Source organism: Camellia sinensis, chromosome 15 (assembly GCF_055761805.1).
Source record: "Camellia sinensis isolate YWXY chromosome 15, ASM5576180v1, whole genome shotgun sequence".
NCBI lineage: Eukaryota > Viridiplantae > Streptophyta > Magnoliopsida > Ericales > Theaceae > Camellia > Camellia sinensis.
In genome coordinates this window covers 62,557,856-62,629,944 of record NC_138975.1, presented here as the reverse complement: position 1 = coordinate 62,629,944, position 72,089 = coordinate 62,557,856, and the positions used below count along the sequence as shown (strand labels likewise).

General features: G+C 39.1%; 4 protein-coding genes across 5 annotated transcripts; 3 read left to right on the top strand and 1 right to left on the bottom strand.

The window, feature by feature from the left end:
- The first annotated feature begins 44,761 nt into the window (after positions 1 to 44,761).
- On the top strand, positions 44,762 to 46,356 carry LOC145813676 (uncharacterized). The gene is made up of 3 exons (XM_082909470.1): positions 44,762 to 45,679; positions 45,777 to 45,905; positions 46,177 to 46,356. Exons 1-3 carry the CDS (start codon positions 45,203 to 45,205, stop codon positions 46,339 to 46,341), a joined length of 771 nt encoding a protein of 256 aa, XP_082765596.1. The 5' UTR covers positions 44,762 to 45,202; the 3' UTR covers positions 46,342 to 46,356.
- Positions 46,341 to 47,666, top strand: LOC145813015 (uncharacterized). The gene is made up of 4 exons (XM_082908271.1): positions 46,341 to 46,402; positions 46,455 to 46,738; positions 46,816 to 47,528; positions 47,622 to 47,666. The coding sequence occupies exons 1-4, from the start codon at positions 46,341 to 46,343 to the stop codon at positions 47,664 to 47,666; spliced, it is 1,104 nt and encodes a 367-aa protein (XP_082764397.1).
- Positions 47,667 to 47,670: 4 nt separating this feature from the next.
- LOC145813368 (uncharacterized) lies at positions 47,671 to 48,941 on the top strand. The gene is made up of 4 exons (XM_082908656.1): positions 47,671 to 47,745; positions 47,851 to 48,069; positions 48,167 to 48,288; positions 48,377 to 48,941. The coding sequence occupies exons 2-4, from the start codon at positions 47,893 to 47,895 to the stop codon at positions 48,564 to 48,566; spliced, it is 489 nt and encodes a 162-aa protein (XP_082764782.1). The 5' UTR covers positions 47,671 to 47,745; positions 47,851 to 47,892; the 3' UTR covers positions 48,567 to 48,941.
- Positions 48,942 to 49,115: 174 nt separating this feature from the next.
- On the bottom strand, positions 49,116 to 51,472 carry LOC145813616 (uncharacterized). 2 transcript variants are annotated; one of them, XM_082909293.1, is made up of 2 exons: positions 50,373 to 51,472; positions 49,116 to 50,273 (listed from the first exon to the last, which is right to left on the bottom strand). In XM_082909293.1, the coding sequence occupies exons 1-2, from the start codon at positions 51,466 to 51,468 to the stop codon at positions 49,228 to 49,230; spliced, it is 2,142 nt and encodes a 713-aa protein (XP_082765419.1). In that variant the 5' UTR covers positions 51,469 to 51,472; the 3' UTR covers positions 49,116 to 49,227. The 2 variants fall into 2 exon arrangements, with proteins under 2 accessions (XP_082765419.1, XP_082765420.1); XM_082909294.1 differs by having other exon boundaries at positions 50,382 to 51,472.
- Between the last annotated feature and the right edge of the window lie 20,617 nt (positions 51,473 to 72,089).

Below are 72,089 nucleotides of genomic sequence, written 5' to 3'. Positions count from 1 at the left end.
TTCCAACCCCACGTCTTTCTCCCTTTTATTTACTAGCTTTTGATGGTTAGTTTAGGACATATTTCAATTAGCATACATATGCACGCATGTTTGCATCATTCATCTGTATTGCATGCACCAGGCTCGGCGCATCATGCTAACTGCATTGTATTTCAATTCCAAGTTGAATACATGTTATCTGTTGCATTTCATATGCCATTTTAGAATAACCGAGCCTATCTTAGTTGCATTTTTGCATGTGTTACATTAGCCATCTTAACATGAACTAGGATCATGCATTGATTACTAACTAGTTTCTATTTTGGCTTGGAGTACTTGGTAAGTATTTATGCTTTAGCATCCTCGCATGTATGTGAGTGACTGCCATGATAGCATGCTTACCATGAGGCTATGTACTTATGTGATATAATTGCCTGAATGCCTGTGGGTGAAAGTTGGGTTGCTTGAGTTGGAATAATTAGTCGAAACCCATGTTTTAGCCTACTTGCGAGTAGCAAACTTCAATCCATTTTCAAAACAAACGGATATGCGATGCTTTGTTCCAACTTAGGCAATCTAGTCTATACTTATATGTTGCGCACATCACATAGTAATTCTAGGCTAATAACCGGAATTAGAGCACATAATGTTTTCAAAACTCGATATCATGGTTAGTAGAGGCCGATCTTTGATCGGGCAAGCGGGGGTGCTCACGAAGTGACCTTCCCCAATCGTACCCAAGTTCCCGAGCCGAGGCAACTTTGGTGATGACGGACACGTGGCCTTAGGCATGAGTCAGGGTTTCCTAAATTCTCCCAAAATAAAATATCTAGGTGGCGACTCTGTATATGGAAAATCAGTCCATGTTTGGCACTTCTTTCTATAAATCAGTTTTTCAAAACGATTTGCCGGATTTGAAATCTTTGATGATTCATCTGTCTTGCATTGCACTCTGCAAGATTAGATACAGGACCGTGAGATTGAGTCCGAACTGTAGTAAGCTCAAATGAACAAAACGGGATTCCCTCCCGGGACGTTCGGGGACGTCTACTGCGTAATGAAACCCTAGCTCCTGACAAAATAGGACAGGGAAACCCTACCCCACCATAGGGGTGTTTTGGCTCTCACTTGCTTGATATGTGTTGTCAGAGTGTGTCTCTACAAGTTGTATGTATCAGTTGCAAGTCTGAGTATCGGCCTGAGGGTATCAGTTTACAGGCAAAATTTTGGGCAGAATTCAACAGAGAGAACGGTCATTCAGCTATGCTCATAACTGTTTTGGTGAAATCAGGCTGAGGTGCTATCTGTTTTCTCTTTTGCTAGGTAGCCCTGGAACCATAGCTTCAGAAGGCTCCGATATCCCCCGAGTACACCAGACTTGTGTTGATAGACTTTGTCAGGTCAGAGATTCAGTTCAAAGGCAACCAGTTTTCCTTCGCCAGTGGTAAGGAAAAGAAAGGTCAATTAGGGCTCACCGATTCATCTAATTCGACAATCACCAGTCACATCACCTTTGTTCAAACTCAGCAGACCGTGATGGCACAGAGTCTGGAAGAAGTTGTGGCCATGACAGGGGCATTAAACTAGGGAATCTTCATGGAGGGTGAGACCAATGCTGAAATGCAATGCCCAGCTGGGGCACCTACCATACATCCAGTCTCGGGACCCCAGTCGAACTCGAACCCACTCCCGCCAACTGAAGATTTGCATGGTCTGAATCCCCAAGAAGGGTTGGCTCAATCCCAAGTTTTCAGACCCTTAACACAGCCTACTGAGAGGCTTTATTCCCTTGATACTACTGATCTTGATCCGAGCTCGGAGAAAATTGCGAACCTTGAGACGCAGGTAAAAATGACACAGGGCTTTAACTCCATTCACGACATTGAGGATGGGTACACCGAGGTTGCCGTAAGGTTCCCAGTCGAGAGTACCAATGCTGGCAGTAGCACTGTTCCCAAACCCACTAAAATCAACACAGTCGCCATATCCGACCCTTTTGCCAAGGCCAGCCTACAAAGAGCCAGCCCGGCCCGAGCTCAGGGCAGAACTGTTTCCCCCCTTTATATGAGCCTAACCAGCGCACTAAAAGTCCTGATGGACAGAGGGTATCTCAAACCCCTTAATCCTCAACCTCTGCCTGACCCACTCTGTGATGCCCCAAAAATCAGGAACATCAGATAATATATTAACCATTAAATACAGGGTTTATCTAAGGTTACAAGAGTAGGAAATGTCACTAATGAGTCCTTTGGCTAATAACCAAGCAAGATCCTAAGAAGGTCAGAGGAGTCAAAATAGCCTCCCTTCTAAGTCCAACCACCTTAGATAGCAAAGCTACCTTTTTGACAGATCTTGACAGGGTATTAACGCAAGGCCTATATGAGTTAACGAAGTACAAGGATAGGTTACAAATGTTATATATATACAAATTACAAAAATCATGTCTTAAATACAACATGGGATCTATCACTTACAATCTCAAAACACATTTAACATAACTAGTTCCTAACTCTCATAGGATAGCCATACGTCCTCAAATACTTCAGCTTTGCCTTCGACCAGCCTAATAGTCTTCAATACCTGGCATGAAACACCGTGAGCTTTGAATGCCCAGTAAACGCATACACACCCCGTCCCTTTTTCCCAATCCAATACACCATCACATTTATGGCAAACAAGTAGTGAAGCATGATATTCAAGTCAATAACAACAATTTCAATAATAGAGAAAAGGAGCATGTCATTCAAATAGATAACAAGGTTATAATGTTAGTGGTTAGTATTCTAGAAATCCCCCAAAAAGATTTCATCCTCCCAACCACAAGAATTGGACATCGAACTATTCAGAACTCCCCCTTTTGCTGCTTTGTTGCAGAACTAACCTCGGTTGCCTACCAACGGTTATATACCGCGTAGCGCCAACCGTAGGGCCTCAAAAGGAATAGGGAAAAGAAAAATGTTTTATCTCCTGAATCCAACCTTATCCTTCCAAAAAAAGTTTTATCATCCTGAATGTCCCATCCAGACCCAACCTTATCTCACCAATCAAACCACTGCAAAGAGTCCGAATACGTCTATTCCATTCTAGGGTTTACGCGACAACCGCTTGCACAAGACCTAAACTTCAATTCGGGAGCACATCACATCAATCCATACATAACACATTATTATCTCTTCATTATTCAAGTGATCGAAAACCCAATACCATCCCAATTAAGTTTTCTGTTTGGTTCAATGTTTTAAGTCAAGTTAGAACAAACTCAGCAAGATAGTAATATCCACATAAGCATGAGCATCATTAAAATGAAGAAGATAAGGAACATAACCATAACACATGAAATACCATACCAAGACATGATCATAAACTAATAAGTATATTCATGTACACGAGCATAAAACACTCATGCAAAACTAAATTTCTAGATTCTGTACCATTGAAAGATTAAAATCAAAAGGGCTATTTCAGAATTTTACCGAACTCGGCCTCCCTATGGTTCATAGAGAATTTAATCTAGTTTTCAAAACAAGTTTCTGAAATGTGATAGCTTTTCTAGATTTTTAGTTATTTAAGAAATCTTCCAGCGCTGTCCAAATTCGTCGACCGTTACGAAAATCAGATTTTCTCACAAACCGCTCACTCGTTTTCAATGAAACCAATTTTAGTTGAAAGATAACTCCTTGAGGAAGATTTTGAATAAAATAGAGGTCCAGAATAATTTTATACATGTTTCTAGAAATATTGAAAGTTGACTATGAAAACAGATTCTTAAGGCACAATACCCAAAACAAGAAGATTTCTGAGAAAGGGATCCACTATGGGAAATTCTTCATTTCTATTGTGATGAAAACATGCTAAATAATATATATTAAACTTAGAAAATTAGCTTGAAGGTGTGCCTTTGGAAAGTTTGAGAGATTGGTATGAAAAGATAGTTTTGTACCGAAATGAGGGGAACTACAAGAGAGGTAGAATCATGGCTTAACTCTTATCATTTTTAATACAAGGAAATCATTAATAACACATCTGAAAACAATGGGTAGAAACCTTAAGAACATGTATTTGAAAAAGGAAAATAAAAGAGAGAGTTGTGTTGTGGCTTACTTGCTAGGCTTGAACAGATTGCTCTCCTCTTCCTCCCTCTCCCTCTCAAGACTTCTCTCTTGCTCTCCTTTCTCTCCTCTAAGCCAAATGTATGTGAGTGTGTGTTGTTTGTGTATGCCATGCTAGGGGGGTGGTTGTATTTATAGGCAATTTCGGTGTAAATAGACATAAAGGCCCACTAGTTGGAATTGGATTGAAAAGTTTGGATTTACTTGGAGTCTAATGGAATAGGGAGTGATTAGGGAACTTAATCATGTGATTAGACAATATTTAGTTGGCCTCTAGTTGGAATGGAACTAGTGTTGGGAACACAACCCTAGATTTAAGGGTACTAGGTACTAGTGCTTCTAGAATATCATAATTACAAGGCTTGAAAATTGGTCCCTCACATTCTCCTAGGTTGGCCAGCCATGGGGAAAGGAAGTGGGGAATTTTTTATTCAATATATAGGTGCTATGGACACATTTTCGCAATGTATATATATAGAATTGGTACCAAGGTCATCATTGCTCCAAGATTTCAAAGGATTTGTTTGTACTAAAGTACAATGATTATGGCCTAGGAGGTATGATGGCTAGCCATGTGCTCAAGAATTTGGGGATTTTCCTATTTATTTTGTGTACAAATTCCATAGATATTGTGTACAAAAAGATTTGATGAATAAGAGGTACAAATACATATATATATATATATATACAATGGTACTAACTTGGGGTCAATTTGTGATTTAAGTAAAATATGAGGGCTAAGGCCTTAATTTATGAATTGGAACATTTATTTTAGAATAGAATTTAACTAAGTTAGGGTTAGAGAATCTAATTCGGTTTGAATTTCTTGTTTTCGAACAAAAACGTGATCAACTGGCGAACGTGATAAAGATAGAAAAAAAACCTAGGGTTTTCAAGTGGTAATTTCATATTTAGGGAGTCAATTAGAGTATTTGAAATTATTTCCAAGTTTCCGAAATTGATTAGGGTTTGCGGGTTTTCAGTTGGTGCATGTATTTTGATCCTAGGGTTAAAATTACAATTAATTAAGAAGTTAAGCGATTTCAAAGAAATAATTTAAAAGTAAAGGACTTAATAGGGTTTACAAAAGCTAGGGGTCTCACACACTCCCTGCCGAACATAACCCCTCCAAATACTGCGTTTATCATCAACAGCGCGGTCATGGCACCGATCGTTGCTACTGCCTTCGTCATGAGGTCCAAAATCTCATTGACAACCAGACGATAGCTCCACCTCAAGACCCTAATGACCAAGTACCTCATCCACTTCTCAACCTCGTCCATACACTGCCACCCACCTATAATCCTGGTGTATACACCCCGACTCATCTACCTGAGTCTGAGGTGTTTATCCCAGACAGCATGGACTTAAGCATGATGAATGTGCTCGAACCCCAATCATCTCAAACCGATGAACCCACTACTTCTAAGCTAGTGAGCATAATTGAAGATCTTCAGAGAACAGTGGCAGATCTGGCCTTTGGGATACTGGCTCCGTCATCGACCACATTGCATGCTAGAAATTTCATGCCAAAAGGCTCCCCAATCTTGGGACGGGCTGCATTGGGAGAAGGCCAATCTCTTAGCAAAGTGGAGGCCAGTGACAAGAACAAGGTAGGGGCAGGCATTAGTCCCCATGAACACCTTCTGTAGGTTGTTGAGGCTTTGAAAGCCGAAGGACTGAACAAACAGCAAGTGCTCGCAGTTGTTGCAAAGACTGTGCTTTTGCTACTCAGGATGAGAGCAGTTTGAATCAAGGGACGAGCCAAGAGAAGGGCTGTCGTACCAGAAATGTTCCTTTCAGCTCTAATCCTGTACTCGAAAGAGATCAGCAAACCCAGTCAATGCTTACCAATCCCTTTGCTGGTGCATCCAGCAAAACTCCACAAACCTCGAAGTACCCACCCCAAGGCCAAAGGGTCTTCAATCCCCTCTACATGACTTTGTCCAAAGCTTTCCAAATCCTTATAGGACAAGGCCATCTCGAACCCCTTGAGCCGTGGTCATTACCGAATAAACTTCCTCTCTCCCACAACTCGGCTAAGTACTGTGCCTTTCATCAACAAGACGGCCATGACAATGACATGTGTTTTCGTCTTCGCCACGAAATACAAGATCTGATTGATAAAGAGGTCATCGTAGTGCCAGGTCCTGCAAAGTCTATCGGCACTAGGTCAGTGAACTTGGGGGATAATGTGATCATGTGATCGGGGGATGAACCACCAACGGATGGTGCTTAGTTTACTCCAAATTTGGAGATGACACGCATTATTTTGAGCATGTGCAAATGTTGTTTATTATACTTTCTGACTTAGGTGTTGGGTTTGTCTTGTCGTATCGAGTCAATCCTGTTGTGTTAGAGTCGGGTGATTTCGAGGGTGTTACCTCAGGCATCACTTGTTTGCTTTTTGTTTGTCTTTTACACTCTTTCTTTTGAGTTTGTTTATGTCTTGGAGCCAGTTGCGCTAGAAGATCTGAATGAAACAGCAGTAATTTTCACCCATTTGCATTTGTATCTACCCTGAAGCCAGTTGTGCCAGAAGATTTGAATGAAATGGCAGTGCTTTTCGCCCACTTTTCTGTGCCTTGAAATCATTGCATTGACCTAAGCTTTTCAAAACTTTTTGAACAATGTGTTAAAAACAAAGAGGAAAGAATTCCTTGGGATTTGCAAAAATTTGATCAATTGAGAGAAAGAGAGGCATGCTAAGCCCTTAATGAATGAGATCATGTTTGTTAGTGTGAGTACTGAGAAGGATCCTGGCTTGATCTAGATTTGTTCTACACTATCTTCAACACGAGCAATTTTTCGCTTTCTTAAAAGATTTCAAAAAAGTTTTGCGTGGTCCTGCGAAGACCTGTGTGGAATCGCTCTTGAGATTGTGCAGCATAGGATCGCTCTCAGCCTCAAGACTCAACCCCTTTTGCTTTCAAACCTTGAACTTGGATTCAGAATGTTCAAAGGTCAACCATAATGTGAGGCTTCTATGGCCAGATTTGAAGCAGCCCATGAACTAAGGGCAAGAGGGTTAGATATGATCAAAAGAAAGCTTGCAAAGCTGGTTGAGAAATAGCCCTTGACCTAGGGGCAAAAACATGTCAGATGTGCTCGAAGATTCAAAAATTAGGACATTTCTCAAGCTAATGAAGATCGGCAAGAATGCCAAATCCCAGGAGGGAGGAAAGAAGAAAGTTTTACTGAAGGACAATTGAGTTCCTATCTACAACATTGGGGGCAATTCAGACCTGGCTAGATAGACTCTCACATCATCATCGAACAACAGTCATTCTCCTGGATTCAGATGGCTTTGAGATCTTAAACCGATCAACATGGACTAGCTCAACCTCTTTTACCCTTGAGAGGCTCGCTGGGCCGAAAACCCAGAAGGGTGACCTAGGCAAAAGTTAGAGCAAGAAAATAAAGAAAAGAAATAGAACAAAAAAAGGAAAATGAAGAAAATGAAAAAAAAATGAAAAAAAATGGAAAGAAGAAAAGATGAAAAGAAAAGAAAAACAGAGCTCGCAAGGTTAAAAACTCGGAAGGGCGGCCTTGGCAAAAGTTAGAGCGTAAAATGAGAGGTTAATACCCGAGTGTACCTTAACCCCAAACTACGTAAGACTTGATTCCCATGTTTGGGATACGTAGGCAACTTCATTCTGAAGTCCAACCATAAACACTTCCAAATTGACTGTGTCCATGTAATGGTTCTGATCATCTTTGTCTTCCCTATATCTGAGAGTTCGGTTGTGATTGTCACTATAAGGACTGGTTACAGTATGCTACAGCGCTATTCAGACAAGGGATAACTTTCTATTGCCGTGAGTTGCCATTCAAACAAGGGGCAACTTTTCGTTGCTAGATTTGGTGTCGTGTAGTGCCATCCAGACAAGGGGCCATTTTCCATTATTTTGGATCTGAGGTTATGCATTTCAAGAGTAGATTTTGCGTTGGTCGAGCAGTGGCCATTTGCAAAAATAGTTTTGAGGATTTTTAATAAAGTTGACTAATTTTCTCGAAAATTATTCCATTTTTCCAAAACTGGACCATTTCTTGGACCCAAAAAGGAAAGGTTTTAGTGCTCATAGCTTGACTTGCATGATTTCAAATCATAAAATCGAACAAGTATGTCAATCTAACTCTCATGTTGGTCAAAATTGTTTTAGTAGAAAACCAAAACAAAAATGGTCAAAATGATGAACTAGGGGCACAATTGGGTCAAGCTTCTTGTCTTTTCCCCGTTGTCAACAAACTTGCTAGAAAGGGCACCATATTCGCCAGAAAGGGCACAACTGAAGCTAACAGCAAAGGGCCGAAAGCTCTCTCATCCTCTAAGTAGCGAGGTATCAAGCTAAGTGCAAAGCACGAACTGGAATGGAGCAGGATATTCCACTCCCTCATCTGGACAGATTTGATCACATCCAAACTGGCCAAGGGCATCGTCAACCGATGTCAATTATAGATCTAATGCCCATCTGGTCACACCACAACCCCTCTGTGGGAAAGCTCATTGTTGTGAGCAGAAGAATGAGAATCTGGTAGAATACCAAGGGCAAGAGCCCACGACTTCTTGTTTATCCATCAACCACCCAGGGGAGAGATAAAAAAATAAGAGAGATTGAAGAATAGAAAGATGTGCGTTGAGAGAAAAAGTGAGGAAAGGGTTTTTTTCAGAAAAATAAAGATTGAGTGCCAGAGTGATGTGAGAATCACAAATGAAAAAGAGTGGGAAACAATACCTGGAGAAACATGCTCCCTGTGAACATTTGAGTCTTGTGTTTTGTTATGTTTTTGTTTGTCTCGATTCTTGTTTTGAGTCGTGTCGAGTGTCAATAGATGTGTTTAGGTTGTTTTACCTTTGTTTTCCGTTGTTGAGTCGCTTTTGCTGTGGTCCGTCATAGGCTCAATACCCGGTTAAGAACTCGTTTCTCAATTTCAAATGTTAAAAATGAATCGTTTTGTGCTCAGAGTGCTGTGCTGTTCTCCACATTTGTGCAAAATAGGATTTTTTCTTTCATAAAACTGCAAGGTTCAACCCAGGTCATGTGAGAACAGTAAAACCAGGACCTATCTAAAGCTATGTAGGTTCCAGACTGCAAAGCAAAAGAAAAGAGGAAAATTCAGAGCATCTAAGTTTGTTTCAATTTCAGCAAATTCCGAGCTTGCATTCCGGATGTACCTCTTCAAACCTTGTCAATGCTCCGAAGTATGAGTGTGCCTCTACCTCAAGCTCAAGCTCAAGCTGAAGCCTACTTCAAGCCAGAATGGTGATCAGAAGTGCTCCCCCTGAGCACCGTCCCTGTCATGACCCGAACCCGCCCCTATGGGTTAAGGACATAACCTGCCAGTAATCAAGGGATTACCTACGGCCTCAAACCAAACCAGACATAACTCATCAGAGTAAAGGGGCCAAATGGAAGCAAACTTACAAATTGTCCATAGAGCAAACTTACATGTTAATAACTCACGTCAAAATAAGTAATAACATAAAGTTCTATACATACAGGATCATTACGTCTAAGTCGGTCAAACCCAAAGTTTATATACAAAAGTAATCCGATGTTTTCGCCAATAAAACAAAACCATATCAAAAGAACAAAAGAGGCAAAGACAAGTCTCGTGCGTGAGACGTTTGGGCTGACTCTCCAAAACCTTGACTATTTCTCACATATTTCATCGAGGCTGGGTTTGGGCGTCCCTTGGCTCACCTACATAAACATGAATGAGCGTGAATGAAAGCCCAGTGAATAATATCGAATAAAGAAGATACTCTGAAACAATGTACAACAGACGGCCTTAGGCCTAATCGTCCCTGTCCGACGGCCTTTGGCCCAATCATTTGTGTCAAACGGCCTTCAGCCCATTCGTTCATGTCATACGGCCTCTGGCCCATTCATTCATGTCATACAACCTCTGGCCTATTCATTGATATGTCAGACTATCATTCGAGTCAGACCATCATTCATGTCAGACTATTAGTCGAGTTAGACCATCATTCATGTCAGACTATCATTCATGTCAGACTATCATTTGAGTCAGACCATCATTCATGTCAGACTATCATTCGAGTCAGACCATCATTCATGTTAGACTATCATTCATGTCAGACGGCCTTAGACCCAACCATATGGCATAGCAAACATTTGTCCATTATTCGAATTAACAAACTTATAGTACTTATAGGGAAATAAGTAATTGGACAATTAACATACTTCAAAATATCTTTATTAAGATATTACTCACAGTGTTCTGCCAGTGGATTCACCGTTGAGCTCGACCCTACACATTACATAACACAGATGGGTCACAAACGATTCAATCCGTTCTTAATTCATACATCCCTCTTAGGCTTCCTTCTTATCCTTTTAATTCATTCATAATGCTCAATGCATGCCTAAGAGTACTTAGAAGTGAAAGAGAACGGAATATGAAACACAAAACACTTTTATAAAATTTCTAAAACAGGGGTCCCCGCTCGAGCGTGGACTTTCCCGCTTGAGCGGGCCCATTAGGTCTACAAAAGTACTAGTTACCTCATTTTTACGCTCGGGAGTGAAGTCGGGCGCTCGAGCTGAAATTCTCACTACATGGCTCCCCGCTCAAGCGTGAATCTCTTCGCTCGAGTGAACATCCATGCCTGAAAAACTTTTGGGAGCTCGCATTTCCCGCTCGAGTGGCATTTTCCCCGCTCGAGCAGACATGCCAAATTTTGGAAAATCCAGAATTGTTCTTCAAGTTCAAACTCGACCTCCAAAGGTCCAAAACTCATAATTTTGGTTTCAAAACATGCAAATACATCATATATCATGAGTATACAAGCAAGATGAGGTCAATTGCTCAAAATCATGGTTACATTCTCAAATTATTCAACACTTCTTTTGTATAGTCAAACTCATGCCTCCAAACCTCATGTAAGCTCCATATTTCCAACAACCAAACATGCATGTCAATTTTTTACTTCAATTCCCTTACAATTAGCACCAATGATGCTCATAAACATGAAAATCAACAAAACTATACTTGCATGTATGCTTCAATGCTCATATTTCCATATTCAACTTAATGCATGCTTGATTATGCCAAATCATGGTAATTCTATACATGCATGTACATATTAGCTTCAAATTCATCATTTATAACACAATTCTTGTTCTTGATCATCATTCAACTTTGAATTCACAAAGTTACAAACTAAAATCTATGAATTTACTCATATAGGAGCTTCAAACACCCAAATTCTAGCCAATTCTTGAGTTAATCTTCAAGATTTCCAAGCCTCTTGCTCAAATCCCCAATTGTTTCCCTCTCTCTCTCTCTAGCCGACCCTCACACTCTTCCCTTAGAGCAATCTCAGCCAAGTTGAATAAAAAGAGAGAAATTGAGTGTATAATGGCCCTTTTATAGCCTCACTTAATCAAATTTGATTATAACCAATTAATGGCACTTAATTAATCATTCTGAATCTAATTATTTTGATCCGATTCAATTTTCAATTAATTTCACCGTAGGCTCTAACAATTACGCTAATCACAAAGGCGTAGTCAATTTCGATTTCTATGGCCGATAAGGCCTTCAATTTTCAGTTTATAATAGTAAGTTGAACAGATATTCCTACGGTGAACAGATAGAAATTCAAAACCACATATATTCATGTAAATGGCACTCAAAATCATAACAAACACATAATCATGATCACAATTAAGATTAATTAGCATAATACGAAACAGGGTTATCATAGTCTTTCCCCCTTTAGGACGTTTGGTCCTCCAATCTTATGTTACCTTCGTCGGGAAACAAATGTGGATAGCGTAGTCGCATTTCCTCCTCTCTTTCCCATGTGGCATCCATCCCATAGTGTTCTTTCCATTCCACTTTTACCATTGGGATGGACTTGCTTCTCAATTGTTTCACTTGCCAGTCAATGATTCGTTCCGGCCATTTATCGTACTCCATATTTTCATCAACAGCTACCCGGTGATAATCAATCACATGAAACGGATCTCGAAGATAACCCCTCAACATTGATACATGAAACACATTATGGGTTTGTTCGAATCCCAATGGCAAAGCGACTCGATAAGCAACTGGACCAAATCTATCCAGAATTTGAAACGGTACAATGTAACGGGCAACAATTTACCCTGCTTTTCAAACCTGACTTGGCCTTTCATTAGGGTCACACGGATAAATACATGGTCACCAACCTCATACTCGAGAGGTCTCCTTTGAACATTTGCATAATTCTTTTATCGGTCCTGAGCTGTTTTGAGCCTTTACTGAATGGTTTTGATCTTCTCAGAAGTGTTTTGCACAATTTCAGGCCCAAGTAAAGCTCTATCCCCGACTTCTGTCCAACAAATTGGTGATCTACACCTTCTACCATACAAAGCCTCGTATGGTGCCATACCGATGCTGGAGTGGAAGCTATTATTGTATGCAAACTCGGCTAGTGGCAAATAGTCTTCCCAACTCCCCTGAAAATCTAAGGTACACATTCTCAGCATATCCTCTAACGTCTGTATAGTCTATTCTAATTGCCCATCTGTCTGGGGGTGGAATGTGGTACTGAACCTCAGTTCTATCCTCATAGCTTTTTGCAAACTCTTCCACAATCTAGATACAAATTTTGGATCTCTATCCGACACAATAGATACCGTGACTCCGTGTAAACAGACAATTTCATCAATATATATAGTAGCCAGTCTATAAGCATCAAATGTAGTTCTAACAGGTAAAAAATGTGCAGATTTAGTCAGTCTATCAACTACAACCCAAATAAAATCCATACCTCGAGGAGTCCGAGGTAGACCAACAATAAAATCCATAGTCACATGCTTCCACTTCCATTCAGGAATAGAGAGAGGTTGAAGTAGACCGCCTGGTTTCTGATGTTCAGCTTTAACTTCCTGACATTAAAGGCACTTGGACACATATTCTGCAATTTCTTTCTTCATTTTAGGCCACCAATAGCTTTGTTTCAAATCCTAATACATTTTATTGTTACCCAGATGCATAGCAAACACTGATTTACGGGCTTCATCTAAAACCCTTTTCTTTAGTTCCAGAATATCTGGGATACACATTCAGTTTTGAAATCTCAACACTTCACCTTCGATGCCGAACTCTGCTTTCGAACTTGTCTCAAATGCATCAATCACTTTCTTGAGGAATTCATCCTCTTTTTGTTTCTGTTTAATCTCATCAATGATTGTCGGTTCAGCTGAAATTGCGACTATCAATCCGCCCTGTTCACACAATACCAATTCAATCTCAGACTTCTCAAAATCTTACAAGATCTCTTTCTGTTCAGTAAGCAAACAAGCCATACTCCCTATCGACTTTCTGCTTAGGGCATCAGTGTAGACGTCCCCGAACGTCCCGGGAGAAAATCCCCCCCCTCCCGTTTTGTTCATTTGGGCTCACTACAGTTCAGGACTCAATGTCACGATCCTGTATCTAATCTCGCAGAGTGCAATGCAAGACCGATGAATCATCAAAGAGTCCAAATCCGGCAATCATTTTGGAAAATAGATTTTTTTTTTTTTTTTTTAAAGAAGTGCCAAACATGGACTGCTTTGCCAGATACAGAGTCGCCACCTAAATATTTATTTTGAGAAAATTTAGGAAACCCTGACTCGTTGCCTAAGGCCACGTGTCCGTCATCACCAAAGTTGCCTCGGCTTGGGAACTTGGGTACGATTAGGGAAGGTCAGCTATGAGCACCCCCGCTCGCTCGATCTGTAGATCGGCCTCTACTAACCATGATATCAAGTTTTGAAAATATTATGTGTTCCTATTCCGGTTATTAGCCTAGATTTACTATGTGATGCACATAGCATACAAGTATAGACTGGATCGCCTGAATTGGAACAAAACATTTCATGTTTGTTTTGAAAACGATTTACTACTTGCAAGTAGGCTAAAATACAGATTTTGCCACCCTCGAGTGGGCTTAGAAAACGCGGTTTTGCCACTTTCAAGTGGGCTTAAAACTCGTATTCAATGCATTGTTCCAATTCAAATAACCCAACCTTCACCCACAGGCACTCAGGCAGTTTTATCACATAACCACATAGCCTCATGGTAAAGCATGCTATCATGGCAACACTCACACGCATGCAAGGATGCTAAAGCATAAAAACTTACCGAGTACTCCAAGCCAAAACAGAAACTAGTTAGTGAACATGCATGAATCCTAACTATGCTGAAATGCTTAATGCAACACATGCAAAAATGTAACCTAGATAGGCTTGACTATTCTAAACATGGCATATGAAATACAACAGATAGCATGTATTCAACTTGGAATTGAAATACCATGCAGTTAGTATGATGCGCCGAGCCTGGTGCATGCAATACAGATGAATGAATGTACGCATGCATAGCATAAGGTATGCTAATTTAAATATGCCCTAATACTAACCATTGAAAGTAGGTAAATAAAAGGGAGAAAGAAGTGGGGTTTGGAAGACATACACACACTCACACACACTTATTACACAATTGCCATCACTCGGAGGGTTCGAAAGAATAATACAGGCCAAATAATGAATCAACTATCCTAGCTAATTAATTATTACAAAACTTCTAATTAATTAACAAATTAATTACAAAAACAGCCAAAATATGAAACTAAAGAGACCGCCGCAGCTCTGCCTCGGAATGCATGGATGATGCATGCTCGATTCGCCTTGCTCGAAAACCCGTTACCATCCCACTGTTGCCTCTGTTTGCACTGTTCTGCACCTCTGAGGGATGTGAAAATTCTTGAGGCACCTCTGAACGATTCCCTGATCATTTTAGAATGCCACTGGCCAATGAAAAGCACCACCGACCATGTAAATGTGATCATCGACCATAAATTGGGTCACCGGCTAGACTCTTATGGTCGGTCGGCACTAAAAGTGGCCGGCCGGCCATTTATTCCTGCAAAATCCTATTTTTGCTGCAGCAGTGGACAAACAGTGCATGACAAGGAAATTTCAAAGCAATGTATGCATGGCCAAACTCCTTATCATGTTATGGACTCAAGGGAGTGTGGCCCTTGGTCCTCGGGTCACCAATCACGCATCTCGATGCATGATGGCCAAAGGCACCAAGTTTGCCAACCAATGTAAATGAATGCAACAAAACGAATGAATGCTTCACGCCCTAGCATGTTGAGATCAAGGGCATCGATGACCAAGGATTGAGACATGTTTCGTCAGTTTAAGTACGAACACATCTCATTCCTCATGCCTGGTTTGACACCCCAAACCAAGCAAAATGTAATGCATGTATGCAATGCGGCTCAAGTATGCAACGTGACTCAAATATGCAACATGAGGCTAAGTTAACAAAGCATGCCAAATGCGGTGCAACCTATCCTGCAAGTATGCAATGTGCCAAACATGCAACAATACGCGATGGGATTAGCCTGTGACAACACACAATGAACCAAATATGCAACAAACATGTAATGGCGGGCTTAAACCGCAAAGGGCAGACCTCAGTCTTGCCTTTAACAGTGGCCAAAAGTGATGGAAATGATAGATAAATGCTCATGCAAACATGTATACCAATGGGCCTAAAGCTAAGGCACAAAAGGTAACTTTCAAGAACATTCAAAAGATGATAAACATGGACATTAGACCAACATGTTAAACTCTGAAAGTGTATAGAGGGTGATGCCAAATCAACCATGTTATGCAAGTAAGGCATGTAACAATGACCAAAACTTGAAGCCAACAAAGGGGTCCAAACCATAGCTATGTCAACCAAACCCCAAAGGACCAAAATGACTTAAAACAGTCCCAAGGCACTCCAAAACAAGACTAAAGCATGCATAGATCATGGTTAAAACATGCTAAGAAATGGATGCAAAACAAAGGGGGATTTAAGGCCACAAAGAGGGCACTCTACTATAACCACCCCAACCACATATGGCATGGACTAATCAATGCAAAACAGAGTTTTAACATGCAAAAAGGAGCCCCAAAACCCACTGATATGGCAGCCCAAAGCCTCAAACACATAGGCATGCACAATGACTCATTTTAAGGCACAAAAGAGCTTCTCTTCAAAGCATGGAAAGGATGATGAATGCAAGCATACAAGCATGGATTATGGACTGAAATAGCATGAAAAATGATTCCAAATCACTGAAACAACCCAACTAAAGCATGCTAATGACTCACACACTCAAGGCTCACAAGCCAAAATGCATGGTGGCTATACCAAACATGGCAAACATGATCAAATCAGTACCCAACAGACCTCAAGCATGATGAAATATGACCAAAAGCTTCATGAAGTCAAGCTAGAACATGCAAGCATGGAGGGGCAAATGCATGGCACATGTTATGACAATAAAAGGGGTTACTAGACAAGTGTATGATGCATGTAATGGACCATCAATCTGACCAAAAACAGAGGTATAATGTGACCAAATAACACCCAAAAATCTCTGAAATGGATCTAAGTAAAGCTAAGCATGTATGCTACCCTTATGAGCCAAAAACATGAACAAATGAGACACAAAGGGAGAAGGGTGTCCCTCCCCTATACAAGACTTCAAGACCCCTTCACCACCACTGAAAATCCACTAGATTTCAGTGGTGAGAAGGCCAATACACAAAAGGTTCCAAAGCTCAACAAAGAAGGCACAAAAGGGGCCAAACAAGGCCTAAGAGGGGGAGGTTGACCCCTAACACCAAAATGACCTTAATGAAACATCTTAAACATCAAAAAAAAAAGAACTTTTATCAGTTATACACAAAGCTCAAAATAGCATGCAAAGTGGGTTAAAAGCTAATGCAAGAATAGGGAATATAAAGTAATTATGCTCACCCTTGAAGAACACTTGAAGAACAGCAACCTCAGGCCCCTTTTCTGATCAAAACCAACTTAAAAGCTCTAAGAACAACCTCCCAATACCTTAATAACCCAAGTATGGTGTAATACTAGGTGCCTTAGTGCAAAACTAAAAACAAAACACCCTTTTAGGCCCTCTAACACACACAAATGAAGAGAGAGAGGGAGATATAGAGAGAGAAAGTTGTATATATCATATATCTGTGGTTTTTGCTGAACCCCCTCAAAGGAGGAGAGAGGCCTCCTTATATAGAACAAACAAGGGGCCAAAGCTTCTTAGAGAAGCTAAGGCAAAGGGGCCAAGGTTCCTCAAGAAGCTAGACCAAAGGTTCAAGCTTCTTAGGGAAGCTAAGACAAAGGGTGCAAGTCTTCTGGAGGAAGCTAAGACAAAGGGTCTAAGCTTCTCCAAGAAGTTTAGAGCAAAAGGGTGCAAAGGGCGCAAGTCCTCCATACATGTGTATAGAGGACAAGTCCGTGCACTCCAGCTGGCACAGCTGGCATGCACAATGCCCGAAAAAGGCAAAAAGGAGGTACCGGCCAGAAAAATAAACAATCGGCCAAATAAATGGCCGACCGACCAGATATCAGTGCCGACCGACCAAACATTTGGTCAGTAGAAAGAAAGCAAGGCTGGTGGCATCATGCCATGGCCGGTGGGTTCAAGGGATGGCTAACAAGCCACTTCCTACCCTCAGGTGCAACTGTATTAGCTTTCCCGAGGTGATATTGGATTTCAAGGTCATAATCCTTTATCAATTCAAGCCATCTCCTCTGTCGCATATTGAGCTCTTTCTGTGTAAAGAAGTATTTCAGGCTCTTGTGATCTGTATAGGCTTCACATTTTGCCCCATACAAATAATACCGCTGGATTTTCAAAGCAAAAACAACTGCGGCCAATTCTAAATCATGTGTCGGGTAGTTCTTCTCATGTGGCCTCAATTGTTGAGAGGCGTAGGCAATTACAATTCCGTTCTGCATTAGCACACAACCCAAACCTTTATAAGATGTATCACTGAAAATTACAAAGTTTTTCGTATCTGTGGGCAATGTCAATACTGGTGCAGTGGTCAGTCTTGTCTTTAGTTCATGAAAGGCAGATTCTCTTTCGTCATTCCATTCAAATTGTTGTCCTTTGCGTGTCAGTTGGGTAAAAGGTACAGCTATCCTTGAAAAGTCTTCCACAAATCTTCTGTAATAACCGGCTAAGCCCATGAAACTGCAGACTTCTGTCACGTTTGTCGGTGTAGGCCAATTCATAATTGCCTCTATTTTCTGTGGGTCCACTGAAATCCCCTCTTTGTTGATCACATGTCCTAAAAATATGGCTTCATCCAACCAAAATTCACATTTCTTTAGTTTAGCAAATAATTTCTTTTCTCTAAGTGTTTGCAAGACAGTTCTCAAATGATGTTCATGTTCAAGCCTATTCTTAGAGTATATCAAAATGTCATCAATAAAAACCACAACAAGTTCGTCAAGATAGGTTTTAAAAATTCAGTTCATTAAGTCCATAAACGCTGCAGGAGCATTAGTTACCCCAAACGGCATAATAAGAAATTCATAGTGGCCATATCTTGTTCGAAACGCGATTTTCTCAATATCTTCTGCTTTCACTTTCAACTGATGATACCCAGATCTCAAATCAATTTTGGAAAATACTTGTGATCCCTACAACTGGTCAAACAGGTCATCAATACGAGGTAGGGGATATTTATTCTTTATTGTTACCTTGTTCAATTCCCGATAGTCAATACACAAACGCAAGGTTCCATCTTTCTTTTTCACAAACAACACTGGTGCACCCCATGGTGAAGTGCTGGGTTGGATAAACCCTTTGTCAAGCAGGTCTTGCAACTGTTCTTTCAGTTCTTTCATTTCAGCAGTAGCCATTCTGTAGGGAGTTTTAGAAATAGGCTGGGTGCCTGGCATAATCTCAATCGTAAACTCTATCTCCCTGTCCACCAATTCCCCTGGTAATTCATTTGGAAACACATCTGGAAATTTTCTAACAATAGGGATACTACTCAATTCAACATTCACAGATTGTTCAGACAACACATAACACAAATAACCCTGGCACTCTTTCCTGATCAGTTTACATGCCTTCATTGCAGATATTAAATAAGGTGGAGGTACTACCCTGTTACCCACAAACATAATTTCTTCTTGTTCTGGTGGTCTAAACACGACCTGTTTTGTCACACAATCAATGGTGGCACAATATTTTGTTAACCAATCCATGCCCAGAATTATATCAAAGTGCCTAAAGTTCAAGGGCAACAAATCCACATACAAAATAGCATTCCGTGTATCGCCCGGAACAAGCGCGAAAACTCTTCCTTGCCTCACGGTATCCCCAGTGGTAGTAGATCTCATAATATTTCCTGGCTTCGGGATTGATGCAGTTGAACTAGCAGCTAGCTTTCCACTATTCTGATTACAATCTCGGGCCATATGCCCCTGTTTACTACATTTAAAGCAAGCTCCTGACACACAGTAACAAACCCCACAATGCCTTTTACTACAAATATTACACATTGGGAATATGTCTCGGAAGAATTAGAAGTACTCGAGGAACCCGTATTTTACTTCTTCAAAAATTTCTTCTTCGAAAAGAAGCCTTGTCTTTTACTACCTTTCCAGTCTGTTGTTGGTTTAGTTTGTCTAGCTACATTAGCTTCCGATATTATGGCCCGGTCTAGCACCTCAATATAGGTTTCCAGCTTCAGGATATTTACCCTTTCTAGAATGTCACTTCGAAGCCCACCTTCAAAATGTCTCGTTTTCTTATAGTCGGTATCGATCACATGTGGTGTAAACCTGGCCAATTCAGTGAATTTGGCCTCATACTCAGCTATTGTCATGCTGTCTTGTTTAAGTTCCATGAACTCCGATACTTTCCTGTCATGGACACATTGCGAGAAGTATTTATCATAGAAAACTTCCAGGAATTTCGCCCAGTCAACATATTTATGATTTTCACGCATTAACATCCACCATCTTCTCGCTTCGTCTTCTAGCATAAATGTGGCTAGAAGCACTTTCTGTGTCTCTGAACAAGGGAACACCTCAAATAGCTTTTCGATACTGAGGACCCATGCTTCGGCTTTCAACAGATCTAATCCCCCATGGAACTGTGGTGGTTTCATTTTCTTAAACTCTTTGGTGAGAGCTATTATTCGATCATCATTCTGATTATCTGGCACAGGTGGTGCCGGAGGTGGAGGTTGTGGTTGCTGCCACTGTTGTTGTTGCCTCAATGTCTCTGCCATTTCCTAAATCAATCTTTCCATTCTATCCATTCTAGCAGTAGAGGACTCTTCTATCTCATCACCTCTTGTTCTCACCATCTGATTAGACTTGCATTATACTTTATACAAAAAAAATTCACAGGTATGCATATACTAAAGAGCATACATATTCAAATAATTTGCAATGCCAGCAAATCACAAATTTATAACACACAATCGTTCACATTAAAACATTTAAGCGTATTCTCGATGCTTTCAGATTCATACTTATCACATGAATGCATCCTAGATATTTTCTAGAGGCTTATTGCTCATTTGGACAAGTGTGTGAGTTATTAACTCATGCTCTGATACCACTTTGTCATGACCCGAACCCGCCCCTATGGGTTAAGGACATAACCGGCCAGTAATCAAGGGATTACCTACGGCCTCAAACCAAACCAGACATAACTCATCAGAGTAAAGGGGCCAAACGGAAGCAAACTTACAAATTGTCCATGGAGTTGTGCTTACATGGCACATCATAACAGTCCATATACATACATGTTAATAACTCACATCAAAATAAGTAATAACATAAAGTTCTGTACATACAGGATCATTAAGTCTAAGTCGGTCGAACCCAAAGTTTATATACAAAAGTAATCTGATGTTTTCGCCAATATAACAAAACCATATCAAAAGAACAAAATATGCGAAGACAAGTCTCGTGCGTGAGACGTTTGGGCTGACTCTCCAAAACCTTGACTGTTTCTCACATATTTCACCGAGGTTGGGTTTGGTCGTCCCTTGGCTCACCTACATAAACATGAATGAGCGTGAGCGAAAGCCCAGTGAATAATATCGAATAAAGAAGATACACTGAAACAATGTACAACAGACGGCCTTGGGCCGAATCGTTCCTGTCCGACGGCCTTTGGCCCAATCTTTTGTGTCAAATGGCTTTCGGCCCATTCGTTCATGTCAAACGGCCTCTACCCATTCTTTCGTGTCATACGGCCTCTGGCCCATTCATTCATGTCATACGGCCTCTGGAAAACAAGACTTGGTCCACAAACCGAGCCAAAGCACAAAGAGTTCAGAGGCTCGGAGGCAAGGCTCTCAGCCAAAACTCCAAAACCTCATAACGAGCACAACATAAACCATCACCGAGCGCTCAATCGATGATATCTGAGTCTTAAGGCCGGTCAAAAATGGGGTGCTATTGTTGCCCCTCTTTGACAGAACTTGAAAGTCACAAGTGATGGGAGTGAATGTCAAAGCCCAGAGACGACCCATTTTTGACAAGGCCGAAGACGTAGACAAACATGCAAGATAATAAAGAGATATGCCCGCAAGCAGGGGCAAAATGCAAGTGACATGCACAAAGCCGAACATAACTTATGATCATGCAAAGAAAGCTGTAATGAAGCAATTATGCAAAAATAAATGCAACAGTTTAAGCAAGCGAATACGAACCAAACTACATTACATGCAGAAAGGATGTAAGAGAATTATACAATTCTCACTACGTCTCACGTGGAGAATACAATACCGTCGGGTTCGCTTGGTTGTGCCAGTTTCAAATGAACCGTACATACATTATCTGTCAAGACCTGAACCCGCCCCCGTGGGTTAAGGACATAACCGGCCAGTAATCATAAGATTACCTACGGCCTCAAACCAAAACAACGTATTTTAACAGAGTTAATGGGGGCCAAACGGAAGCAATTTAAAACTTTGTCCTTAGAGTTGTGCTTACATGACACATTAAAACAAACCATACACATATACATTAATAACTCACAATAGATGCACAGTACCATAAAGTTCTGTACAGACAGGATCATCCAAAACTAAGTCAACCAATGAAAACTATATAGAGACATATTCAACTACTTCGCCAACATAACAACTTAGAACAAAATGGCAAAAGGCGAAGGTGAGTCTCATGCGTGAGACACATAGGCTGACTTTCCAAAACTCGGTTGTTCCATACAAACTTCACTGGGGCTAGGTCTGGACCTCTCTTGGCTCACCTACAAACACATGAATGAGCGTGAGCTAAAGCCCAGTGAATGATATCAAATAAAGAAATTACATTGGAACATTATACATCAGACGGCCTTGGGCCCAATTCATTCATGTCAAACTAGCCTTTGGCCTTTTTGAACGTTCATATCAGACTGGCCTTTTGGCCTTATCAAAATTTCGTATCAGACTGGCCTTTCGGCCCTTCCAAACTTGTCATATCAAACTGGCATTTAAGCCTTTCAAACTTGTCATATCAAACTGGCATTTAAGTCTTTTAGACTTTCATTTCAAATTGGCATTTAAGCCTTTCAGACTTGTCATATCAAACTGGCATTTAAGCCTTTCAGACTTTCATTTCTAACTGACATTTAAGCCTTTCAGACTTTCATTTCAAACTGGCATTTAAGCCTTTCAGACTTGTCATATCAAACTGGCATTTAAGCCTTTCAGAATTTCATTTCAAACTGGCATTTAAGCCTTTCAAACTTGTCATATCAAACTTTGTCCACCATTCAACATTAATGAACTTTACAAAACTTACGTAGAAGTAAGCAATTGGGCAATAACATATTTCAGATATTACTCACAGTGATCGGCTTATGGATTTGCCCTGGAGCTTGATCCTACATATCACATAACACATATGGGTCACAATTAATTCAATCCGTTCTTTGATTCACATATTCCTCTTTAGGCTTCATTCTTATCTCTTTAATTCAATTACAATGCTCAATGTATGCCTAAGAGTGCTTAGAAGTGAAAGGGAACGGAAAACAGAACACAGAATGCATAAACAAAATTTCAAAAAACAGGGTCCCCGCTCGAGCGTGGACTTCCCCGCTCGAGCGTACCCCTGAGGCCTGCAAAAGTACTGGATAGGTGAAATTTACGCTCGAGCGTTCATTCAGGCGCTCGAGCGAAAGGCCTCTCTACATGGCTCCCCGCTCAAGCGTGAACTTCCCTCCGCTCGAGCGGACACCATGTCTGCAAAAAGTACTGGATGTGTCATTTTTACGCTCGAGCGTTAACTTAGACGCTCGAGCGGAAGTTCATTCCACAAAGCTCCCTGCTCTAGCGTGAACTTTCCCTCTCGAGTGGACATTATGGTTTGCAGAAAATACTGGGAGCACGAAATTCACGCTCAAGCGTCGGTTTCCCCGCTCGAGCAGACATCAAATTTCTGGGTTTTCCAGATTGTGTTCTTGAGCTCCAATTCGATTTTCTACCCAAGCTTTCTTGCATATAACAGCTCAAACTCCAAATATACTTGTGCTAACATGCTATAAACACCAAATTACAACATTTAGAAGCTTAATTTCATAAATCAAACACATGCATGGCTCATGTTTCACCAAATTCTTTATCAACATAACAATTTCATGCATTCGATGCTTCTACTCTCGTGGATTGTACGTGCATATGACACATAACCTCCATTCTCATCCCATATGATGGAAAGGTGGACAAATACATGGATTTCAACCAAATTGCAACATGAGTCATGTAGTTCAAGCTCAAATATGCAAATTCCAAACAATTGCATACATGCATGCATATATAGTCTTCCAATTCAACAAAACCAACTCAAAACATGCTCTTGACCATTAATTAACTTTGAACACACAAGATTACACATTAAACTCATGAATTCAAGAATCAATGCTTACCTAGAGGTTCAATTCCTCCAATCTATGGTCAATTCTAGAGTTGGCCTCCAAAATCAAGCTTCAATGATCAAACTCTCAATTTCTTTCACTCTCTCTCTATTAGCTGACCCTCTCTCCTTCTTTGAGTCCAAAAATCAGCCAAAATGCACTAAAGGAAGGAATTTGAGGGTGTAATGCCCTTACAACATAACCCACTAATGCCAATATAATAATAATAAAGTAATTGGGCACTAATTCATCAATTTAATTGATTTAATCTGGTCCGAATCAATTTTTCAATTAAACTTCACCATAGGCTCTAAAAATTATGCCAATCACAATGCCGTAATCAATTCCAGGTTCTGTGGCCGATAAGGCCTTCAATTTAATTTCCAAAGCAGATAGTCAAATAGATATTCCTACGGTGAACAGATAGAAATTCAAAACTACATATTTTCACTTAATAGCACACAAAATCGTACTAAACACATAATCATACTCATATTAAGGACCAATTAGCATACTACAGAACAGGGGTATCACATTATCGTGCCTGCAAAAGAGAGAAACTCAACAGGTGCAATATTGTTAGAAACATGCATTGCAATGCAAGTGAAAAGTGCGTAATAACGCAAGTCGAGGGATGCATGACAATGCAAGTGTGACGCATAACGCAATGCACCAACAAGTGCAGGTAAGGTGCGCAAGATAGCGCGAATGATACTATGTAATGCACAAAATAGTGCGATTGAGGTGCACAAGATAGCGCGAATGATGCAATGCACAAGGCAGTGTGACGCGCAAGATAGCGCGATGCGTAAAATAGCGCGAATGATATGCAATGCACAAGACAGTGCGATGCGCAAGATAGTACGATGCGCAAAATAGCACGAATGAAATGCAATGCACAAGACAGTGCGATACGCATGATAATGCGATGCGCAAAATAGTGCGAATGAAATGTATGCACAATGCAAGTATAGGTGCACAAAATAGTGCGATTGATAAATGTACGGTAGATACAAAAGGGGACGTATTCCAACCACGTTGGAATCACGAGAGAAGGAAAAACAAAACAACCACCCAAGTGTGTTCAAAACACAGCCTGAGGTAAAACATGCCCAGGCCCGTGCATCACGCGTCCTGAGATAAATTCCGAACACGCGATAATCATGTGAGGAACGGGACACTCAAACCACGCTGAAATCGTGAGAGGAGGTCTGAAAATAACCCGCCCAGGTGTGTTCAAAACACAACCTGATATAAAACACGCCCAGGCCCGCACATACACGTCCTGAGATAAATTCCAAATGCGCTGAAATCGTGTGAGGAACAGGACACTCAAACCACACTGAAATCATGAAAGGAGGTCCAGAACAACCCGCCCAGGTGTGTTCAAAACACAACCTGAGATAAAACACGCCCAGGCTTGCGCACACGCATCCTGAGATAAATTCCAAACACGCTAAAATCGTGTGAGGAACGGGACACTCAAACCACGCTGAAATTGTGAGAGGAGGTCTAAAAACAACCCGCCCAGGTGTGTTCAAAACACAACCTGAGATAAAACACGCCTAAAGTGTGTTGACCACTACACCACCACCTTGCATTTAGTGTGTTGACCTCTTCCACTTATGGCCGACCTGTTTTTGCTCTGTTTGACCACCTAAAGTGGTCGGCTGACCACTTAAACTAGCAGGCCGACTTTTTGGCACCTTTTTGGAGATATTTTCCTCCAGCTGGCACAGATGGAGGACATTAGACTCATCCTCCATACACGTGTATGAAGGGATTGCCTTGGTGCTTAGCTTCTCCTAGAAGCTTTGCCTTTCCTCTTCTATAAGAGGGAAGCTCCTCCACCCTCCTCTAGGTTCAGAAAATCTGAGGGAAGAGGATAGATATAGTGTTGTATCTATATTGCCTTGTTTGCTTCATTTTTGTGCTCAAAAGTGTAGATTTGTCTTAGTTTTGTGCACAAACACACACTTAAACACCTTGCTTGTGTTGCTGAGGCTCCTTGAGGTTGTTTTTGGTGTTCTTGGACTAGTTTAAGTTCAAAAAGCCTGCTGGAGTTGCATTTATAAAGAGGGTCTTGAAGGGTGAGCTTTTGACCTTTAAATTCCCCTTTCTTGCTTAAGCTTTTAGCCTATCTCGCATGCTGTTTTAAGCTTAGCTCATAACTGATAAAAGTTCTTTTTTTCATGCTTAAAAAGTTTGTTTCAGATCACTTTTGTGTTTGGGGTTGTTTACCCCCTCTTTGGCCTTATTTGGCCTTGTTTTTGAGCCTTTTTTGTGAGCTTCGGGACCACCTTGTATTGGCCTTCTCACCACTAAAATTTAGAGGGATTTCAGTGGTGGGGATGGTGTTTTAAGGTCCTAAGAAGGAGAGGGTCATCCCCTCTCCTTGTGTCTTCTTTACATGCCTTAATATGCCTCATGTTTGAGCACCTTAATTAAGCTTGTGTTAGCTTGTTCTTAGCATGTATTTGTGGTTATTTTGCTGAGGCATACCATTGTTTTTACTTGTCTTGGTCACTCCATGCATGGTTAATACACTTGTAGTGTAAATCATACACACTAACTTTGTATGCTTCATGAAGTAGCATGTATTTCTAGCCTATTTTGTGTCCATTTCAGCATGTTCTTGGGCTTGTTTTACCATGTCATACCTCTATTTAGGTTTGGTTTGATTAGCCTTTGCATGCTCCTTGCACTTGTAGTGCATTTCCATGAATAGCCTAACATGCATCATGTTGTGACATGTCATTCTAGCATGTTTTTGGCTTAACTTCATGAAGCTTTTGTCCATGTTTTAACATGCTTTAGCTCTGATTTTGGTTGTTTTGGCCATGCATGACTTGCTTTGTATAGCTATAGTTCAATCTAGCTTGTTAGCTTTGTACACCAAGTCCACTAGCATGCTCTACTTGGCTTATTTGAATGATTTGGCATCACTTGTTATGTGATTTTAGTCCATGTTTTGTGGCCTCGCACTTGCATTTATCACTCATTCAATGCGTTGGAGGGTTTCCCCCTTTATCTCTTAACATGAACCATTGCGTATGCCTTCATTCCTTTGCTTGCGAGCCACCATTTCAGTGTTTATTTGGGGTTATTTTGCCATGATATAACTCTGACTTTTATTGCTTAAGTCATTCCATGCTTGGTCTTAATAGGTATAGTGTAACCCACCTTATTTGCCTTGTATGAATCATGCTTCATGCCCTTTTTGGTAGCATATGTTGGCCTACTTCCATGCATGTTTTAGACTCATTTTAACATGTACTAGGACTGTTTTGGATTGCCTTGATCACATACTTCATGTTTTGCATACTTGTAGTACATGTGCCCTTGCTTGCCTCAAACTTTAAGCATCATTGCATACTTCATTTGTGTTGTGTACATGATTTAGCATCATCTAACATGACATTTCAGGACTTATAGCATGCTTATGTTCCTACTTTATTCATGCTTTGAATGTCTTTAAGTGTTGTGCATTATGGCCTTGTTATGGCCTTAGCTTGCATGCTTGCATGCCTAGGCCTTTGGGCCCTCATCTTAGCATGTTTAGGTCCTTGTTTTGACCTACTTGAGCTATGTCCATGCTTAGTTCATGCATTTGTGCCATGTGTTGCATGCCTCCTTTGTGTTGCTCTTTGCTAGCTTTCATGCCTTAGGACCCTAGCATGCTTTACTTATGTTGTTTGAATGACTTGGCATCATTTCCTGCTTCATTTCAGTGCATTTATTGTTGTTACACTTCCACTTTTGTCACTCATCGAGCACTATTGAGAGTTGTGCTCTTTGGCCTCTTTGATGGCCAATGCATTGTGCATGCATGCCTTGCTTTATGTGCCTTCATTTTATCACCAATGGCCACTGATTTGGGCATGACTGAGGTCTGCCCCTTTTAGTTTAAGTCCATTGAACATGCCATGTATATTGCATTGGGTATGCCACATTGTTCATCGCATTATGTATGCCTTGTACTTTGCGTTATGCATGCTTAGTTCACATCATTGCATTGTGCATTCTAACTGATATTTGCATTGTATGTGCATGTCCCTAACATTGCTAATTTGTCCTTGTAGCGTTGCATTGTGCATGCACACATTAGCATTGTTCGCATGCCATTAGCTTTGTTAAGTTAATCACGTCACATTGCATTGAGCATGCCATGTAGTTTATTTGCATTGTGTATGCCATGCTTGCTTGCATTGTGTTTGGAATAAGTGTTAGTCCAAGTACGGGAAACGAGGGACGTTTCATACTTAAAGTGATAAAACGTGCCTTAATCCCTGGTCGTCTACACTCTTGATCATACATGATAGAGTTTTAGGCTTTATGTGTTTACTTGTGCATTCATTTTCATATTGAATTGTGCAACTTCGCCTCTCGGCCATCATGCATTAAAATGCGCGATTGGTGGCCTGAGGGTCGAGAACCTACACTCCCTTGAGTTCATGACATGATAGGGAGGGTGGTTGTCCATACATATCTTGCAAATACATTGACATGCCCTTTCTTGCTCTCTGTTGCAGAAAACTGGAGTCTAACAGCAACAACTGGTCGGCCAGCCAGAAAAAGTAGCTGGCCGACTACTTTTCTTGGTTTTCAACAACAAAAGTGGTCGGCAGGGGGCTGGAGAGACCAAAAGTGGTCGGCCACCCTCCCACTGGATTTCCAAGATGGATTTTCATGTTTCTAGAGCTTGGTGCAAGTTTCTGAAAACAAATGAAAACAGAGGCAAATCGGGGTATCGCATTGGATTTTCGAACGAGGCGACCAGACATGCATGCATTCCTCTATCTCTGAGGCTCTTGATTTATTGCTTTCCTTAGCTGCCATGCTTAGATAGCTAGGTTTTGCTTTGGTCTGTACCTTTAATAGTTAATGCGTTAACTATTCAATTTGTTTTGTAATAATTAGTTAACTAGGATTAGTTAATTAATTTGTTGTGTAATAATTAGTTTAATTAGCTTAGATTAGCTAGTTAGCTCCTTATTCGATCTCTCCCTCAAGAGGGCCAATTGTTGTAATAAGCGTGCGTGTGGGTGATGTATGTCTTCCAACCCCTATTTCTTTCTCCTTTTCACTTAACCACTTACGATGGTTAGTTTTAGGGCATATTTCATTTAGCATACCTTATGCTTGCATGTTTGCATCCATTCATCTGTATTGTATGCACCGGGCTCGACGCATCATCCTAACTGCATTGTATTTCAATTCCACTTTGAATACATGTACCAAGTTGCATCTCGCATGACATACTTAGGATAACCGAGCCTATCTTAATTGCATTTTTGCATGTGTTGCATTAGCCATTTTAACATGAACTAGGATCATGCATTGATTTCTAACTAGTTCTTTGTTTTGGCTCGGAGTACACTGTGAGTGTTTACGCTTTAGCATACTGCATGTGTGTTAATGTTTCCATGAAAGCATGCTCGCCATGAAGCTATTTGCTTACGTGATTAACTGCCTGAATGCCTGTGGGTGAAGGTTAGATTACTTGAATTGGGACAATTCATTGAAATCCGCATTTTAGGCTACTCGCGAGTAGCAAACTTCAAACCTTTTTCCAAACAAACGGATATGCGATGCTTGGTTCCAAATTAGGCGATCTAGTCTATACTTGTTTGCTGTGTGTATCACATAGTAAGATTAGTTAATTAATCGGAATAAGAGCACATGTGTTTTCAAAAACAAGATATCATGCTTAGTACAGGCCAATCTTTGATCGGGCGAGCGGGGGTGCTCATTAAATGACCTTCCCCAATCGTACCCAAGTTCCCGAGCTGAGGCAACTTTGGTGATGATGGACACGTGGCCTTAGGCACGAGTCAGAGTTTCTTAAATTCCTCCAAAATAAAATATTTAGGTGGCGACTCTATATCTGGCAAAGCAGTCCATACTTGGCACTTCTTTATAAAAATCAGTTTTTCAAAACGATTTGCCGGATTTGGACTCTTTGGTGATTTATCGGTCTCACATCGTACATTGTGAGATTAAATTCAGAACCGTGACATTTGAATCCGAACTGTGGTAAGCCCAAATGAATGAAACGGGATTCTTCCCGGGGCGTTCGGGGCGCGTCCACAGACCTCAAATTTGAAATTTGTTACCTTAGATTTGAAAATCAATAGTTCGTTCTCTCTCTCTCTCTCTCTCTCTCTCTCTCTCTCTCTCTAACTTTGCTTCTCTCTCCTTCGATCTCTCTCTCTCTCTCAAGCTCGGTCTTGAGATTTCCAAGGCGCAAAATCGATAATCAACTAATAAATTTCTGGGGCCCTTCACATTTCTTTTTTCATTGAATGGAAAAAAAAAAATTAAGGTAAAGGACAAAATATTTATATTTAAATCACAAAAAATACTCAACATTACAATAGCTCCTCTTTGACACTCAACTAATTTTTCGACTCTTTGTTTCTTTTTCCTTTTTGCGAATCCAGACAGATAATTTCTTTTAAGAGTCATGATGAGCTGATATCAAAATATTTTTTTAGATCAAAATTCAAAACAAGAGCACCACCACCACTTAACAAAACACAAAACTTTTAAATTATGCGATGTGAACTATTAAACTTAAACAAATTCTTCTTGATGATGTAACAACTAATATTATAATAGCAATTAATTGAGCAAAAGACAAGATAAATATTTAATTAATTGAATAGAAAGAACAAAAAATACCTATGCTTTTACTCTGCCCCGTCGTGTGCTGTTGCTTTGCTGCTTTGTTGCTTGGTTGGCTTGGGCTGCTGGTATGCTATCAAACAAGCTGTAGGGAAAATTGGATTAAGGGAAGGTGGTAGGGTTAGAAATTAGATGGGCCCTTCAAACTACTGTCAATTGTTAGGAATTAAGAATTGGATTAATTGTTGGGCCTTTCAAATTGTTGCTTTGTCGGGCTACAGTGTTGGGCCTTTTAGTTTTTTAATAAACCAATTTATTTTAAGTTAGTTTGGGCCTTTTTAAATTTTTTTTGAACTTAAAACATACCTAATATATTATATTAAATTATAATAGGAGGGGGTCCTTTTTTGGGCTTATTTTGCGTAGGCTTAAGCCATGGCCTTGTGGGCCTATGGTCAGAGCCGGGCCTACTCTCTCTCTTTCTATATATATATATATATATATTTCTCTTTCATTCAATCTCTCTCTCTATTTCTCTCTTCTGTTCACTCCTCTTGTAAACCCCTTTTTTTGTTTGTTCTCTTTTTTTTATTTGTTCACAGGCAAAATCACAAATTTTATTCTGATTCAGAGTAAAATTTTATTTTGATTCAAAATAAAATTTTACTATGAATCAAAGTAAAATTATGTCCGTTTAACAAAAAAGGGAGCTATGAGAGAATTTTGCAAGTATTGAGTTTTTATTTTTTTTTATGACAAAAATGAAAGGTGTGAGGTACTTGTGGCCAAATCTCCCTTTTTTGTTTCATAATGGCTGCTCGAAGTTCTCTTTTTCTAATTGGATTGATTATATTTTGTGAGGATTGGACAGTACACATGAAATGTATATACACTCTATTTATATGAGAAAATTTTATAATACACACTCTATTTTGAGGTGTATCATATTATAATATTTCTAGTCTTTAATTATGACATATTGTGTTGTTAGTATAACTTAATTATAACTTATTCTAATATTAGTTATCACTACAAGAAAATGGGGCTTAAAAGACGGAACTATTTGCGACGGTACACTTGCCGTCGCAATACCGTCGCAAAAAGTCAGAGTATTTGCGACGGTAAAAAATACCGTCTCAAAAAACAGAGTATTTGCGACGGTAGAAAACTACCGTTGCAAAAAAGGAGAGTATTTGCGACGGTATTTTCTGCCGTCGCAAGTACTCTTCTTTTTTGAAACGGTATTTTTCTACCGTCACAAATACTCTGTTTTTTGAGACGGTATTTTTTACCGTCGCAAATACTATGATTTTTTGAGACGGTATTTTTTACCATCGCAAAAAGTCACTTTTGTGGTTTTTTTTTTTAAGTGAATATTTTTAAATTTTTAAATAATTTTTTTAGATGCACTTTACTTAAATGTATCTAAAAAAAAATTTATGAAAAAATATTTTTAAAAATTAATAAATACATACAAATATAAAAAAAAAATGTATTGAATTATTGTATTTCTTTTGTATTTTTGGTATTTAGTGAATTTTTAAAAGATTTTTTTACTTTTTAGGTGTATTTATGTTAGGCGTGTCTAAAAATTAAAAAAAAATAAATATTAAAAAAATTCAGTAAAAATAATATAACACGGAAAACAAGAAAGTATAATTTTCTCAAAAGAGTTTTTGGAAAACTCTAACCTAACATAGTGATTGTGGTTTTGAGACAGCTTCATATATATACAGTCACAAAATAGTTTGAATAAATTCAACGGTATTTTTCTGTCACAAAAAAAATAAAAAAAACGATGTCGTCTTACTCTTTTAATATAACATCTCTTTTTATTCATTTTTTCATCTTCCTGTCTCTCTGTATTTATCTCTCTCTGTTCTCTTTATCTCTTTCACTCATCACTCTTCTTTCTCTGTCTGTCTGTGTATCTCTCTCATTTTCTCTCTGTGTCTCTCGCATATCTTTCTTCTCTCTATCTCTTATGTCTTCTCTCTTTATCTCTCTCGCTCATCTTTCTTCTCTCTATCTCTCTCATTTATTTTTTTTTCTCTCTCTCTTATTTATATCTCTCTCTATCTCTCTCGCCCATCTCTCTTTTTCTGTGTCTCTCTCTCGCTCATCTCTTTTCACTCTATTTCTCTCTTTTTGTCTATCTTTCGCTCATCTCTTGTTTCTCTCTCTTTTTCTATCTCTCATTCTCTCTCTCTCTCTGTCTCTTTTTCTGTTTATCTCTCTCTCTCTCTGTCTCTCTCTTACTCTCACTCACTCTCACTCATCACTCATCTCTCTCTCTGTATGCTTGTCTATTTGTGTATTTCTCCCTCATTATATTCGTCTTGCTCACTCTCTCCCTCTCATATTCTCTATTTATCGAGCTTCTCCTCGATTTATCTATCTTTTCTCTCATATCTTTTCTCTCTCTGTCTCTTTCGTTCATCTCTCTTCTCTCTATCTCTCTCGTTCATCTCTTTTCTCTCTCTGTCTCTTTTTCTGTCTCTCACTCTCTATCTTTTTCTCTCTTTGTCTCTCTCTCTCTCTAACTCATCACTCTTCTCTGTTTGTCTGTCTGTCTGTCTCTATCTCTCTCTTTCTCTCTTTCTCTCGCTCATATCTCTTCTCTCTATCTCTCTCATCTGTCTTCTCTCTCTGCCTCTCTCACTCATCTCTCTTCTCTTTATCTCTCTCGTTCATCTCTCTCTGTCTCTTTCTCATTTATATCTTTTCGCTCTTTCTCTCTTTGTCTATATCTTTTCATCCATTTTTTCATCTTCCTTTCTCTCTTCTCTTTCTCTCTCTCACTCATCACTCTTCTCTCTCTGTCTGTTTGTCTATTTGTCTCTCTTCTCTCTATGTCTCTCTCTTTTTCTGTGTCTCTTTCTTGCTCATCTCTTTTCGTTTTATTTCTCTCTCTTTTTGTCTATCTTTCGCTCATCTCTTGTTTCTCTCTCTTTTTCTATCTCTCCTTTTATCTCTCTCTCTTTCTCTTTGTCTCTCTGTCTCTTTTTCTGTCTATCTCTCTCTCTTTGTCTCTCTCTCATTCATCACTCATCTCTCTCTGTATGCTTGTCTATTTGTCTATTTCTCTCTCATTATGTTCGCCTTGCTCACTCTCTCCTTCTCATATTCTCTATTTATCTATCTCTTCTCTCATCTCTTTTCTCTCTCTGTCTCTTTCGTTCATCTCTCTTCTCTCTATCTCTCTCGTTCATCTCTCTTCTCTCTCTATCTCTTTTTCTGTCTCTTATTCTCTATCTTTTTCTCTGTTTGCGTTGCTCACTCTCTCACTCCCGTCTTCTCTATTTACTGAGCTCCCTTTTGATTTATCGATCCACTATAAGAAAATGTACTTTTAGCGACCACTTTGTCTCTCTCTCGCTCATCACTTTGTCTCTGTCTGTTTCTCTCTCTCTCTCTCTCTCTCTCTCTATTTATCTCTCTTCTCTATCTGTCTCTCACTTATCTCTCTTTCACCACCCATCTTCTCTACCATATTCACCACTACTGCAAATGCCATTCCACTACTACCACTGTTGTCACTCCATCTCTACAACTATCATTACTACCATCATCGCTACCACTCCACTACCACCACTACTACTACCATTACCTCTCATCTACCACCGCTATTCTATCTCTTCTACCACTACCACAACTTCACCACTTATCTCATTCACCATCACTACCACCACCACTATCACCTCTTATCTACCACTTTCACCACTACTGCCATTTCTATCCTCTACCACAAAAAATTAGTTCTTGATTTTTAGTATAAAAAAAAAAAATGAGTCACAAAAAAAATATTTTCATTGACCACAAAAAATTAACTTTATTTTAATGGAAAATATTATCCCTACTTCTACCAAATAAAAAATAATAATAATTTTTTATTCATTAAAATAAATATGAAACAAATAAATTTTCAACCTTACTAAATGTAAAAAAAAATAAAATTCATCAACTATAAAAAAAAATATTTTAATAAAAAATAATTTTTTTAACAAATCTTCCGTTGCAAAAAAAAAAAAAAAAAGAATCATTTTATTATTTAAATATTCATTTGTAATAAAAATAAAAAAAATTCCAAAAAAATTTCCACCCCCCTCCCTTTTCCATTCCCACTCGGGTTCCCCTACCCCAAACCCAAAATCCCCAATGTCAAAAATCCCTAATCCCTTCCCCCTTTTCCATTCCCACTCGTTTTTCCCCCCTCAACCAAAAATCCCAAAAAAAAACCCTAATATGCACACAGCTCTCTCATTCCTCTCATTTCATCTCATCTCATCAGTCTCTTTCTCACTCTCATTTTCATCTGCACAGATCGACTCCACACCGATCAAACTCGCAAGATCGACTCCTCACCGATCGACCTCACTCTCTCATTGCACCGATCGATGTCATAGGTAAGCTTCTCTCTCTCTCTCTCTCTCTCATCTCATCAGTCTCTCTCTCACTTCATCTCATCAGTCTCTCTCTCACTCTCTCATTTTCGTCTGCACAGATCGACCTAGCAAGATCAACTCCTCACCGATCAACCTCGCAAGATCGACTCCTCATCGATCGACTTCACGGATAAGTCTCTCTCTCTCTCTCTCTCTCTCTCTCTCTCTCTCTTACACACACATCTCATCAGATCTGTTATTTATTTGGAATTAAATATGTTCATTTCTGTTAGGCAATCAGATCTGTGTGTGTGATTTTTTTTTTTTTTATGGCAACAGATCTCTGAGTTGGAATTAAATCTGTTGATTTCTGTTCGAAATTAAATCTGTGATTGGAATTAAATATGTTCATTTCTATTAGGCAATCAGATTTGTGTGTTTTTTTTTTTTTTTTTTTGTGGCAACAGATCTCTGTGTTGGAATTGAATCTGTTGATTTCTGTTTGGAATTAAATCTGTGATTAGAACTAAATCTGTTCATTTCTGTTTGGAAGTAACCTTTCTTAAACATTTGAAATAGAAATCCTGGTTAACATCATGTATGTTTACAGAAGCAATCTTCTGCCTAAGCACTCTTTCCATGGTGCATTTTTGCATCTCGTCATGTTTGATCTGTTTTTGCCCGTGCTATCTTTATATTGAACTTCTCAGTCATTTATTTACCTTGAATTGATTCTTGCAACTGGAACTTCAGGAATATTGGTACCGAAAGTGAAGATGAATATGATTGATGAATGTCATGAATCCCTTGCGGAAAAGCTCAATCATGCCCTCAAGAGAATTTTGCACTTGATTTTTCTTATTTTCCTAATCTGCTTATATCATGCTTTACATTGATGTTAAAACACTTTGCATACAGGCTTCCGTAAAGGAAGAAAAGAAATGCGTGAAGCACTGGGTGAAAAAAGAAATGAAGGGACTGTACAGATGTGAAGCCCAGCGTGCTCGGAGAATTGATGCCTTTACTGGTCTATCTTCCATTCATATTATGTAAGCATGCTGACCATTGGAGATGTTCTGATTTTTAGTATTGGTTGAAATCCGTGCATGGTTATGACTTCAAATGACAGCCCTTGTTTCATTGATATCTTATTTAAATTTTGTTCATACAAAAAATGCCCTTTGTCTAATTTTCTGTGGGATTCTTGTTACAAGTATATGTGATCTTTTATTTTGACATTTTGTGTTTCAATCTGGTTTTAGATTTCAGTTTTTATCATCTTGGAATCTAATGAGCTACTTTCTAGGTCAGTGCATCAGTAATCACATTTTTTATTTCTTTGGTAGCATAATATGCTCATAACAATTCTAGTTTTAAGCCTTTGTGTCAAATTTGAGAGTTGTCTAAATTGGCCTTCTGGTTTCCTCTATCAGTTAATTGTAGAATCACTTGAATGGATTGTACCCTGCTAATAATTTGAACTCTCTGTTTTAAAGCTGATTATTTTAGTATTATGATATTGGATTGTCATATATGAGGTTCTTAATTTTTGTGAACCTGCCAATATGTATTCTTCATTTATTTGGATTAGATTGTTCTATTGTATACATAACAGGCATGGTAAAATATATTCATGAAAATGATCATGAAAGATTCTCCACTGTTAGATTACACATATAATAAAACCTCACACATTAATCAAAGGACAAAAAATCTTCATGAAACATTTATGATATTTTTTTCATGATCCCTAATATTATTCAAGAAATTATCATATTAGTTTTTAGTTAAGTGTCTGCTGTGATACAATCATACAGGAGGACATCAATAACCAATGAAACTAACAATGATGGTACGTACTAAAATCCTAAAATATCTTTATGCTATTTTATGTTTTATTTTTACTGGTCAAAAAGGGTAGGAGGGAAAAGACCAAGTGGTGTCCCTGCATGGAGAATGGGCCTCTATCCAATCATAGTTGGACTAGCACTAGTAGATTATTGTTATTTAAAGTCCTGTGCAAAATAAAGTAATATAAGCAGATGACTTATAAAAGAGAAACACATAGGCTTATTTCTTATTATCTCGTCAAGGGATGCTACTATTTGTTCAGTATCATCATGTTTAGCCATGGAATTGATTAAAAGTGTCAGCCACTAGGCTATCCCCAGTTAATGTTTTCAAGGACAACTGAACATTGTAACCTAAATCTTTTTGGCACGAGGAAAAAGAAAAGAAAATAAAGAAAAATGGGAAGGCGTTATGGATCAGTTCATAGGATAATAAAACATATACCTTAGTTTTTTATTCGAGAATTTGTAGTCTGCATTGTGGGATTCCTGCAAGAAAATGCCTGCATTATAATTTCTGATATTGTTTCTGAATGGTGATTAATAGGGAAGAACTAATACAGAAAAAAAATTGACCTGGATAGGTTAATGCATCATATGATTGTTCAGGTCTCTTCTGAGCAGGAAACTTTTGCATGAGGAATTGGTGCGGTGTCACCACCACCACCACCAAAATATGGTGTGGGATTCTAGTACCCATAATCTTCTTCTACAATCATAGCTTGATTGGCACGAAATTCGAGGTGTTGACGTCCCAAAATCACCCAACGGGGTCGGATTGGCACGAAACTTGGCACACACGACCGCCTAGGCACAAGAGACTTGTGGGAGAAGACGGGACTCCAATCGGGTTCCCGAATTAGGAGTTAGAGACGAATTTCACTCTAGGCAAACTAGTTCTTTAAGAAATTTGAATTCGAGGTGTTAACGCCTCAAAATCACCAAAAGGGGTCGATTTAGCACGAAACTTGGCACACACGACCACCTAGGCAGGAGAGACTTGTGGAAGAAGACGGAACTCCAATCAGGTTCCTGGTTTGGGAGTTAGAGCCGTATTTCGGTTTAGGCAAACTAGTTCCTTAACAAACTTAAATTCGAGGTGTTGACGTCCCAAAATCACCCAACGGGGTCGAATTGACACGAAACTTGGCACACACGACCGCCTAGGCACAAGAGACTTGTGGGAGAAGACGGGACTCCAATCGGGTTCGCGGATCAGGAGTTAGAGACGGATTTCACTCTAGGCAAACTAGTTCTTTAAGAAACTTGAATTCGAAGTGTTAACGTCCCAAAATCACCAAAAGGGGTTGGTTTAGCACGGAACTTGGCACACACGACCACCTAGGCACGAGAGACTTGTGGGAGAAGACGGAACTCCAATCAGGTTCTCGGTTTGGGAGTTAGAGCCGTATTTCGGTTTAGGCAAACTAGTTCCTTAAGAAATTTAAATTCGAGGTGTTGACTCCCCAAAATCACCAATTGGGGTCGGATTGGCACGAAACTTGGCACACACGACCGCCTAGGCACGAGAGACTTGTGGGAGAAGACGGGACTCCAATCGGGTTCCCGGATTAGGAGTTAGAGACGAATTTCACTCTAGGCAAACTAGTTCTTTAAGAAACTTGAATTCGAGGTGTTAACGCCTCAAAATCACCAAAAGGGGTCGGTTTAGCACGAAACTTGGCACACACGACTGCCTAGGCACGAGAGACTTGTGGGAGAAGATGGGACTCGAATCGGGTTCCCGGTTTGGGAGTTAGAGCCATATTTCGGTTTAGGCAAACTAGTTCCTTAACAAACTTGAATTCGAGGTGTTGACGGCCCAAAATTACCAAACGGGGTCGGGTTGATACGAAACTTGGCACACACGACCGCCTAGGTACGAGAGACTTGTGGGAGAAGACGGGACTCGAATCGGGTTCCCGGTTTGGGAGTTAGAGCCATATTACGGTTTAGGTAAACTAACTCTTTAAGAAACTTAAATTCGCAGTGTTGACGCCCCAAAATCACCAAACGGGGTCGGATTGGCACGAAACTTGGCACACACGACCGCCTAGGCACGAGAGACATGTGGGAGAAGACGAGACTCGAATCGGGTTTCCGGTTTGAGAGTTAGGGTCGGATTTCTATCTAGCCAAAATTATTTACTTAACTATCTTTGTAATTATATAGTAATTAATTTTTTATGTTTTTTTGTAATTAAAATATTAGCACATAATTATGTTGTCATTAATTATTTTTATTTTTTATTTTCAGATATTTCCTGAGTAGCAGTTTGCTTCTTGTGGAATGCAGCCGTGTGAAGATTGCGACAGACTTTTGTTTTTTTAACCCACGGAAGAATTATGAAGAAAATTTTTATTTTTGATTTACGTTATTTAGATTTGTGAACAACATTATGTATGTATTATGCAAAATTATGTGGTTGGATAATTTTGATGATGTGTTGTTATGAATGGAAGAGTACTTTAATTATGGATGAAATTTTATTTACATATAGGAATTTTTATATTATTATATAATTATCGATTTTTTTTAGCGATTTTTATTTAATACAGGTAATTTGCATATTTTTAATAATTTTATTGCAGCAGTTTTGTTAGAACCAGGTTTTTGCGACCGTAGCGTAGCCGTCGCCAATGATGTTGGCAATATTAACAAAACGCCTTTAGCGACGGTATTTTCACCGTCGCAAATAATATTTTAGAGACGGCACATTTTTCTGTCGCAAATAACAGTATTAACGACGGTATTAAACCCGTCGCAAATAACCATTTTAGTGACGGTATTTTTACCGTCTCAAATAAACCCTTTCGCGACGGTATTTTTCCGTCGCAAATAACCATATTAGCGACGGTATTTTAGTGCCGTCTCAAAAACTTCAGATTTTTATACATTAATTGCGACAGTATTTTGCCGTCGCTAAAAGGCATTTTTGCCGTCGCCAATATTTTGCGACGGCGTCTTACCGTCGCTAAAGACCTTTAGCTACCCCTTTTTTTGCGACCCCCCTATTACCGTCGCTAAAAGCTATTTACCGTCGCAAAAAAGCTTTTGAAACGGCTTTTTGGGTATTGGCGACGGTATTTTACCGTCGCAAAAAAACGAATTTTTTGTAGTGTATGACTCCTTGCGATACATGTAAATATGATTTATAATAATTATTATTTTAGTTATAATTAAAAGATCTTTGGTTATATCTTATATGGTGCTTAGTCATGGTGGTGTTTGGCAACAATTTTTTTTTTGATTTTTTTTTTATTTTTTTCACTAAAAGACAAAGTTTTTGTAAAATCAAAAAAAACAAATCCAAACAAAATATCACATTAAACCACATAATCATTTCATTTTTTATCTCACAAACATCACATCTAATTACAAAAAAATCCAACTATCTTCCCAAACACAAAAAAAAATTTCTCCAATAATATCCTATAACAAAAAAAACCTACATAAAAACTCATTTCACAAACACCCACTATGACTCATTATTTTTTTTAGTTATGACATTTGTGATAATTAGCACTACAAATATTTTAACTATGTTATAACTTCGTATGGTACACACCCTTTTGAAAATAACCCATCTATACCTATTTATATGCATGTGTGTGTATATATATATATATATTTTATTGACACTAAGGTGTCTGAATCAAAACTTGATTAATTTCAAAGGGTGCACAAATCCCACGATAAGGAATTTCCTATACATGTATATGTATGTATAATATATAATTTTTTTTTTAGAACATATGACATATATATATATATATAATACTATATACATATATTTTTATGAACATATGACATATATTTCTCAAAAAATTATGAAATTCAAGTTTCTTAATTATTTTTTTTATTTATGTTTTAAATTTTCTTGCTTCTCCAGTAGTAGCCACGAAAGATTTTTTATTTTTTATTTTTTGGCAAAGAGAGAAGAAGACACAAAAGGTATAATTATCTTTTTTATCATTAACATTAACCGAGATAGGCTTGCATTTTAGTCTAAAATTGCGAGAGAAATAAATAATTATTTTTAAAAGACAAGAATTATACTTTATTTGATTTATTAGCATGAGTTGGAATATAATGAAATGATTATTTCTTATACTCTCATATGGAATGATTATTCCTTTTAAATTGTGAATGATAGTTCTATTTATAATGTATTTTATCATTATTTTTTGAATTAACTAAATATAAGAATTAATATTTTAATGAATTTTTTTTTTTCCCATTTCGTTCCAGTGTTATAACCGCATGGTGGAAGTAAAGTAATTTACATAAATTATTTATCATATCATGAGCAAAGTAAAATCCAAAGCCATATGGGTCTACGTACCGCCAATCATTTGATGAAGCTTTGACAATTTGGATCGAGTTTGTTCAAAATTATGCTTGGAAAAGTCGTGCGAACATTTATGTAAATTCATAATCATAATTAAGAATTGAAATAATTAACTAATGACTTTAAAGGCTCAAGATTTTCAAAAGTTTCGGATTGAAAATCTTGATGATGCTGATTTTGATGGTAGGATAGGTTGGACTGATCCACGTTTCTCAAATCTAATGTCCGAATGACCAAGCCCACCAGAGAACCCGCACAAGAGTTCAACGGGGAACGGGAAGTCCCCCAGCGAACCCTTCGACGAGCAAGTTAGAGAGTGGAATATATAGATAGATTAGAGATAAAAAAAGCTTAACTTTCTTCTTGTCTTCAACGTTTGCTTATATCATTTGGTAATCATTTCGTTGTCCCTGCCAACCTGTCACCTTAGCCAAAAGTCTATACTGTAACTTACCTCGTTCAGGGTGAGGGCATGCTGTCCCGACGGAGAGGTGTTGTCATAATAAATATAGTGAGGAGCTGCATTAATGGCGATGTGCAGTGGCAATAACTTTGCAGATCTTTATCTGCTGATGTGGCTTGCCTTTTACCTGCCATGTGTCTGAATATCATTGGTCCTTCATGCCATATTGACTTCCAAATGGTGCTGGACCTTATCAGTTGGGTTATGTATTGGGCCCTAAGTGGTAGGTTTGGGTTGTTCATAGCGGGTTATGGCCTTTATGGCCTACCCACGTGGTCGTGGGTTCGATTCCCACAGACGACGACAACTAATGATGCAGTTTTTGATGGTAGGACAGGTTGGACTAATCCACGTTCCTCAAGCCTAATGTCCAAATGACCAAGCCCACCAGAGAACTTGCACAAGAATTCAATGGGAAATGAGAAGTCCCCAGCGAACCCTCCGACGAGCAAGTTAGAGAGACAGAGTGGAATATGTAGATAGATTAGAGATAGAAAAGCTTAACTTTCTTCTTGTCTTCAACGTTTGCTTATATCCTTTGGTAATCATTTCGTTGTCCCTTCCGACCTGTCACCTTGGCCAAAAGTCTATGCTGTAGCTTACCTCGTTCAGGGTGAGGGCGTGCTGTCCCAACGGAGAGATGTTGTCGTAATAAATGCAGTGAGGGGCTGCATTAATGGCGATGTGCAGTGGCAATAACTTTGCAGATCTTTGTCTGCTGATGTGGTTTGCCCTTTACCTGCCACATGTCTAAATATCATTGGTCCTTCATACCATATTGACTTCCAGATAGTGTTGGGCCTTATCAATTGAGTTATGTATTGGGCCCTAAATGGTAAGCTTGGGTTGTTCATAGTGGGTTATGGCCTTTATGGGCCTACCCACATCAAAAATCTAATTAAAATTTTATCAAATTAAGGTTTAAAAAATTAAAATCGTTAGGATAAATTACACTGTTAGTCTCTATATTTTGACCATTTTATCATTTTGATTTTTACATTTTCAATTTTGACCCTGAATTTTTTACTTTGTCTCAAATTAATCTAATTGATTCCAATTGTTAGCATTTGTTTTTAAATGTACACATGAACGTCATATATCATGTTTCTATTAAAAATCCTAGCACGTGCACGCTATTAATTGGACTAAATTGATGTGAAATTTTCAATTAAAAATCAAAATTGAGCCAATAAAAATTATAAGAATTAAAATAAGTGACAAAGTGTAAAGATTTGTGATGTAATTTGTGTTATTTTTTTTAAAACGTACTTGTGGACCTTAGGCAATAATTTAGGTTGAGTCATTTCATGCTAAGGACTTGCTGTATTATTAATAAGGTCAACTCAAGAGAAGTTGTGTTGTATTTGATTCTTCTAATAAGTTAATAAAATAAAATGTCAAATTTAAATTATAATTATTTTATTTTTTCTCTCACAAAAGTAAAAAAAAAAAAAACAATTCAAATGAACTTTTTAATCTCAAGCTAAAAAAAATCCCAACTTAAAAAAGCCAATTAAATTTTTTTTTACCAAACCACAACCTAAATGCTCAAGTGAGTTGGCACAAAAGTTTGCTTCTCTTGCTCGGATGACCAGTCTCTCTAAAAGTTTGTGGTCCATAACCCAAAATAATTTGTACAAGGGAAGCATGTGTACATTAATCCTTGTTTTGGTGTGGTATATTTGAATTGTTTATATTTTTATTTTATTTTTTTAGAATTAATATCAGACTGTTAGACCGCTAGATGTAATTTATGTTTACAAATATAAAAAAAAAATAACTTTAAAAAATTATAAAAGGCTGATTATTTAAAATTAAATAAGAAATATATACTTTTAATTTCTACTTTCCAATCATAAAGTGTACGCCATGATATTACATGACATTGGCCCATTTAACAAAACTTAAGCTTAGCTATGAAGATTATTATTTTAGGGGAGACTGACCCAAAGGTCCAAGCCCAACATATCATACCCCATTTAGACCCAAAACAAATTTAATACTCCATTAAGTCCTCAAATTAACAATAAGACGAAAATACCCACAATATATCATCCAATTTACACGCGCGCAACCATCTCCCACGTCCCCATCATCTCAGTCCGATCACTACACTGTCACGTCTCCGCCGCTCGAAATCGACTCCTCAGTCCTCCATCTCTCTTCCGTTCAACTCCATCCCCTCTAAAACCCTAACTCTAACCAGAAAACGTAACCGTTCATCTTCATCACCCACAATCATCTCAGTCTGATCAGTACACTGTTACATCTCCGCCGCTCGAAATCGCATTCTCAATCCTCCATCTCTCCTCCGTTCGACTCCATTCTCTCTGAAACCCTACCCTAACCACAAAACCAAACCGTTCAACTTCAACACAACACCAAGCCGTTCATATTCTCCAATCGGCGACTCTCAACAACACGAAGAACCATCACCACTCTGAAGAGATTTCATAGTTCCTGACTTCCGATTCACAAAAATGGGGAAAAAAAGTAACATCTCTCTTCACCTATTCATTATTTTTCACATTTGTACATCATTCTTTAATATTTCTTATATACACATTTTACATACTTCCAAATGTATAAACCCTCTTTTAATATATATATAGTCCCCTGTTTTTCAACATTCTAAACACTGTTTTTGCACATAAATCCCTGTTTTTACACATTCAACACCTTATTCTTATTCTTGTTGTTCAATATTGGCTTCTCTTATTCTTATTTTTGAATTTTTAATCTTCTTGTTGTTATTGTTGCTTTTTACAAAATACAATGGGCTGTTCCTATTGTTCATACTGTTTCCTTATAAAAACTGCAACATCATAGTGTTTCATTTCATCACTATACAAGCAACATATCTAAATTTATTCAAAATGCAAATGAAACTGCAAAATTACACAGTTTAACCACTACTCAAAACAAATAGCTAACTTATTATAAAGTGCAAATCAAACTGTCAAATTATACAGTTTCGTAACTCTTACGAACAAAATACATATAACTTCATATTAAACTGCATATAAAACTTCAAAATTATACAGTTTTGTCACTATATTACTCATACCCTGTTGTCACTTTCATTTTTTCAGAAATAGCTGTTGGAAGATATTGGAAGAAACAAACCCGTATGCCCACAAATCCAATCAGGGATTTAACCATCTCCCCTTTTGAAAGTCCCTCTCCTGTATCCACTCAAATGCCACCACCACACCCAAAAATAACCAAATCCAACAGACCCCACCAAAAAACCCACAAAACAACCACACCACCTACAAGAAAAAGCCCAAGAACTACACCACAGACCCCACCCACCCAACAAACACCAACCACACCTCCAACCACAACAAAAACAAACAAAAGAAAGCCAACAAAAAACCAAGAAGCTCCTCCAACCAAAAAAAGAAAGCTCCAAGAAAGCCAATCAACTCCCAAAACAACAACCAAGGCATCAAAAGAAAAAAAACCAGCAGTCCCTGCAAAGAGAGTCCAACAATTTAATTATCGTTCCAACATCGGAACGGTAATCAAACTGTTGAAGGGGGTCAAATTCACAAAAGCCCAACAGACAGAGCTGCAAAAAACCCCTTTTTGGCCCCTTATAAATGCTCTCTCCTCAACACAACTGAAGGCCTCTTGGTGCAGATGCTACAATTCCATTGTAGCAGAAATGACAACACTCTACAACAAAAGAAAAAGATCATTTGTACTTGGCAAAAAGGAAATGAAACTCAGAACCAGTGATGTCAAGCTCATTTTTGGTATCGACTGTGGAGAAGACAGCATCACCACCAAATCCTATGCAAGACCAAAGGATTTTGAGCTTCCATTTTACAAACGAAGATGCAAATCAATCAAGAGATTGGATGGCAAGTCTTTGACCAAAATGTTTCAACAAACAAAAAAAGGAAAATCAACCAATGATTGTCAAGATCTTGCAAGGGTAATCACCCTTTACTTGTGCTTGAAACTTCTCATGCCCACAACAAGCCATACACTCAGTTGGAGTTTCCTCAACTATGTTGACAACCTCAACAACATCAAGAAGTACAATTGGGTTGAGGCAATAAAAGACACACTGATGAATTCAATAGCAAATGCAAACAACAACCCAAGGCATGTCACTGGATGCGTCATGTTACTCTTGGTAAACACATTACTCAACTACTTCCCACAAAAATATCAGACATTCACCTATTTCTAACTATCTAACATATTTCAACTTTTTTTTTTTTTTTTTATAGTACTGGTACTGTGAGCACAGTAAACTCCTCCGACCATCCAACAAAGAAGGCTTCCCAAGGTTTATGAAATGGAACCTTGGCAAAATGTACTCCAAGTGGAAACACATCAGCCTCGCTCACTTTGAAAAGGTATTCAAACTCTTCTATACTATCCTAGCACAAATCTATTCAACACTCCTTTCATATTCATTGTAGTACAAATCACATTATGAAACTGTGAAAATTTTCAGTTTCAAAGCACACACTTCTTTAACATCACTCATGTTATGAAACTGTAACATTTTTCAGTTTCAAAAAACATATTTCGACACTTAACCCACATTACTCACAGTACAACTCATCTTATGAAACTGACCAAATTTACAGTATTACTGATATATACCACATTGTTCCAATGCAGGTTAACCAAAGTGCTTTAACCCCAACTGAACAAGAAATACAGTTATTGCATATCAATCAAAGCACATCAACAGACTCTTCAGCAAAGAAACAAGACCACAAAAAGGACAATAAGCAAAAAAAGAAAACAAAAGCAACAAAAAAAAAGAACACTTCTAGGCAGTGATGAGGATGATTTTCTCGAAGAAGAACATCATTCAGAATCACAATCACAATCAGAAAAAGAAGCACAACAAAAAAAAAAAAAAGAAAGCAAAAACCACAACAAGAACCACAAAGTGATGAACAAGAAGAAAAGAGTGATGATGAAAAAAATCAAGTGACTGATGAAGAAAAAACTGATGAAGAAGAAGAAGAAGAAGAAACTGAAACTGAAGAAGAAGAAGAAGAAGAAGAAGAAGAAGAAGAAGAAGAAGAAGAAGAAGAACACCTTGATCAAGAAGAAGACCAACAACAAGAACAAGAAGAACAACAAACAAACCAACACGAAGAAGTCAATGAACAAGAACTGACAAACCAACAAGAAGAACTGCAAGAGAAATCTGACATACTTCATGCACAAGGTAAACTATTGTCTAATACTAAATCATACTGCAAAATTTCATTAAACTAACCAAAACACAATCCAACATTTTTATAGGTCATGACCAACCACAAACACCAACCAAAGAGGACGACAAGGACAAGCTCATATCAGCCCTGAGAGCACAAATGCAAGAAATGGAACAAAAATTCATGGCTGAATTGCATAAAAAAGAAGATCAATTGAAGGAAATGTCCACCAAAAAAACTGGCAGTCCCCAACAAAGATCCATGGTCAAGAGAATCAAACAAAAATCAAGAAAACAAGCACATGACCCAGATTTTGAATACCAACCAAAGACCAAACCCAAAGAAGATACAACAAACAAGACACAAACTGCTGCTGATGTACCCAAACCAACACAGGGTACCAATGAAGAAAAACAGAAGAAGAATGACAACAAAAAACAGGGTGCTCATGAAGCAAAACAACAGCAGAAAGAAAAGATGCAAGAACATATTGGCCAAGAGAAACCAGTTGCTGCTGAAACAAACCCAAAAGAGCATGCCAATCAAAAGAAGACAAATCTTCAAGTATTGGAAAGTGATGATGATTTCCAGGAAGAATCAATCCCAAACAAGCCACTCACCATTTCATGCCGCAAAACAAACAAGGTTTGGCATAGCCTATCCAAAAAAGACCAAGACCAAATTCAACTCATCAACAACACACAATCAACTGCTTGTGTCTGGTCTGGCAGCGAAGATGAAAACTGCGTATACTTTTCAGATATATGCAGATTGACCAACAGGGAACCCTTATATGGGAATGTAGGTCTCCAACTGCACAATTTTACAGTTTCTGTACATATTCAATAACCTATTCCACAAACCTAACACATTCTCATATATAACATGTTTCAGGTCATTGATGCCTTCTCAGAAAAGCAATTGGCACTCCAACCTTGAAGAATTTGAGAAAAACGATCTAGTCTTTGCAAGCAATCCATACGCAGGAAGATCTTACGTTTTCTCAACACTCATCAATGTAAGCAAAACTTAACATACCTTACAACTGCAAAATTTTCTACTTTATCAACATGTATTACTACATAGTTTTACGACATATTTCAAACATATATATGACTTACAGACTCCACTACAAAACCAAGATCAAGCACTGAGAGAAAAACTGATGGACAGCCATTTTCCAGAAGCAATGAAAAACAGATATATCCATTTCCCAATCAACCACGACAACCATTGGACAATTGTGGTCTTTGACAATGCTGATGGAATATGGAGACACTATGACTCGTTGAGACCAGCAAAAGATTGCCATAACAAGCACTTTGAAATTGCAAAGCAAATTGTAAGTTAAAATAAAATTTCATACTTAGTTCCATCCCTTTACAAACATCTCAACTCATCACTATAACTAACTAAAACACCCACTAACTATTTTGTAGCAACAACATCAACTGAGATGGAATAAAGCATTACTCAGCAAACAGGGAAACATGTTTTCATCTCAAGAGTGCGAGACAGAAATTGCATCAATTGAGGAATGCCCACAACAAACCCCACACTCGTAAGATACAAAATCCATAAACTAATCTTCCAATATGCTAATTTTTGCAGTTTCACCTAACTAATTAACTTCATCTCAAACATTGCAGGAATGATTGTGCAATTGCCGTCTGCAATGTTATCAACCAATATCTCAACTGGCAACCTGTGCAGAAAAAACTTCGTCCAACTGAGTGGGTCAAATTTCGAGCACAAATCATCAATCAATTCCTCAATGATGAGAACCGATCTTGGAAACTCGAGCACTACCAAATGTTGACAAAACATACCAAACCATAGAAACAATGAACAAACTTCTTAACAATACAAATATTCAAGGGAACATATCTTTGAACCTTTTTTTTATTTTTTTTTTATTTTTCTTTTTTAACATGTGACAAGTACTTTATATACTTTTGGGAATGATCTTTTTCTGGTTATCATGGTTATGGTGAAAATGATTGATGTTGTTGTTGCTCTTCTTCTTATTATTATTATTATTGTGGTTCTTCTTTTGATTGTTTGTCTACCTGTTTGTGGTTGCATATATTTTCATACAGTAAAGGTTGATTCTAATAATTCTTCAAACTGCAAAATTTTTCAGTTTCATCAGCTTGTTTCTAATAATTTTTAAAACTGCAAAATTATGCGGTTTCATCAGGTTGTTTCTAAATAATTCTTAAAACTGCAAAATTATACAGTTTTATCACTATGAAATATGAACTGCCTTTCCATATATACTGTTTCAATAAGAAATTTTCAACAACCTTCTCTGCATTCCATAAAAATAAAAAACAAAACCAGACTATTCGAAAACAACTTCAATAAGTAAAAAACACATCAACAAACAAAAAACAATTCAACCAACTTTATTCATTACTTCCATAATACCAAGTATCACATTTTTTATTATCATAATTCCTCAAATTCAAATACAAATCCAAAAGAATAGATTGCGGCCTCAAATAGCAGCCTTGCACGTCTTCTTATTGTGATTCCCATATTTCAAGCATCTCCCACACTTGATTTGCTTCACATTCTCACCCCTTGAAGGTATCCTCTTCTTCTTGTTCCGCCCGGGCTGCTTCTTCGTTATAGGAGGTTTGATAACCGAACTACTGGCACCATCAAAGTCAAATCTCTCACTTGAAGGCACTGGATAAACAGATTCCTTGTATGACTCTCTAAAACAATCTACATGAAAAAAAGGATCAATGAAACCATACACATCTCTACCACTACTACGCAAAGCATGCACAGCATGACAACAAGGAAAACCATTCAATTGCCATTCATGGCAAGAACAAGTTTGTCTACCAATATCAACATAAAAAGAAATAGAAGAATGAACCTCAAGCACAGTATCACTAGCAACAATCACATCCCAAGACTTAGCTAGCTCCAAAGAGTCCACCAACTTCTTTTCCATAACTGGACACAATTTCGTAGTCCATCTTCTAGATTCAGCTCTTCTATCCGACAATTGAGTCATGATTTGAACCCTAATCATATCAACCATACAAGTAATAGGCAACTCACGGGCCCCACCAATCCAATTATTATAAGACTCGACAGCATTAGATGACATCTCACCATATCGTTTCCCTCTAAAAAATGCATTGGCCCACTTATCATTTTGCAAACCATCCAACATACTATCAACTCTACCATTCCCAGCAATACGCCTCAATTTCTCCATATAATGTTGGAAAGAAGCAACCGTTGGCGCATAAGCACATTTAACTAATATTTTCATCAAACACAGCTTATAGTTAGTACGAAGTCCCACCAATTTGTCAATCAAATTTCTCTTCAAATGATTCAAGCAATAAGCATGATGTGCATTGGGGAAAACCACTGAAAGAGCGTCTAGCAATCCATGTTGACGGTCCGACACAAAAGTCAATCTCCGGCCTGAACCAACAGCCTTCAACAACTGACTTAAGAACCACATCCAATTATCTTGATTTTCAGCGTCAACAATCGCAAAAGCCAAAGGAAACAAACCTGCAAACAAACCCACATGAAACTGCAAAAATTAGCAGACTCACAATACAATAACACACTGACAAACTAAACCAATACTAACTGCAAATAAATACATACCTTGATTACCATCATTTGATGTTGCTGCAAGCAAATGCCCCTTGTAACGCCCCTTCAAAAATGTACCATCAACAAACAACAACGGACGACAAAATTGAAAGCCATACAAACATCCATGAAATGCCACAAACAACCTCCGAAAACACCCACTACTTTCATCCACATCTAATTCAAACACACTTCCCGGATTCGTTCTCATAGCCGTCTCAAGGTACCATCGAAGCTGGTCAAAAGAAGTTGCAAAATCACCAAACAACCCACCTCTTGCCTTATCAACTCCTAACCATGCAACCCGATAAGAAACATCTATACCATATTGCTTCTTCAACTTTTTTTTAACTTCAATAGGACGAGTCAACGGATTATCACTAATATCATTTTGCACAATATCAGACACAAGTCTAGAACCAACCATTTTGCTACAAGATCTACGAGCAACAACCCCACAAGTATGCACATTATCCAACTTCATTATAAAAAAAACACCAGAATCCATCAACACCCTTCCATGCACAAACCATTTACAACCCGTAGACGACTTCATCATACATTCAGCGGTTACTCTTGTTGCATCATTCTTCAAATAATTCACTGCAAAACCACACTGAACCGCATACTTAGCCAATGCAATGCGGAACCCCGACACTCCACCTTCAAATTCTTGACCAACACTATGTATAATCCCCTTCCAACTAGCAGACAACAAAACTCTCTCTGGTTCTGGATAAAAACTACGCAACAAACCACCAACATCATCACAATCATTCACAAAAGAACTCTCACAAGTTACAGAATCAATCCTACAAGAATTACCATCATCAACCTCCACAACTCTCTTATCCCCCACAATAACATCAACAACATGACAACCACTACCACCTACCATTGACAGCATATTCCCCAAATCATCATCACATTCAACAATACAATTAGAATATCCAGGAACAGAGAAAAACAAACAAAAGTTACCAACACTCAACTCCTTGAACTTCGCACATATTTTCTCAACAACTTCATCATAACTACATCCGTCACTAATCTTAATAGCAGCACAACAATTACTGTATTTGCACATTAACATGAAACACCGCTCCATACTACAAAATCAAAAACCAACAAACAATTGTTCACAGATTCCAAACTGCAAAATTATGCAGTTACAACATATCAATAACAACAGTACACAATTTACAATTCCAAAACTGCAAAATTATACACTTACGACATATCAATATCAAAACACCAGAATTCACAAATCCAAAATACAACTTCAAAACACATTACACTATACGACAAACAAAAATCAACAAAATCAAAATCAAACAAACAAAATTCGCCAAACACAAACCACATATCACGCAAATTTGCTTATATATATATACATACATATATGTCGACAAAATACAAACCACATACACACACAGACATATATATATATACATATATATGTATATCTATGTATCGACAGATACATACATACACATACATATATCTATCACCAGAGAGAGAGAAAGAGAGAGAGAGACAACGTACGAAGATATCGCCTGTACACACAGATTCAAATCGCACAACCAGATCCACCTCACAGCACAATGAGATCGACCACACAGCACAATGAGATCGCCACAACGAAGAGAAATCGAGATCGCGGAGACGAAGATTTGATTTCCTTTTTTTCAACGAAGCAAAAATTTGATTTCTCACGTACATATAGATCTCAAAACAAAGGGTAACACAGTCATTTAAAAATACGAAAATAAAAAACGGGACCTCTGGGTATAAAACTAAAAAAACTGTGGACCTATTAAACTATTAAAAATAAATTGGGATTAGAAGGGAAATAGATCCCCTACATAGGACTACATGGTAATTTACCCTTATTTTAGATTCTTGACTTAAAAATGTTTTAAATAAGTTGTAAAAGTGTTTTGATGCAATTTTTTAAATAATTTGTGCAAAAGTTAAAAGTGTTTTATTTGATTTGCAAGGTCTAAGTTCACTTAATTGTTTGATTTATATATTTTTATCTTTAATGAAATTTTTTCATATTTTTAATGAATTTTTTGCTTTTAATTTTTTAGATGCATTTAAATAGTAAAAATGTTTGTGAAGAAATATGGAAAAATTCCCAAAAATAAATAAATAAATACCACATATTCATATATTTTCAATCTTTTCGACCTTGACTCCGTAAGAACATGTCAAAAAAATTGAGAAATATAACTATGCAATTTGATTCGTTCTCAGTAACCATGAGATGATCATATTAAAATAATTTTTTTGTTGGCAGATACTCCTATTATACTCATAGTCTCTAAAAGAAGAGAGCCAACTATGTAATATCTATATTGAGAATTCAAGTATTGTATACATTAGTAGTCTGATTCTTTGAAGGAACTGCTCGTAATACCAAACTTTTCCAGTGAAGCTTTTCAGACTTTTCATAAATATTTTACTTTTTATTTATATATAAAATGTTAACACAAATTTAACTATAATATGCACACAAAAAAATAATATATATATATATTTTTAACCTAACACACTTTTTAAATGGGACACCCATAATATATATATATATATATATTATTTATTTGGTGTCTTGAAATTTTGTTTTAAATTATACAAATAAATAAACAATTATTCATTTATAAACTACACAAATACTTTTATTATTAATTTCACTTTTAACTAATTTAATTTTAATATTTAAAAAAAAATCACTTTTCACTTACAAAATAATTACAACTACACAATTTTTTTCATTTTTTATAATTTTTTTGTTGTTTTTTGATAAAATTTTTATTAATTTAGTACACAATATATGTGTTATCCTTTCTAATTATAAAATACTAGGAGCTGACATACGCAATACTTATGTAATTCAAATAAATAAAAATAAAAATAAATTTAAATTACAATATGTGTGTTGTTCAAGTGGTAAGTGTTTTTTTTATAAAATTTAAAGAACCCGATCGCTTCCGAAAAATACATTCGGCGCTTTTTAATCTACATGGCCCCGTTTGTTTTTAAAGATAAAATGAAGAGAATTGATAGTGAGGGAATTGATAGTAAGGGAATAGTAAAATTATGTTTGTTTTGATAATAGTTGTTAGTGTGAGGATTGTTAAATTTTTTTTATATAAAATAAGAAAACAAATAAAATAATGATTTTTACTTAACAAAAAATACAAAAACATTAAGCATTAATGTTGGGAAAAAAAATTCTCAACAAGTGAAAAAATAAAATAAAATAAAAAAATTATAGTTGACCAGTTGACTGGCCGGATGTCTTCCAGGACGACCGGTCACCTCTAAGCCGAACGAACTGTTTTCTTAATACCATCTCTCAACTCAGACTCGAATCTGTTTGTGTGAGGCCTTTTTGTAGTCCGTGTTGGGACTATGAGTCCCAAGGCCAAAGAGGAAAACAAACAAGAGCTTAGTGAGGAAGAGCTCATTGTTAGTGTAGTCTGAAGCCAACATTAATATTGAAAAAAAAATGCCCAACAAGTAAAAAAATAAAATAAAATAAAATAAATTACAGTCAACCAGTTGACTGGCCGGATGTCCTCCAGGACGACCGGTCACCCCTAAGCCAAGCGGACTGTTTTTTTTAATGCCATCTCTCAACTCAGACTTGAATCCATTTGTGTGAGGCCTTTCATAGTCCGTTGGGACTATGAGTCCCAAGGCCAAAGAGGAAAACAAGCAAGAGCTTAGTGAGGAAGAGCTCACTGTTAGTCCAGTTCGAAGCCGTAACTTGGAAAACAAACGAGGCCCATTGTAGCGCCCCAAAAAATATACAATAACTACAACCCATAAGCGGAAAGATGATAGAAATAATGTACTTTCATTCATCAGAGTTCATATATAAAAAATAGCATATGCGATATACATTCACAAATGTTCATCCTGAATCTACAACATGTGTTATGATGATAGGAAAATTTAATACTAAACAGGTAATAATATGCTCTATAGGCTTATATCTTTCCAAGTCATTGCTTGGTTACAACAAAATGAGCCTAGCTCAAGACAATTAAAGCTCTTAGTTATACAAAAGGAATACAACAAAATAAAGAGCTCTTGCTCCCCCAAAAGTTTCTCCAAGCTATTGCCTTGGCGGAGGTATATCATCAACATCTGAAAATGGTTTTCTAAATAGGGTGAGCCAAAACTTAGAAGGAATAATCTAAAACAGTATATGAGATTTAACAAAGATATAAGTACAATGTGCATATACAATGCTTGTGACAAAACATTCACATTTTTATCATCATGAAGTACCAAGTTCATATCTTATTTCACTTTCCTTTAATTCATTTCATTTCATTAGCCAATTTCATTATCATTCAACAACCCAACTAAGACTACAACTCGGTGGTTATCTAATCAACACAATTACTACAAAAACACTTCAATCTTCCATTTTACAGAAATTTTGTCCGCGGGATCAGCACCCTTGTATACACACAATTTTGGGACTTCCAACCTGGACACTCCAGCCAACTTAGTTTCAATGGAGTCCATCCCATTTCTCCTCCCAAACAATGAAGTACATCCCTTTCTACTCCCAAACATCATACATATACAATGTATTTAAAGCATAGTCACATTCAATGACAACCAACATTAGATTAGTTTCAATTTACCTAATCCTCATGTAATTTCTACAACAATCATAGCTATCTTCTACCGATAGCCAAATATAGATATTTCTAAACAGTTATACAATCTTTTCAATAAATAAATTATTCAAATTTCCATAACTGAGAAACAACACGTGCCCAACTCCACCATTTACATTAACAATCATCCAATTACACATTATCATTGTCTATTTTAGTTATTTGTACAAAATAACAATTTGACCCATTTAGGGCAAAACCCTTTTTGCCCATATATCAACCTAAAGCCAAAATCAACTATTTTCTAACCATTCCATCTTACACTTAGTCTCATAATCATCTCCACAACATACATTTAGAAACCCCCTCTTTTTATTTCACACCTCAACCCTAGGTTTGTTCAAAATACTTTCAAATCTCACCATTGTTACACAACGACAAATAACTCAGTTAAAAACCATATAAAAGTGTAGAAAATCCCTACCTCAAAGAGAGAAAATGAGCCAAGCAAGAGTGAAACTTCAAGGATGTCTAAACCCAACTCTGTTCGGATCAAAATAGAGATCTTGAGATGGTCTACCTTTTTATCAAAGGGATTAGGGTGAAGAAATCACTAAAACTAGGTGAAAATGTAGAGAGAGTGTTTTAGAGAGAGAGAAAGTCTCAACTTTAGGTTTTAGGGAGAAAATATTTGAAAAGTGATGTAAAAAGTCATTTTAGCGATCTCATATACACGCAGTCCGCTCGAACACAAGAGTTGACACTCGAGCGTCAGACACAAAAAAGTTGTTCTGCTCGAGAACAAGAAAGGCCGCTCAAGCGCCAAGACACAATGAACGCTAACCGCTCGAGCGTAAGAAGTGGCGCTCGAGCGTAGAAAACACATAACCAGAAGTTTTGTAGACAGCAAACTAATGCTTGAGCACAAGGAAAGCTGTTCGAGCGTAGGAAACGCTGCTCGAGCATAGAAAACACTATCCTAGTAGTTTTGCAGACCTACAAAGTATTGAGAGTTCACAAATCCCGCTCGAGCGCAAGAAGTGCCGTCCGAGCAGAGGAGCAAAAATTACAAAGCCCGCTCGAGCGAATGAGCAAAGATCTGGGCAACAAAGGTTTGGAAAAACAAGCAACCAATTTGTTCCAAACACACAACTACAATCTAATAACCAAATTTAAGGAGATACAAGGAAAGTAAGAGGTAAACAACAATATGAAAGCATTAAACCCAAGTCCAGGATACCATAAGAGTCAGGTTAAAATCGGAATCGCTATACCCATAAGTTGAATGCAATAAGGTTGTGCCAAATACATTCCATGAGCGTTTTTAAAGTAATAATCCATATAATGTAAAAAATGTGAAAATATAAAAAAAAATTATATATTTAAGTGTAAAATAGATGAGAACATTATTTTTTTTTTCATCAATATAATTAGCAAATTATTAATGAAAAGAGAATTAAGTGTTATGTGAATTGAAACTTTAAGGAAACCTAATAATAATTATATCAAAACTATGAGACTTGTTATATTTTCTTTAAATTTTAGAAGAATTCAATGGTAATGTTTGGTATAGTTTATTGTAAATTGAAAGTTGATAAACATCCCTCACCCAATTTTTAGAAATTAACCATTTCCAACTTATTTAACTTATTTCGACCAAATAAACTATAATTAAAAATTGTACTAAAGAGTCTAATATATCCTCGTACACAAACACCAAAAAAAAAAAACAAAATACTATATGTGGCTCAGATAATGTAGCGCCCTCAAAATAAACCAAAAAACAGACATCCATGATACAAGAAAGAGATATCACATTTCATAAATCAGAGTATTCTTACAGAATGTATTACATGTTGACAACAAAAGTAAATGCCCTACGGGCTTACAACTTTCCAAGTTAACACTTGGTTACAAAAAAGAGAGTACTAACTCTATACAAAATAAGCCCTTGGCTTGATATACATGTAATACAAAAAGTAATCAAAAAGGTCTCTCAGCCACTAAGCCTCCCAAGCTATGTCCTTGGAGGTGGCATGTCACATGCACCTGAAAATGATGTCCCAAATAGTGTGAGCCAACGCCCAGTAGAGATATGCTAAACATAATATGAGCAATAACTAAAACATTAGCACTTGATAAATGTTTAACTCATATAAACCAACATACAGTACAATCCAGTTCCATAATCCTTTACTTATCCAATTCTCAACTTATAAACACGGCCCAGAACCTGGCCAAACAACTTAGATGAGACTACATCTCATGCCAACAATACTCCAAACTGCCATTTTCCAGAAATTGCGTCCGTGGGATTCGGCACCCATGTGTAATTATTTTCTTGTGGCCATTTTACAGAAATTTCATCCGCGGGACTCAGCACCCATGTATAGATATTTTCGAATTGCCATTTTATGAAAATTTCATCCGCGGGATTCGGCACTCATGTATAATTATTTTCAAATTTCCATTTTACGAAAATTTCATCTGCGGGATTCGGCATCCATGTATTCAAATACTCATCATATACAATGACCAATCAATACACATATTCGTTGTATTATTCCAATCGTCATACTCAATGACATACTCAAATTGATTAGTTTTAATTCACCTAATCATCATGCAGTGTCTACAACAATCAAGACTATCCTCCCCCGATAGCCCAAAGCAGTTATTTCTAAATAGATAATAAATGCACCAGCAAATAAATTATCAATAATTCCCAAAGGTGAGTGATTATTAAGTCCAACTCCACCATTCTACTACATAATGAGCCAATTTCATTATTTCCAACTTAATTTCATATTTCCATAACATTCCCAAATTAATTATATAAATTAATTCATAACAAAAATTAGGGCTTTCTCCCCTCTTTCTCAACATTAACCAAAAGGCTCGAATATCAACAATGACTTCACTTGAGACCCAAAATACACATGTAATGTCCCAAAGAACAAAACCCATCTTTAAACAATTGAAACCCTAACACCAATAGTTACCCAACTTCAACATCATATCAAAATGACTAAAACTTTATATCAAAGACCATAAAAATGAGTACTTATCCCTACCTCAAATTCGAAGCTCAAATGAGGAGGTGAAGAAAATCGAAAGTGCTCCAAACCCCAAGATTTTCGGATTGATAGATAGCCCAAGCCAAGCTCTATACTTTTTACAAAGGGACAATGCTAGAAACACACTAGAACTAGATCAAACCTTAGAGAGAAGCTCTCAAAATAGGTTTTTGAAAAGTAAGAGAGAGAGTGAGAGTTGAGAAAGTAATCTAAAATGACCCAACTGCCAACTGATATACGTATGACCCACTCGAGCGGAGAATAGGATGCTTGAGCGTCAAACACAAAAACTGGACCCGCTCGAGCTCCAAGACACAACTGTAAAACTCCACCTGCTCGAGTACAAAGGAAAACCCGCTCGAGCGTAGATTACACTCTTCCAGCATTTTTACAGACATCGAACACCCGCTCGAGCGCAAGGATACCCGCTCGAGCACGACCCGCACGAGCGTAAAGAAATCAGCTCGAGTGTAAAAAACATATCTGTAGTATTTTTGCAGACGGACAAACTACTGAAGGTATGCAAACTCCGCTCGAGCGCAAGAATACACGCTCGAGCGGATTAACCTGTTTGAAACACGCTCAAGACAATTCTAAACTCAAATGCAAAGAGTTAAAGGACGAAAATGAAATACAGACAACAACAACTATCAACGGAACTGAGTCCAGAACATAGTAAACATAAGAGGGAAAACCGGGATCACTATAATCTCCCCCCCTTAAAGAATTTCGTCCCCGAAATTAGATACAAGTTTTAAAAACATGTTTTTCTTTCTCAATTATCAACAATATTACAATTCAATATATATCAACCTGACCTATCACCGGTCATACCATCTATTCTCAAGGGGCAAATTACAACATATTCTACAACATGCATTATCAACATGCATTTCCTTGAAATTCACCAATTTCAACACATATTCCACAATTTAATTACATGCCCAATGCCAATAATATATTTACATTTCTAAAACAGAATTAACATATGCAATGTTAAAATAAACTTCCATTTTCCAAGCATATTCAACAATGCTTCTATAAATTAAAACATATGCCATGTTTTACAACTTAAGAAATATTCAATACTCTTAAGGTTTATCAATACAAAACAAAACTCCCATTACATAATTAAATGCTAACAAACAAGTCCAGATATTTTTCTCGGACCTCTAACTCACGTTCCCAAGTGGCTTCTTCCACTCCGTGATGCTTCCACAAAACCTTTACCAAGGGTATCGTCTTGCCTCGCAAGACTTGCTCTTGCCTATCCAAGACCCGCATCGGTCTCTCCTCATACGAGGCATCCTAATCAACCTCTAAGTCGGTCCAATCCAATACATGTGATGGATCCGGCTCGTACTTCCAAAGCATACTAACATGAAACACATCATGTACCCCAGACAACTGCGACGGTAAAACTAAACGATAGGCGACCTCACCAATCCTCTCAAGGATCTCAAAAGGGCCTATAAACCGAGGGGACAACTTCCCACTTTTCCCAAACCTCATCAAACCCCGCCTAGGTGATATTTTCAGAAAGACATGATCACCCGCCTCAAATGCCAGAGGCCTCCTCCTACGGTCGGCATAACTCTTTTGGCGACTCTGGGCTGTAACAAGCCTCCTACGGATAAGCTCAACTTTCTCCGTCGTTTCTCTCACTAACTCTGGGCCCAACAAAGGTGCATCACCCACCTCAGCCCAACAAACTGGAGACCTACACGATCGACCATACAAGGCCTTAAACAGTGCCATACCAATACTGGATTGAAAACTGTTGTTGTAGACAAACTCCACCAAGGGAAAGTGTCTCTCCCACGACCCACTAAAGTCAAGAACACAACCTCAAAGCATATCATATCCTTAAGGATCTGAATAGTACGCTCGAACTGTCCGTCAGTCTGAGGATGATAAGTCGTGCTAAAGGTCAATCTAGTGCCCAAGGCACTCTGTAAACTCTGCCATAACCTAGCAGTGAAACGTGGATCTTTATCTGAGACGATCGTCACTGGGACCCCATGCAACCTCATTATGTCTCGAATATACAAGTCAGCAAGATGATCTACCGAATCCTTCACGCGCATAGGAATAAAGTGCGCCGACTTAGTCAATCGGTCTACAACCACCCAAATAGCATCACTACCCTGCTGAGTCCTCGGAAGACCTACAACGAAGTCCATGGTGACATGCTTCCACTTTCACTCAGCAATAGGCAAGGGTTGCAGCAAACCCGCTGGCCTCTGATGCTCGGCCTTCACTTGCTGACAAGTAAGGCACTTAGACACAAACACAGCCACATCTCTCTTCATACCCCGCCACTAAAACTGGCGACTCAAATCACGATACATCTTAGTGCCTCTCGGATGTACCGCAAGGCGTGAATGGTGAAACTCTCGGAGTACTTCCTCTCGGCAAGACTCCGGTACAAACAGACGGTCTCGGTATCTCACACTCAGGTCTGGATACACAGTCAAACCCTTCTCAGCCTTCCCATTGGAGATCTTCTCTCGGAGGGATTCTACCTCAAGGTCACCTCCCTGTTCCTCTAACACTTGATTCACAAGTGTGGGCTGCGCAACTACAGAAAACAAGGTCGCAGCCTCAACGGATTCTCCTAGAAGCAAATCGAACTCGCCAAGTGCACCCAACATCTCTCATTCCCGGATGGCTATACAAGCTACATCACTAACGGATTTTCTATTAAGGGCATCGGCCACAACATTGGCCTTTCCTAAGTGATAGTGCAACTCGAAATCATAATCCTCAATAAACTCCATTCATCTCCTCTGTCTCAAGTTTAATTCTCTCTGAGTAAACAGATACTTCAGACTCTTATGATCCGAGAACACCTCGAATCTCTCACCATACAGGTAGTGCCTCCAAATCTTCAAGGCAAAAATCACGGTTGCTAAATCAAGGTCATGTGTAGGGTAGTTCCTTTCGTGTATTTTCAACTGACGTGAGCCATAGGCTATCACTTTTTCCTCCTGCATCAACACATAACCCAAACCCTCTCGTGAGGCATCACAATAAACTGCATAACCCAAACCTCTCTCCAGAATAATCAACATTGGAGCGGTGGTAAGTCTAACTTTCAACTCTTGGAACGACTTTTCACAAGTCTCACTCCACACAAATTTGACCTTTTTCCGCGTCAATCTAGTCAACAGCGAAGCTGGCCTGGAGAAATCCTTCACAAATCGGCGATAGTACCCAGCTAATCCTAGAAAACTGCGGATCTCAAAAACACTCTTAGGCTGTACCCAATCCTGCATTGCCTCTATTTTGGATGTATCAACAGACACCCCTTCCCCGGAGACCACATGGCCTAAGAATTTGACCTCTCTTAGCCAGAACTCACATTTCCCAAATTTGGCATACAGCTTATAGGCTCTAAGCAACTCAAGCACCACTCTCAAGTGTTCCTCACACTCCTCCTCAGAAGGTGAATAAATCAGGATGTCGTCCACGAAAACGACCACAAAGTGATATAAGAATTCCCGGAAGATCCGGTTCATCAAATCCATAAATACTGCCGGTGCATTGGTGAGCCCAAATGGCATCACCAGAAACTCATAGTGGCCATACCGCGTACGGAATGCCGTCTTCGGAATATCCTCCTCCCTAACCCTCAACTGGTGGTAACCCGATCTCAAATCTACCTTAGAGAAACAACGGGACCCCTTCAACTGGTCAAACAGATCATCTATACGGAGCATAGGGTATTTATTCTTAACCGTAGCCCGATTCAATTTCCGATAATCGATACAAAGTCTCAAGACACCATCTTTCTTTTTAGCAAAAAGGGCCGGTACTCCTTACGTCGAAACACTAGGGTGAATAAAGCCCTTATCTAGCAACTCCTGGAGTTAGATCTTCAACTCACTCAACTCGGCTGGGTCAAAACGATAAGGTGCCATGGAGATCGGTGTCGTGCCAGGCACTAAGTCAATAAAGAACTCGATCTCTCGATGGGGTGGCAAACTAACAAGATCCTCGGGAAAAACGTCCGAGTACTCACACACCACTCTCGACAATACAGTCTGGGTCTCATCACACTCACTACTCATAAAGCTAGCGAGAAGACCACTAAGCTCACTCTGCCATCGCGGGTTATACACCGGTGGCAACACACTACCAACCCGATCCCCTAAGAAATGGAAACAATCCCCGCTCAAGGTACAAACAGTGACCCTCTGGCGGAAACAATCAATAACTACCCGGTATGACGATAACCAGTCCATACCCAAAATCACATCAAAACCTAACATAGCCATAACTACAAAAGAGAATGGAAGACGGCGGTCGGCGACCTCTATGTCACAACCTCTACATCCTTGTTTCAAAATCAATTCGCCCCCAACAGGCGATACAACACAAATAGGAGATGCTAACTGTGCCAACTCCAATCCCAAAACAGATGCAAATGCAGTAGATATAAAGGAATGTGATGCACCCGTATCAATCAACACATTGGCAACCGAGTTGCAAACAAAAAGGTATCTCTCACAACAGATGGAGCCGGTACAAGATCCTGCGCAATAACAGCATACACGCACCCAGTAGGTCTCTGGTCAACCTGCTCACCCCTCGGAGCAAAAGACTGCTCCACAGACTAAGACGATGAAGCCCCTTGATTGGCCCTCGAGGCCTGAACAGACTGTGCTGGCTGCGAACTCTGCGTCTGTCTCAAACCAGACGCACTGGGTGTACCACCCAACTGTGGGCAGAACCTCTTCAAGTGCCCTGCCTGACCACACTGGTAACAGGAGGACGATCGGCCTCTGCCCTGACTCTGGTTCTGAGGTCAAGCCGAAAATGAAGCTGCTCCCTGACCTCCTCCCCTCTGCGAGCAAGCTGGAGACTTGTGGCCCAGTTGACCACAGTTGAAACAGGTAAAGTCTCCCTGGCTACCTCTCCTAGAACCCGAACTCGGTACTGGAAAGGTAGATCTCACCAAAGCACTCTAGGACTACTGAGGGTTAGAACCCCTCTGCCTCTTACCATTCCCCTGGCCATCCTGACTCCTCTTAGAGCCCCTCATCATCTCCTCCTCCTCCTGCATCATAGTCTCCATATGGGTCGCGGCATCCACAAGATGTCCATACTCCCGGGTCATGGATCCCCCAACTCTGGTCTTGAGCCCATGCCTCAACTTCTTCTCGAACTCAAGACAATGACGTTCCTCCGACACCACAAGCTCAGGAGCAAACCTAGATAAACTGGTAAAAGTGGCCTCAAACTCGGCCACTGGCATACTCAGTCGCTTGAGCAGACAAAACTGGTCCTTCAGTTTCTCTCTAACAGTTGGGGACAGAAACTTCTCCTGGAAAGCGTCTACAAAGGCCTCCCACGTGCCACCAATACAACCCCTCATGAACTTCCACCACTGACCCGCATCCCCCTTAAGCTAGAAAGGTGCCAAGGTTACTTTCAATGCCCCGTCTTCGATGCCAAGCATATCAAACGTCTTAGTTATCTGTTCCAACCACTCATCAGCCTTAAGTGGCTCTTTCGGATCACCAACAAACTCATCCAGATTTGACCGGAAGTGTAATGCCCTCAAAATAATACATAAAACCCATCTCTTTAGACATGCATTGATACAAAGAAACCAACCATCGTTCCATTAATTTGAATAGTTCTACAAAAGTATTACATGTTAACAACAAAAGCAAATGCCCTACGGGCTTATAGCTTTCCAAGTTAACACTTGGTTACAAAAAAAAGAGTACTAACTCAATACATATTAAGCCCTTGGCTTGAATTTACATGTAATACATCAAAAGAAAGCAAATAACAAAGCGGCCTGTCTGCCTCTAGCCTCCCAAGCTATGTCCTTGGAGGTGGCATGCTACCTGTACCTGAAAATGATGTCCCATAAAGGGTGAGCCACAGCCCAGTAGAAATACACTAAACCAGCCATGAACAATGACTAAAAGATTAGCAGTTGATAGATGGCCAACACAGATACATCCATATATATCACATTTCGATTTTATGACATTAAGTCCATGTTACATTTCATTTCCCATGTCTTTTCCAACTTTGAGTATGAAAACAAGGCTCAACACCTAGCCAAATAACTTGATGAGATTTAGACTCATCTTTAAAACACTCTCAAAATATATGAGGGATACACATTCTAATGTTGTATCAATAGCACATAAACCATTCACACACTTTGCGAAAGATACACATTTCGATGCTGTATCAACATAACATAGAATCACTTCTATACTTTACAATTGATAACGATATACATTTTAGTGTTATATCAAATCAATTCAAACGCTTCCACAATCAACACTTGATACACATTGTAGTGTTGTATCAATGTCACACAAAATCCGGTTTAGAGGTCCATCCCCTAAACCGTGGAGTACAGCTCCTATCTCCTCCCACACAACACATGTATATAAACATAGATCATATACAATCAATCAATACATAGAATTAATGTATTATTCCAGTTACTATATTCAATAGCACACTCAATCGATTAGTTTTAGTTTGCCTAATCATCATGCAGTGTCTACAACAATCAAGACTATCCTCCACTGATGGCCCAAAGTAGTTATTTCTATACTGAAAATAAATGCACCAAATGGATATATAATCAACATTTCAACTAGGTGAGCGATGAACGAATCAAACTACACCCTTTAATCCCATACACATCCAATTCCAACATTCTCAATTTAATTTTTCTTTCTTTCAAATTAATTATCCCAATTAATTTATCAATGTAATTAGAGCATTTCCCATAATTAACATCACAACCCTAAGGTTTCATTTTTTTTTTTACCAATAAACCAATATTGATCTCATTTTTCTATGCCAACACATGCATATAAGTTTATATAAACAAAACCCCAACTTTTGTAAAATTACACAAAGGCCCAAACTTTCTCAAAATTACCCAACAACCCTCAACTCATCAAAATGCTAAAATTCAAAGACAAAACTCATGAGAAGGAGTAAGATATCCCTACCTCGAAGTTAGAGCTCAAACGGGAAAGTTGAAGAAAATCAAAATGCTCCAAACTTAAAGATCCACGGATCAAAATGGAGCCCTCGACGATCCACACACTTTTTATAAAGGCCGGAGGATAGTGAGACACTCTAACTAGATCAAACCCTAGAGAGAAGGGAGTTTCTAGAGAGAGAAGCTCTCAAAATAACTTTTTGGAAAGTAAGAGAGAGAGAGAATGTAAAAAGTGATTTTAAAATGCCCAGCTGCTGACTGATATACGACATTCCCGCTCGAGCGGAGAACACAACGCTCGAGCGTCAAGAACAAAAAACTAGGTACGCTCGAGCGCAAGAAGGCCCGCTCGAGCGCCAAGACACAAGAATAAAGTACATCCGCTCGAGCGCGAAAACCAGTCCGCTCGAGCGTAGATTTTCCCCTCCTAGAACTTACACCAAAAAGTACTACCCGCTCGAGCGCCAAAGCACTCGCTCGAGCGCTACCGCTCGAGCGTAAAAATCACACCTGCAGAAGTTTTGCAGGGACACGAAAAAATGGGAGTGTGCAATCTCCGCTGGAGCGCAACAAGGCCCGCTCGAGCGGAACGACCAAAAACTTGGCAACAAGATTTCAGACCAAGGTTCAACCCACCTTTTCGAAACATACCCAACACATCCTAGAACTCAAACAAATAGAATTAAAGGATGACAACAAGATAGATACAACTACCAACTCCACGGAACCGAGTCCGGAATACAACAGAACAGTAAAGGGACAACCGGGATCGCTATAATCTCCCCCCTTAAAGAATTTCGTTTCCGAAATTTAATACGAGTTTTTCAAAAACAAGATTTTCTCAATTCCCAACATTATCATAATGCAAATTTTTAACAACTCGACCCATTACCGGTCATCTCATCTCTTTTCAAGAGGCAGTTTACAACATTTTCCATAACATGCATTATAGTTATGCATTCCCCGAAATTCCACAAATTTCAATACTACATTCCACAATTCTATATCATATTCATTATTCATGATATATTTCCATTTCTACAATACATCCAACATATGCAATGTTATATTAAACTTCCATTTTGAGGCAAGTTTCAAAATACACCCATTAAATCAAAACATAAACCATGTTTTACAACCTAAGATATATTCAATACTCTTAAGGTTCAATACCACAACAAAATATACAATACATGCTCAAACATCCATAAATAGATCCGGATATCTCTCTCGGACTTCCAACTCACGTTCCCAAGTGGCTTCCTTCACTTCGTGATGTTTCCACAAGACTTTTACCAAGGGAATGGTCTTGCCTCACAAGACTTGATCCCTCCTATCCAAGACCCGAACCGATCTCTCCTCATACGAGGCATCCTCATCAACCTCTAAGTCGGTCTAATCCAATACATGCGATGGATCTGGCTCATACTTCCGAAGCATACTTACATGAAACACGTCATGCACTCCGGACAACTGCGGTGGTAAAGCTAAACGATAAGCGACCTCCCCAATCCTCTCAAGGATCTCAAAGGGACCAATAAACCGAGGGGATAACTTCCCACTCTTCCCAAACCTCATCAAACCTCGCCTAGGTGATATTTTCAAGAAGACATGATCACCTACCTCAAATGCCAAAGGCCTCCTCCTACGGTCGGCATAACTCTTTTGGCGATTCTGGGCTGTAACAAGCCTCCTACGGATAAGCTCAACTTTCTCCGTTGTCTCCCTAACCAACTGCGGACCCAACAAAGGTGCATCACCCACCTCGGCCCAACACACTGGAGACCTACACGGTCGGCCATACAAGGCCTCAAACGGTGCCATACTGATACTAGACTGAAAACTGTTGTTGTAGGCAAACTCCACCAAGGGCAAGTGCCTCTCCCACGTCCCACTAAAGTCAAGAACACAACCTCGAAGCATATCCTCAAGGATCTGAATAGTACGCTCGGACTGCCCGTCAGTCTGAGGATGATAAGCCGTACTAAAGGTCAACTTAGTACCCAAGGCACTTTGCAAACTCTGCCACAACCTAGCAGTAAAACGAGGATCTCTATCTGAGACGATCGTCACTAGGACCCCGTGCAATCTCACTATGTCCCGAATATACAAGTCGGCGAGATGATCTACCGAATCTGTCACGCGTATAGGAATGAAGTGCGCCGACTTAGTCAACTGGTCTAAAACACCCAAATGGCATCACTACCCCGCTGAGTCCTCGGAAGACCTACAACGAAGTCCATAGTGACATACTCCCACTTCCACTCGGCAATAGGCAAGGGTTGTAACAAACCCGCTGGCCTCTGATGCTCGGCCTTCACTTACTGGCAAGTAAGGCACTTCGATACGAAAACAGCCATATCTCTCTTCATACCCCGCCACCAAAACTGGCGACCCAAATCTCGATACATTTTAGTGCCTCCCGAATGCACCGCAAGGCGTGAATGATGGAACTCTCAGAGTACTTCCTCTTGGCAAGTCTCCGGCACAAACAAACGGTCTCGGTATCTCACACTCTGGTTGGGATACACCGTCAAACCCATCTTAACTTTCCCACTGGAGATCTTCTCTCGAAAGGACTCTACCTCAAGGTCACCTCTCTGTGCCTCTAATACTCGGGTCACAAGTGTAGGCTGCGCAACAACAGAAATCAAGGCCGCAGCCTCAACAGATTCGCCCAGAAGCAAATCAAACTCGCCAAGTGCGCCCAACATCTTCCATTCCCGGATGGCTATACAAGCTACATCACTAATGGATTTCCTACTAAGGGCATCGGCTACAACATTGGCCTTTCCCGGGTGATAGTGCAACTCAAAATCATAGTCTTCAATGAACTCCATCCATCTCCTCTGCCTCAAATTCAAGTCTCTCTGTGTAAACAGATACTTCAAACTCTTGTGGTCCGAGAACACCTCGAACCTCTCACCATAAAGGTAATGCCTCTAAATCTTCAAGGCAAAGATCACTGCTGCTAACTCTAGGTCGTGTGTAGGGTAATTCTTCTCGTGTATTTTCAACTGACGTGAGCCATAAGCCACCACTTTCCCCTCTTGCATTAACACACCACCCAAACCCTCTCGTGAGGCATCACAATAAACTGCATAACCCAACCCTCTCTCCGGAATAATCAAGACCGGAGCGGTGGTCAATCTAACCTTCAACTCTTGGAACGACTTTTCGCAAGTCTCACTCCACACAAACTTGACCCCTTTTCGCGTCAATCTAGTCAACGGCGAAGCTAGCCTGGAGAAATCTTTCACAAACCGACGGTAATACCCAGCTAATCCTAGAAAACTGCGGATCTCAAACACACTCTTAGGCTGTGCCTAATCTTGCACTGCCTCTACCTTGGATGTATCAACAGACACCCCTTCCCCGGATACCACATGGCCTAAGAATTTGACCTCTCTTAGCCAGAACTCACACTTCCCAAACTTGGCATACAGCCTATGGGCTCTAAGAAACTCAAGCACCACTCTCAAGTGTTCCTCGTGCTCCTCCTCAGAAGGCGAATAGATAAGAATGTCGTCCACGAAAACGACTACAAACCGATCCAAGAATTCTCGAAAGATCTGGTTCATCAAGTCCATAAAGACTGCCAGTGCATTGGTAAGCCCGAATGGCATCACCAGAAACTCATAGTGGCCATACCGCGTACGGAATGCCGTCTTCGGAATATCCTCTTCCCTGACCCTCAACTGGTGGTATCCTGATCTCAAATCTATCTTAGAGAAACAACGGGAACCCTTCAACTGGTCAAACAGATCATCTATACGGGGCATAGGGTACTTATTCTTGACCGTAGCCCGATTCAACTTCCGGTAGTCTATACACAATCTCAAGGCACCATCTTTCTTTTTAGCAAAGAGGGCTGGTGCTCCCCACGGCGAAACACTAGGGCGAACAAAACCCTTATCTAGCAATTCCTGGAGCTGAATCTTCAACTCACTCAACTCGGCTGAGGTAAAATGATAAGGTGCCATAGATATCGGCGCCGTGCCGGGCACTAAATCAATAGAGAACTCTATCTCTCGGTGAGGTGGCAAACTAACGAGATCCTCGGCAAAAACATCCGAATACTCACAAACCACCCTCAGTAATAAAATCTGGGTCTCATCACACTCACCACTCATAAAGCTAGCAAGTAGACCACTAAGCTTATTCCACCCTCGCGGATCATATATCGGTGGCAACACACTACCAACCCGATCCCCCAGGAAATGGAAATACTCCCCGCTCAAGATACAAACTGTGACCCTCTGGTGGTAGCAATCAATAATAGCCAGGTATGACGATAGCCAGTCCATACCCAAAATAACATCAAAACCCTTCATAGGCATAACAACAAAAGGAAAAGGAAGCCTATGGTCGGCGACCTCTATATCACAACCTCTAACAACTTGTTTCAAGATCAACTCACCACCAATCGGCGATACTACACATATAGGAGATGCTAACTGTGCCAACTCCAATTCCAAAATAGATGCAAATGCAGCAGATACAAAAAAATGAGATGCACCCGTATCAATCAATACACTAGCAACCGAGTTGCAAAACAGAAAGGTACCTCTCACTACTGATGGAGCCGGTACTAGGTCTTGCGCGGTAACAGCATACACGCGCCCTGTAGGCCCCTGATCCAACTGCTCACCCCTCGGAGCAAACGACTGCTGCACAGACTGGGACGATGAAGCCCCCTGATTGGCCCTCAAGGCCTGCACAGACTGAGCTGGCTGAAAACCCTGCGTCTGCCTAGAACTAGACGCGCCCGAAGTGGCACTCAACTGGGGGCAAAACCTCTTCATGTGCCCAGGCTGACCACACTGATAACAAGACAAGGGCTGACCCCTGCTCTGACTCTGGCTCTACGGTCTAGCTGAAGATGAAGCAGCTCTCTGACCTCCTCCCCTCTGTGGGCAAACTGAAGTCTTGTGGCCCAACTGACCACACTTGTAACAGGTGAACTCCCCCTGATTACTTCTCCCCGAGCCTGCACTCGGCACCGGAAAGGTCGATCTAGCAACGCCCCCCTGAGACTGCTGAGGGTTAGCACTCCTCTGTCTCCTGCCATCACCCTGACCATCCTGGCTCCTCTTGGAGCCTCTCTGTCCTTCCTCTTCCTGCATCATGATCTCCATATGGGCTGCAGCATCAACCAAGCGCCCATAATCTCGGATCATCGAACCTCCAACCCTCATCTTGAGGCCGCGCCTCAACCTCTTCTCGAACTCAATACAGCGGCGTTCCTCGGACGCCACAAGTTCAGGTGCGAACCTGGACAAGCTAGTGAAAGCAGCCTCATACTCGGCTACTGAAGAACTCAACTGCAAAAGTTGATAGAACTGGTCTCTCAGCTTCTCCCTGACTGCTGGAGATAAATATTTCTCCTGAAAAGCCTCCACAATAGCCTCCCATGTGCCAGCAATACGGCCCCTCATGAATTTCCACCACTGACCCGCACCCCCTTTAAGCTGGAAGGATGCCAAGGTCACTTTCAACGCTCCGTCATCGATGCCAAGCATCTCGAACGTCTTACTCATTTGCTCTAACCACTCATCAGCCTTCAGTGGCTCCTTCGGATCCCCAATAAACTCGTCCGGGTTGGACCAAAAGAACTCCCTTTTCAAGAAGGAAGGCCATGCCTCAGTAACCTGGGCCTGAACTGGATTCTCAGCTCGAAAAATACCCATAGACTCCCTCAAAACATCCGCTATCCCTCGGGCTAAAGCGCCCATAGCCTCCTGACCTGCTGGCTCAGCCACATTGGCCTGGCCAACCCCCTCCTGCTGTGCCGGAATATCATCCGGTAAAGGTATCTCCTGCCTACTACGTCTGCCACGTCTACCGCGTCCTCGTCCTGACATCCTAATAAAGGTAACAAAGAACATTAGCACATTCATAAATGTGCCAAAACTAAACACTCGCGTCCTAATACATGGACAACTGTAATTCACTCCACGTAAGCACATAAGCACATAAGCACTTACGAATTTCATTTCCGGATAATGATAGTCCCGAGGCGTTACTAGAGTTCCGGTTAGAAACAACATTGATCAAGTGCTTTTCCAACAAGACTCATAGAAACCCAAGGATCCAATCAATATCCTAGAAACTAAATCCCATACCCAAGTAGTCACTTAAACATGTTATTAAATAAACACATAATGCCGCACATAAGTCTCTAACAAGCGAGACAAACCCATTGTGATACTAATCACTTCCCACGTACCCAAAGTACTCGAACCCGGTACGCTCTGATACTAAGTTGTAACGCCCTCAAAATAATACATAAAACCCATCTCTTTAGACATGCATTGATACAAAGAAACCAACCATCTTTCAATTAATCTGAATAGTTCTACAAAAGTATTACATGTTAACAACAAAAGCAAATGCCCTACGGGCTTACAGCTTTCCAAGTTAACACTTGGTTACAAAAAAAAGAGTACTAACTCAATACATATTAAGCCCTTGGCTTGAATTTACATGTAATACATCAAAAGAAAGCAAATAACAAAGCGGCATGTCTGCCTCTAGCCTCCCAAGCTATGTCCTTGGAGGTGGCATGCTACCTGTACCTGAAAATGATGTCCCATAAAGGGTGAGCCACAGCCCAGTAGAAATACACTAAACCAGCCATGAACAATGACTAAAAGATTAGCAGTTGATAGATGGCCAACACAGATACATCCACATATATCACATTTCGATTTCATGACATTAAGTCCATGTTACATTTCATTTCCCATGTCTTTTCCAACTTTGAGTATGAAAACAAGGCTCAACACCTAGCCAAATAACTTGATGAGATTTAGACTCATCTTTAAAACACTCTCAAAATATATAAGGGATACACATTCTAATGTTGTATCAATAGCACATAAACCATTCCCACACTTTGCGAAAGATACACATTTCGGTGCTGTATCAACATAACATAGAATCACTTCAATATTTTACAATTGATAACGATATATATTTTAGTGCTATATCAAATCAATTCAAACGCTTCCACAAT

Excerpts from the sequence above, each read along its gene's own strand:
- LOC145813676 (XM_082909470.1), top strand. The coding sequence starts at position 45,203 with ATGACAACACTCTACAACAAAAGAAAAAGATCATTTGTACTTGGCAAA. Across the intron at positions 45,680-45,776 it reads GATGCGTCATGTTACTCTTG|TACTGGTACTGTGAGCACAG; the intron begins GTAAACACATTA and ends TTTTTTTTATAG. Across the intron at positions 45,906-46,176 it reads GCCTCGCTCACTTTGAAAAG|GTTAACCAAAGTGCTTTAAC; the intron begins GTATTCAAACTC and ends GTTCCAATGCAG.
- LOC145813015 (XM_082908271.1), top strand. The coding sequence starts at position 46,341 with ATGAGGATGATTTTCTCGAAGAAGAACATCATTCAGAATCACAATCAC. Across the intron at positions 46,739-46,815 it reads TGACATACTTCATGCACAAG|GTCATGACCAACCACAAACA; the intron begins GTAAACTATTGT and ends ACATTTTTATAG. Across the intron at positions 47,529-47,621 it reads GGGAACCCTTATATGGGAAT|GTCATTGATGCCTTCTCAGA; the intron begins GTAGGTCTCCAA and ends AACATGTTTCAG.
- LOC145813368 (XM_082908656.1), top strand. The coding sequence starts at position 47,893 with ATGGACAGCCATTTTCCAGAAGCAATGAAAAACAGATATATCCATTTC. Across the intron at positions 48,070-48,166 it reads TTGAAATTGCAAAGCAAATT|CAACAACATCAACTGAGATG; the intron begins GTAAGTTAAAAT and ends ACTATTTTGTAG. Across the intron at positions 48,289-48,376 it reads CCACAACAAACCCCACACTC|GAATGATTGTGCAATTGCCG; the intron begins GTAAGATACAAA and ends CAAACATTGCAG.
- LOC145813616 (XM_082909293.1), bottom strand. The coding sequence starts at position 51,468 with ATGGAGCGGTGTTTCATGTTAATGTGCAAATACAGTAATTGTTGTGCT. Across the intron at positions 50,274-50,372 it reads ATCAAATGATGGTAATCAAG|GTTTGTTTCCTTTGGCTTTT; the intron begins GTATGTATTTAT and ends GTTTGTTTGCAG.